Genomic DNA, 71534 nt, shown 5'->3' with positions numbered 1-71534 from the left:
CTTGATGTTCGACATCAAATGCTTTTGAATCTTAAAGGAAATGTAAAAAAAAAAAGTTAGAGAAATGCAAGCAAATTTCAATCCATTTAATACACAACAAAGGGAGTATAAAGAGATGATGATTAGGCAATTAAAAGATGATGATGGTGATGGTGATGGTGATGATGAGGATGATGAGAATGTCAATACTAAAAAACATATGTTACCACCGAAGGTTGCAAAAAAGAAAAAGATTCAAAACACCAGCACTGTAAAACAATCGAATACAAGTTATGGAAAACAAAAGAAATCTGCAACATTAGGGGCATAATTCATGTCGAGAACAACTCCTAGTGCTCAAAAGTCTCTTAAGAATTGTTGGCAAATGAAGGAAGTAGTTGAACGGTATGATCTTGCTTTAGCGAAGTGGATGAGTGATGCATGTGTGCCATTTAATGTTGTTAACTCTGTGTATTATCAGCATGTCATAGATGTTATAGTAGCCATGAGTCCTGGTTATAAAGGACCACACTTGCATGCTATTCGTGGTTATTACTTGGTAAAAGCGGTTGATGAAGTGAAGATTTATGTTGAGAGTTATCGAGAGATTTGGAAGAAGAGTGGTTGCACATTAATGGCTAATGGATGGACATATCAGAAGAGAAGGGTTTTAATTAACTTCTTAGTATATTTGTCCTAAAGGAACAATTTTTTTGAAAACTGTGAATGTATCAGATGTCTTAAAGACTGCTAAATTGTAGCATCAGTTATTTAGAGAGGTTGTTTTGTATGTTGGGGTAGAAAACATTGTACATGTGGTGGTTGATAATGCTATAAATTACATTGCTGCTGGCAAGTTATTGATGGAAGAATTTCCTTTAATGTTTTGGTCTTCTTGTGCTGCTCATTGCATCAACCTCATACTCCAGGACATTGGTAAATTGCAGTCAGTTTGTTCTATTGTTGATCATGCTTTTGGTATCACAAAGTACATTTATAATCATTGTTATCCATTGTATTTGACAAGGAAGTTCACTAAAGGAAAAGAAATACATCGTTCAGCTCCTATTCGTTTTGCTACCAATTTCATTGTATTGCAAAACATTTTAGCTCATAAAGATGAGTTGAGAGCTATGGTGACATCTAGGGAATGGGTTTCATATGCTTATGCTAAATATAGCAAAGAAAAAAAGTTTGTTGAAAGTGTTAGACTCTCTATTTTGGGAAGAATATGCAATAATTGTGCGAATAAGTGAACCTTTAGTTCGAGTTCTACGAATGGTTAATGGTGATGATAGACCTTCAATGGGATATTTGTATGATGTTATTCATGATACAAAAGAAGAAATGTTGAGGAGGTTTCAAAAGAGAAAGGCTAGAGTGCAACCTTTCATAGACATTATCAATAATCGGTGGGATGAACAACTATATAGAAATCTTTATGTAGCGGCATTTTGGTTAAATCCTCGATTTCAATATGATGCAAATATAACGGATAAACATATGAGCATCATTTCTGGACTTCTAAATGTTCTTGAGAAGCATGCACATGGAAATCTACCATTGAAAAGTAAGATTACAAGTGAGATGAAGTTGTTTAGGAATGCTGAACATGACTTTGGTCGAGCGTCCGCAATAAATAATCACACCTTTATGCCTCCAAGTATATAATTTTTATATTTAAAAATATTATTTGACATAGTCTTACTTATTATTTTTTTGTATAGATGAATGGTGGATAACATATGGAACCAGTGCTCCAAATCTATAACATTTGGCTATATGAGTGTTAAGTCAAACTTATAGTTCTTCGAGACACGAGAGAAATTAGAGTATTTTTTAACATATTCACTCCAAAAGGAGAAATAGATTGAAACACCAAAGGCTTAATGACATTTTTTACGTCCACGTACTGCAATCTAAGATTGAAACAAAAGTTTTTTTCTTTTTTCTAATTCCTTAAATATTATTTTATCTTATTTAGTAGCATTATTAATACTTATATTGTGTTTACCTTCACTTTGAATATATAGGAATTATTGGAAAGGATGAAATTATGATCCAATTAATTTTTAGATAATCTGTGATATTGAAAATTGGATAGTAGAAGATGACCCGTCAATTTTGATAACTGAAAAAGCAAAGAGTTTTCACAAGCTCTATTAACAATGGCCATACAAGATACTTTAGATGATGGTAATTAATGATTGATCATTTAGTGATAAATATTATTTAAAACAAAGCATTGTTTAACATATAATATTTATTTGTTAATTGTGTTTTAAATGTAGATGTCAGAAATATTAATGAGATTGAAGATGATTGTGACGATGAAGTTTCAAAGGAGCATGTTGACATGAAGTTTTATTAGATGTTGGTGAGATTGGCTCAATTCCATCGACATTTGATTCAAATTTTGTTCTTATGAACACCGAAGAACTTAATGTGTTCATTCAACAAAAATAAATGTGTTGTTAATTTAGAATTTATGTTTTTGGATGTTTTGTTTTAAATATTTTAGAATTTATATTTGGTTTGTGTTTTGGATATTGAATTAAATTTATGTTATTGGTTTAAAATTTAAATTTGGTTTATATAAGTGTTGCATTGTAACTAGTTAGGTGTTTTCTATAGGTGTTGCATTGGTTTTTTTTGGGTTGACCCGGGTCAACTCATCTAACCCGTGACCCAAGAATTATGTCGGGTCGACCACCGGGTCGGGTTTTAAAACTATGATGCTAGGTGATCGGTAGTTGTGGTAGTAACAAGTGGCAGGTGATCAGTAGATGTTGTAGTAGCAGACAGTGTCTGGTAAATCAGGTGACCGATATATGGTACCTACAAAAATGAAGAAATTATGACCGTACAATAGATGTTGTTCATAAATCTTGTCATTTTGTAAAGAGAAGGAGTTGAAGTGTAACTTTTTCTTTATAATATTTTGATTTGTATTCAACTTAAAATAAAACATATTTAATCAATATAAAATATAGAAAGATTCACATGAAATCCTAAAAAAATTTCTATTAAGTGTTGCGTTTGGGGCAACCCGAGCCCATAGGAATGTTGAGCTCAAGACAAGTGCCCAAGCAGATGAGATTTTTTAGACCTATTTTATTTGGATCATCACATGTTCTTCATAGAAACAAAGTTTTCATGGCATATCCTTGTTAAATTCCACATCAACAGTTTTAATTTGTGGATATATCATGTAAAGAGCAGGCATTTGGCTCATGCTGGAGAAGATGTTAGTATTGTTTGAGGAGTGCAAGAAGCACTCATCATAGCATATGATAGCCTAGCTCCTTCGCGATTGGATATATCGTTTGTGGCCAAGTTCACACAGTTTTGGCAAACTTCAACACTAACATCGCTGCGGCAGAGGAAGAGGCCATAGACCTCATAAAGATCATGTCCTGTAGAGGCGTTATAGAATCCGTTAATGTCATTGCGGGTTGCATTGGAGGCAAGTGAAGAGAGAAGGATGTTTAAATTGGCTTGATACGTGCTGTTTCTTACGAAAGTGGTTGTGTTTGAGCATAGATGACCAAGGTAGTTCATCTCATGTGCTTCCGTGATGTTAATGGTCATCAGGGCTGCAAAGCAAAGCAGGAATATGGAGAATTTCAGAACCAACATTTTGTGATAACTGGCAAGGTTTTCTTGCTCTTAATTGTTTTTGGCAATAGAGTTATCTTTCCTTGTACATGGAGGAGCTCCTTGCGCCAAGTCAATGGCCACAGTCAAATGAGATTAACTTCCAAATTTGTGGAATATTGAAATGTGAAAAGAAGAAAATTTTTTTGAAGCTGGTGATAGAAGTAAAGGAGGGACAAGGGCATCTCATATTAATAAAACTTTACTAGTGATTGTGTGCCTCTGCATAGTAATTGCATAACTAGTAGTTAAATAAAGTCTATCTTTAGTTAAACTCAAACAATGATTAACAAAATATAATCAAATATTAAACTTGATGAAAGGAATCACGACAAAAAAAAAAATAGTAATTTGACCGCAAAAAATGAAGGAGAGATCAAAACATCATGTAAAATAGATAAAAATAAAAAACAAAATCACTATCTAGTTTTATAATAATTAGAAAATTCTAACCAATAAAAAATTATTATGTAATAAAAAAATAAAAAATCATATTATATATTTTATCTAATTAAAGTAAGTTGTTTCCTCAGTGTTTTTAATAATAAAGACATTTATTATACTTATATGCTAAGAGTTTGCTTATAATATATATGTATAATAGTACCAAGATCTAAGACACTAATATAGGAATGGTTCGCAATCGATATGCATGAACTTGTTTAAGATTGTATTGATTTAAATGTACATGAAGATCAGCACTTATATAGGCTTACGAGGAATTGCTTGCAACTAGTCCAAATTCACTTGCAGCATCAAAGATTATTCTAAAAATAAGAACACAAAAAACATGAACATTGAAACCAGCATATATAATTTAGCTTAACAATCTTTATGGTCATAAGATTTAACTATAATAGCTTAATTTTAAAAATGCATTTAATTATAATAGCTTAATTTTTGTATAGAGGAATGATTGAGAAAATGAAAAATATATAAAGATAAATTACTAAGTTTCCATAATTTTTATTCTAATACTTTTTAACACATTTTACTTATTTTGAAAAACATACATTATTTTTATTTTTAATTGATTTTCAATCTTTTTACATTTATTGTTTGTCTTTAATCTTATCCATATATTTGGCATCATTCGTTATCTTACTAGGGTCAACTAACAGAACTTAGTCAACTTCATAGCTGCATGATGAAGACTTCGAAATTGTTTAATTTGAGATAAAATGTCGTAGTTAGACTGAATTATAGGAGAAGAGGGACCATCTAAAATGATTATCTTCCCTTTATGGGTTTTGTCTGATATTATGTTCCTGTGCTATTTATGGCTTTATCAGGCCTTAAGCTCATAAAAATATGATCAACGGGCTGGATCCCTTCGAGAGATAAGATAGCAAAAATGGAAGTAGGGGCTATTGATGCTGAATTTGGGTTCTTTGGGCGTAAACTTTGTCACAAGCAAAGGGCAAGGAGGCCTAAGAGGCCCATAATTTGGAGCAGTCATAACTAGAAACTCTCTGTTCATTCATTACTATATACACAAATAATTTTTTGAAGATTTTAGGTTCTATTGTAGCATGAAATATGATTTGTATGTAAGTTAATAGTTCTCATACTGCGAAGAAAAACAAATCAAGAAGATATGTTTGTATCTATCTGGAAATGTCTGTGTTTGTAAAGAAAAACAGTCGAAGGAGCTACAACTTCATTCTCTTAAATTACAACTTAATTTACAGTCATCGTGGTGATAAAACGGAAATGGTTAATTCATTGCCAGAACATACTTTCTGATTTGAGGACTGACCTTCCATGGCAACAAATCGGCCGATAGAAAATGCTGGCTGTTTAGGGATAGTGAGTGTCATGGTATCACTTGCCAACATATAAAGCACAGATGACATTATGGGTCTATCTGCTGGATCCTCTTGCACGCAGAGCAGCCCAATGTGGATGCATCTCAGCACCTCAGTTGCCACGCTTGATTTCTCTACCATAGGGTCCATCAATTCCAGGCCTTGACCATCAGACCACAGTTTCCATGCCTGAAAAGTTGAGAGACTTCTTGAATTGAGATAACAAAGATCATTACTAGTAATCCTCTTTTGGATAGAAAGATATGAATTGTAACCTACAAAAGTGAGAAGGCTTTCGCCTTCTTCTGAAAGATGAAAGCCAAAGTTTTTTTTTCCCACTGATTATCTCTAACAGCAACACTCCAAAACTGAAAACATCTGATTTTACAGAAAAAAGTCCCGCCATAGCATAATCTGGAGCCATGTATCCGCTGTTTTGAATCGACACGAGGAAATAAATTGCTTTATATGCATGAAGAGGTTAGCAAAATTCTTTTGCATCATATAAATCGGTGAAGAATGCACCATTGTGAACCTTCGCCACCTCGCTGGAAAAATAATATTTGATATAAAATTATTTTTTAAATTTTATTTAATAATTTAAATTTTTTAGTTTAATTAAATACTTTTTAAAATGATATTAAAACCATGATGACAGAAAGTTCATGAGTTCTAATTTCATTATAGAGTATAGTTATGGAATAGTATGGATTTGTATGAGTAAATTTATTTTTTTAAAAAAAATTTATTTAATGGTTTGTTTTTAAATTAAAATTGCTTTTTCACATGAATAAAGAAAAGAATAAGAAAATCCATTTGTTCCAAACAAATATACAATTGAAAACAATAACACTGGGAATGGAGATGTAGTAATACTTACTAAGTTCCGACAATTCTATTCGTGTTAGCCTCGCTTTGATTTCCACCGAAAATCCGAGCCATTCCAAAGTCTGATATCTTTGGATTCATCTCATAATCAAGCAAGATGTTGCTTGTTTTGAGATCCCTGTGAATAATTCTAAGACGAGAATCTTCATGAAGATACAAGAGCCCCCGTGCAATTCCATTGATAATGCTCAAGCGTCTTTGCCAGTCAAGCAGGACTCCATTTCTGGAACCTGAGTAGCATCAACATAAAAATCAAATCAGTTATAGTTTCTGGTCTTTGTTATAAAAAAAAATCAGGTGTTTCAAGTTTAGGGGTCTAACCAAAAAGAATGACATCTAGGCTTTTGTTGGGCATATACTCGTAGATAAGTAACTTTTCATTTTTTTCCAGACAGCATCCCAGGAGTCTGACAAGATTTCTGTGTTGTAATCTGGCGATTAAAACGACTTCGTTCAGGAATTCTCTTTGTCCTTGACCAGAAGTTCTTGAGAGCCTCTTAATTGCAACTTCTTTGCCATCCTCTAACGTACCCTGAGCACAAGCTATTCTAATAAGCATTAATATGTGTGGGCCAAAGTGTGATGCATTTTCGAATTTGTGTAATGAGAGATTGACAAATAACAGAATTCGATTTTTTGTTTTTGTTTTTTTAATGAATAAAGTAATTGACTTGATAGCCTTGATTACCCTGTAAACTGGGCCAAACCCTCCTTGACCAAGTTTGTTTTCATCAGAAAATTGCTTTGTAGCTTCATTTATAACATCTAGCCGGATCAAAGGGAGGTCCTGGGATGTCACCTCTCCTTGAATATCTTTGTCTGAATAGTCGTCCCCAACAGTTCCTCGCCCTGCCCAGTCGAGTAATTGATCCTCTTGGATATTTCCTATTTCCTCTGCAGGAGATATTGTGAAGCGCTAATAATTGATTATATAGGTTTCGAACATCATGTAAATGTGCATCAAAACTTTTGTTCTGTTTTTCACCTTCTACCTACTAGCATTTTTTCATATGATGACAATTACTCAATCTCTGCCTAATTAAGTCTTCTTTTCAAGCTTAACCACAACATATTTGCAAATTCAAAGGTGTTAGGAATTCTGGTTCAAAATTTTAATTTCTTGTCAAGATTATATCTCTAAAATATTTGGAAATCACCTGCATGTATATAGAAACTAACTAGGTAGTTCATATATATAATATAAAATTTTTAGTACCAAGACTTTCGGTACATATCACATGTATACCTGTTCTCAGATTCGTCCTTCTCCTCATGGTGTAAGTGCAAGCACTGAAAAATAGCACAATAACAACTGCGGATAGGCCTGCACCGACTTTAATCCACATCGATTTGCTTCCATCTCCTTCATGGTGACAATGTTTTTGTTGCACATCATTATTCAAGATAACAAAATCTCATTTTAAAGAAATGATAAGGAAGGATTTTGGAATGATAAAGAAGATAATAGAACCTTTTCCATCTGCTATTGAGCCTGAAGATGGTGGGAGGGGAACAACTGGCGTGGATAGTGGTGGTGGTGACATTGCCACGACGGCAGCTTCGTTGTAAAATGAATAAGTTTCAAATCGAAGATGACAGCTTGGATATAAGACTCTTCCTCCTTGCTTATTATTACAACAAATTGATATGCTGAGGATAGCTTGTAGAAGACACTGATTACAATCATTTTTAGATAGATCCGGTGTGCACTGCACAAGAACGTATAGAGACTGAAACGACGTATAAGAAAATTCTTTGGCTGCAAACTTTTTTTCACCTGATGGCGCACTTGCAGCTACATTAGCAGCATCAGATATAGTATTCACCAGTCGCTGGTTATATTCTACATCAACAGTCATATTTTCTACATTCCACATGTAAAACCAAGGCGTTTGGCTCAAGCTGGAGAAGATGTTACTGTTAGAGTAGCGCAGGAAGCACTGATCATACCACATGATAGCCTCCTTCTCGATTGGACAACGTCGGACTACCTCGTTTCTTGCAAGGTTCACGCATTCTTGGCAAACTTCGACACTAACATCGCCACGGCAAAGAAAGAGGCCATAGACCTCATAAACATCATGTCCTGTAGAGGCGTTATAGAATCCGTTAATGTCATTGCGGGCTGCATTGGCGGCGAGTGAAGAGAGAAGGATATTTAAATTGGCTCGATACGGGCTGTTCCCTACGAAAGTTGTGTTTGAGCATACATGATAAAGCAAAAGGATCTCCTGTGCTTCCGTGAGGGCTGCAAAGGAAAGCAGGAATATGGAGAATTTCAGAGCGAACATTTTTTTGATAACTGATAAGGTTTTCTTGGTCTTGATTATTTTGGGCAACAGAGTTGTCCTTCCTTTTACATGGAGGAGCTCCTTGCCGCAAGTCAATGGCAAAAGTCAAGTGAGTAATTTCATGGTCTGTTTCGTTAAGAAAGAGTTGCATGTTCCTAATGTGAAACTCCAATTGTGGAATATTGAAATATGAAAAGAGGATTTATTTTCGTTGCAGCAGCCATCCTTTTATGAATTACTTTTTTCTTCTTTCTGTTGTTGCCTCCTCTTTTTTTTTTTGGCAAAAGTCAAGTGAGAACTTTCATAGTCTGTTTCGTCAAGTGAATCTCGAACTGTGGACTATTGAAATATGAAAACTAGAATTATCTGTGGACAAGGAGATGTCACCTTAATAAAACTTAACTAAGTTCTGATATACTGTAATATATTAACTTCATTTTTCAAAAATTTGTACCTTCAATTTCTTAAGCATGACCAAATATTTCACTTAGAAATCCGTTTAAAAAGAATTTTTTTTTTTTTTTATGTATGATATTTTTAAGTAATAGGAGCCATATCATATGGTATTTTTGCTGAATGATACAGAAACAAAATGCTTTAACTAGTGTAGATATCTACTAATGAGTGTCTAGCTCATTAGAACTCTCTTACAAAAAGAGAGAATAAGGATTCTCAATTCTTAATGTTGGATATTCAATTAACATTATTATTTTCTTCCTATAATTATACTTATTAATTTTGTATATAAATAAATAGTGAGTGACATATGGAACTTATGCTCTAAGTCTTTAAAAGCTGGCTATATAAGTTTTAAGTTAAATTTGTAGTTCTTCGGGACGTGAGAGGAATTCGAGTATTTTTAAGCATATCTACACCAAAAAAATAAAAAATCAATTGGAGCATCGTAGACTTAATAACCTAATTTACATCCACTATAATTTGAGATTGAAAAAAAAATATATTTTCTTTTCTCTAATTCTTCAAAAGTTATTTTATATTAAGTAGCATTATTAATACTTATATAGTGTACCTTCACTTTGATTTAGTAGGAATTATTAGAAATGATAAAATTATAATCCAATTAATTTTGAGGTATTTTCTAACACGGAAAATTAGGTAGTAAAATACAATACATCATCTTTGACAACCGAAGAAGTAGAAATCTTTCACCGTGATTTATCAACCATGACTATTCAAGATACTTTAAATCAAGATAACAGAAGATTTGATCCAGTTTGTTTGAAAATAAATTATTATTTCAATGTTTATTGGTTAATTATGTTTCAATTGTGGATTTAATAAATATAAATGAAATTGAAGATACATGTGATTATGAAGATATACAGGAGTATGATGATGTTTCAATAGATATTAATGAGGTTAACTCAATTTCATTGACATTTAATTTGAATTTTGCTCTTATAAATACTAAAGAACACAATGCATATATTCAACCAAAGTAAAGATGTTGTTGTGTTAGAAAAAATATGGTCATTCCAATGAGATCTTTTACTTTACCATTCTTTTTTTTTTAGTCTACTAGTGTTAAGTATTTAATATTTCTAAAATCTTTTGCTTTCTTTATACAGATGAAGATGTTAATTTATTGATTATAATGCAAAGTGGAGTTTGGATGTTGTCACCTTATATCTTCTATATTAAATTATTTATCTCTAAAACAACTTATTATTTTATTATCCTTATCTTTAATATTATCTTTATTTTAAGATAAGTATGTTAAAGGTTTGTTTATTTTAAAAACAAATATACCTTCTAATCTGTTGATGGTAATTAATTATCCTAGCATATATGTTAATGTTATATTTTCTTGTATTTTAGCTAAATTTTATGTCAAAACAAACATATTAATATATGTTCTGATTCTTAACCTAGATTAATCCACTTAATTCATGACCCGATTATTTTATTAAATCAACCATCAAATCAAGTTTAATAACAATGCTTCAGACTATTAGAACATGTTTGGGAACGCGGTTCAAACCGCGTTCCCAAAAAAATTTAATTTTTTTTTTTGCTAAAATTTAATATGGTTTGTATGTTTTGATGTACTGATGTTAAAAATAATTTAAAAAAAATAAAAAAAATCATTAATATGCATTTCAATATAAAAAATTATTTAAAAAGCAATTGTTACCACACTACCAAGCACCCTCTAAATCCATCAACATGCTGGCCAATTCAAGTTTTGCAACTGCGTTATTGATGCCTGGACAAAGAAGTCTCTGATGCTGAATTTGGGTTCCTTGGGCGTAATCTTAGTCACAAGCAAATGGCAGTGAGGAAACCTGCATGAATGCACCAACTACAGATGGTCAACATAGATCCTCAAGTGCCCGGTGTTTTTACACCCAGATAGATATCAAAACTTGATTGAGGGAGGGGGGGTGTTTGATCATTCTAACGTGGATTAAACGACTTTTAAGAGTTAAAATAGCTGTCACTAAAGAAAATGTCGGTGTGAACTTCTACAATTTTTAAGATTTTTGAAGGAGCATTTTACAATCAATTTTGGGCCTTTTATATATATATATATATATATATATATATATATATATATTATATTTAATATTTGGGATTATAAACTTATACATAAGATGCTTTTTCAGTATTCAAAAAATTAGTTTTAAAAAATAGAAAACAATAAAAATCCTTCTTTAAAAAAAATTATATGTTTTAAATTACATATAGTCTGATTATTATGTTTTATTTTAGTTAGTTTGTGCATTTATTTTCAACATGCATTTTATACATATTATTCATACATTATATATCAAATATGGAATACTGTCTTTATGCATCACTTGTTTTAATCTTTAAGAGCACACAAAAGCTTATATGTTAGATGAAGGACTAGTGGTCTGTCTTATGTTTATTGGTCCGAGTTCAAGTTCGTAAATTATCCAACTCAAATATGAGTACTTGCTTAGTAGTGATGGTCATAATATCTTAATCATTTCTTGCAATACCCTTACATTGTCTTTACAGTAAAGATTACTATGTAGATATTCTAAGACCATTTTAAAACTAGATAAAAAATATACTCGGTTTCACTTAATTACTACAACCTTAGATGCATGCTCTTAATTATTCATGTTGTATTAAAGACAAGCATGACCATAAACATCATGCATAAGGCATGTTTGCAGAATTTTGAGTTAAAACCATAGATTCGGTAAAATATTGATGTGTGAATTTATTTCATACATTTTATAATCATCATTGTTTTAAATTACAATGTTTTGCTTGTTTCTTAGCATGTTTGCTTTTAATTTTAAGTGTGTTTTTACATTTGTGTGTGATAAGTGTTATTTTGATATGTTTTATTTGTGTATTTTATGCATCATTTCAAGTGTGATTTTCCTGATTTTGTCAGTTTTGATTTATTTCAGTAATTTTTTTTATTATTAAATGTAGGAGATAATAAAATGATAAGAATTGAAAATTTGGAGATGTAAAAGATTAAAAATAGATGCCTAAGTCTTGTTCTTCTCAAGTAGACATAAATGAGTTCACTTTAAAGAAGATTAGAAGAGTAGGAAGTTTCCTGCAAGAAATTCCTAGACCAAGTTTCGGTAAATGGGGTGTAAATCACGTTCTACAAGTCCGACTAATGTGATTCTTGTGGCCATGAACAGATAATTGATAGATTCACATTTCTTATGTTGAACACGTTCTCAAAATCTATCATTATACTAGACATACGTTTGGTGCAAGTTGGTGCAGCATTTGCTGGAAAGATCAGCGAACATGGACATGTCTCGGTATTTTGGACATAACTCATTCTACAGACATCCATCTCATGTGATTCTTGTTTCCATGGAAAGGTAATCGACAGGGATACATTCCATATGCTTAACACTTTGTCAAATTTGATCAGTATCATGTTGGCGTGAGCTGTAATGGGAGATATTATAGGAACAGAGATGGAAAGTCTTTCCATCTCACGGTAGCATAATTATAGGAACTTAATTTGTATAGCCTAAAATAGAAGATTTACTCTGATATTATAAATATGTAACAAACAACTATGTAAAGATCAACCAGAAAATAAAAGAATAATTATTCTGACATGGTATTAGAGCATTCTAGCTTTTTTTGTTTCAAAAAACCTTAATACTTGTCCTTTTTTTTTTCCTTGCCTACCATGACTTTAGAAGCTGATACAGAGCATTCTGATGTACCTCAACAAGAGTCAATGTTTATAGAATTCACTACAAAAATCACTAAAGCTCTTAGCAAAATCTAGAGATGATCAACAATTGATATGCATAAATTTATTTAAAATTATATTGATTTAAATGGATGTAAAGATCCGCACTTATACTCAATAGGCTTATGAGTTATTGCATCGATATATTCGAAGAATAAAAACACAAAAAACATATATTATTTTTGTTAACTGGAATAATTAATCAAAAGCAGCATATATATTTTAGCTTAACAATCTTTATGGTCATAAGATTTAATATAACTTTTAATAGAAGGGTAAATTTTAAAAATGCATTTAACTAAGGTTATAGAAGCTTAATTGTTGTACAGAGGAAAGATTGAGAAAATAAAAAAATATATAAAGATGAATTACTAAGTTTCCATAATTTTTATTCTAATATTTCTTTGATCACATTTTACTTATTTTGAAAAACATGCATTATTTTTAATTTTAACTGATTTTCAATGTAACAGCACGACTTTTACAAGCCCAAAACAACAGTAATTTATTTTTATTTTTTTACTTGACACACATTGTGTCGGTAATCGGCGAATATGTTCCCTTCACATCATTAATATATAATCCATACATCAACAACAATCAACATTTCATTTAAAAGTGAATCTTACATAAACTTATAATATTATGTTTGCATGATTAGAAGTTCGCATTTAAAATATACATGCATAGTCATGAGTTTGTATTCTATTCTACAAATAGTCATCACGAATTTAATCTAAAAGGATCTAATAATAGTTATACATTCAGTACATTGATTCATATAAAATACATCATGATTTAGAATGCAACTACATGATTCCTTGCAAAAGTAGGTTCCCATGTATCAGGTTTCCTAGGCACCTTGTTGGTATGACGTCCCTACTGCAGTACAAAACATTTACAAGAATGCAATTACTTAATAATAATAATAATAATAATAATAACAATAATAAGAAAATGGTCTGATAGTTTAACGAAACATTAACATTATCTCATGTTTGAAGCGTGAAATTTGTAGTTCCTTCATGTTCTTGGTATACATAACTTGCAGTATATATATATACACCAATTCTTGCAATCAACTATAATCTTAAATCCGGCCATTCTTTTAAGACATCATTTGTCGAGGTTAACTATTCACTCACCCCGGCCATCCCCTTCGAATTCCATCAGCCAAAACTAATCAACCGTTTGTCCTGGTCATCCCTTTGGATGCCATTAGCCGAAGCTAATCATTCATTTATTCCGATCATCCATTCGGATGCTATTAGCCGAAGCTAATCAATTGTTTGTCGCCGAAGCTAATCAATCATTTGTCCCGGTCATCCCTTCGGATGCCATTAGCCGAAGCTAATCATTCATTTATTCTGGTCATCCATTCGGATGCTATTAGCCGAAGCTAATCAATCGTTTGTCGCCGAAGCTAATCAATCATTTGTCCCGGTCATCTCTTCGGATGCCATTAGCCGAAGCTAATCATTCGTTTGTCCCGGTCATCCCTTCGGATGCCATTAGCCGAAGCTAATCAATCATTTGTCCCGGTCATCCCTTCGGATGCCATTAGCCGAAGCTAATCAACCATTTGTCAACATTTAAGCATTTGGCAATCTGATATCTAAATTAACACAATACGACAACGTTCATGATAAGGTATTTCAATGTTCAAGGTCATCTCTTCAGATGCCTTTAACTGAAGCTAATCATTCATTTGTTAACATTTAAGCATTTGATAGTCTGGTATCTGAATTAACACAATACAGTAATATTCATGATAAAGTATTTTCAATATTCAACATTATTTAAAAGGAAGGTGAAAGTCACCTACCTGCAGTAGAAGCTCTACTTGTGCTCCCCTGTTGCTGCTGTTGCACCACACGGTAGTCCCTCCTACAGTCACAGACTCATCTCATAAATTCTCCTCATTCAAGGATATGTTTTATAATAATCATATCAATAGCTAATAAATCTTTCTTTCAATCATTTCTTTCTTTATATCTTACGTTTTTCTCATTACACCCATTAATGTTGTCATCCTTTATCCAACCATAGTTATCATTCCTTTAGGCCGATATTATAGAGAATCCATATTCATCCATTACTCATATGTTACTTTCTTATGCATGTTCATTTCCTCATAATAACATACATACATATATCATGTATATTTTCAGAGTTAGTATCTCAATGTGCAAGTGTTCATATGACTCAATTCCTTTATATAGTATTCACGTGAAAGTCTACTGTTACTGTATAACTTTGAACTGTTGTTGTCCACTTTCCAACTGTTACTGTCTAACTTTGAGCTGTTACTGTCCAATTTCCAACTGTTACTGTCTAACTTTGAGCTGTTACTGTCCAATTTCCAACTGTTACTGTCTAACTTTGAGCTGTTACTGTCCAATTTCCAACTGTTACTGTCTAACTTTGAGCTGTTACTGTTTGACCTTGAACTATCACTGTTTGACTTTTTCAACTGTTACTGTCTGACTTTGAACCGTTACTGTCTGACTTTTCCAATCGTTACTGTTTGACTTTGAACTGTTACTGTTTGACTTTTACAACCGTTACTGTTTGACTTTTCCAACCGTTACTGTTTGACTTTGAACTGTTACTGTTTAGACATTTGAATTGTCACTGTCTACACTTTGAACTGTTACTGTCTAGACATTTGAACTGTTATTGTCTACACTTTGAACTGTTACTGTCTAGACATTTGAACTGTTACTGTCTAGACATTTGAACTGTTATTGTCTACACTTTGAACTGTTACTGTCCAACTATTACTATCTAGACATTGAACTGTTACTGTCTAAACATTCATCAGATTTTTTAACTATATCTAGACTTATAGAACTCTGTTTCAAGCGAGATTAGTCTTGTTGGAAAGCTAATACACGAGGCTACAAGTTCTTTGAAGGAAGGAGAACCCAGTTCTGCCTTTGAGATAGTCAAAATTGCTCATCAACAAACACTACCCTACAGGGTCTGTCAAGACCCAATCTCGGTTGATGACCCATAGCTGGGGTTCTACAGCTCCATATTGAGCAAGACCAATTTCTTAGTTAGCTAACATCCAAAACTATAATTAATATGAGAAACTTGATCTTAATTCTCTCATCCTCCTACTCGAATTCTCTCCAAATGTTAGGAGACGAATCTGTCCAGATTCATCAACCTTTCCATTTACACACAACATCCACAATTTAACTCTTTCTCTATCATCTCAACCCCTAGTCATATCACATATCGTTTAAGACTGTAAAAAAAAAAGAATATCTTTATAAGAGCCAATTTATCTTATTTATTTCAATCTTCCCTCTTAACGTCAAAATAAAACATTCTTGTCGATTTTACAAACTTTCCGAACAATATTCTTCTAAACACAATCCTTGACACAGTTCCTATAAACCATAAATAACAAACGAATAATATTCCAAACAATCTATACTGTCAAGTTATAATGCATTATTATGAGTATAACATATCCAAATATTAACTTCATCACATGGTGAAATTTCCAGAAATATGGGTTTAACCGAACTGACCTCAAACTTGCAGACCTACTGTGCGAGATATACAACTTCTATACCAAATGTTTGTTTCAGATCTCCACCGTTCAGAATCTAGTCAAAATCAGGAAGAACAACATATTCAAGTTATAGCCTAATCCAACGGTGGCCGAAGGAGAAAACAGACAACAAAGAAGACTGTCCAGAAGTGTATTTCCCAAATATTTTCCTCCCTCGATATCTCTCAAACGGGGACTGATATAGAAAATCCCTACGGTGACAATGTACACGACATGGATGAGAACAACATACTCGAATATCGTGCTGATCCAACGGTGGAAGGTGGAGTTATAGCTGTCGGTTGATTTACCATCAATATATCTTCTCTCCAGCCTCTCTCTAAACTCTCTCCTACTCTTGCCAGTCACTCCAAGAGAGAAAATAGAATGATATTTATAGTTCTAACATCTTGTTAATTGCACATTTATCCCCACCCCTTTTCATCATTTATACATAAACTCCCAACCTTCTGTTATTTGAATATTGACCTCTCTTGATCTTACGTATTCATTTTGTCCTCACAAATGTTTTTCTTTTCAATGATTTAGTACTATATTCACTTTTCATTTCATTAATTTCACTATTTTTATCTTGATTAGGTTTCTTTAATTTAATTTAACCCATTTTACTATTGGTTAAATTTCTCATCTTTTAAATACCTAGAAAAATTATAACCGAGGGTTTACATTCAATCTTTTTACATTTATTATTTTTCAGATATTTATGGCTTTATCAGGCCTTAAGCTCATGGAAATATGATCAATGGGCTGGATCCCTTCCAGAGATAAGATAGCAAAAATGATGCTTCCTCTTTGTTTGGGTTCTTGACTTCAAGGGGCAATATTAATGATGGTTATTGATGCCTGGACAAAGAAGTCACTGATGCTGTATTTGGTTTCTTTGGGCATAAACTTAGTCACAAGCAAAGGGCAAGGAGGCCTCAGAGGCCCATAAACTGGAGCAGCCATAAATAGAAACTTTTGGTTCAATCATTAATATATACATAAATGATTTTTTGAAGATTTCAGGTTCCATTGTATCATGAAATATGATTTGTATGTAAGATTAGCTCTCAGACTGCGAAGAAAAACAAATCAAGAAGATATGTTTATATCTGTCTGGAAATGTCTGTGTTTGTAAAGAAAAACAGTCGAAGAAGCTACAACTTCATTCTCTTAAATTTAAAACATAATTTACAGTCACCGTGGTGATAAAACGGAAAGGGTTAATTCATTGCCAGAACAAACTTTCTGATTTGAGGATTGACCTTCCATGGCAACAAATCGGCCGATAGAAAATGCTGGCTGTTTAGGGATAGGGAGTGTTATGGTATCACTTGCCAACATATGAAGCACAGATGACATTGTGGGTCTATCTGCTGGATCCTCTTGCACACAGAGCAGCCCAATGTGGATGCATCTCAGCACCTCAGTTGCCACGCTTGATTTCTCTAGCATAGGGTCCATCAATTCCAGTCCTTGACCATCAGACCACAGTTTCCATGCCTGAAAAGTTGAGAGACTTCCTGAATTTAGATAACAAAAATCATTGCTAGTAATCCTTTTTTGGATAGAAAGATATGAATTGTAACTTACAAAAGTGAGAAGGCTTTCGCCTTCTTTTGAAAGATGAAAGCCAACGTTCTTTTTTCCACTGATCATCTCTAACAGCAACACTCCGAAACTAAAAACATCTGATTTTACAGAAAAGAGTCCTGCCATAGCATACTCTGGGGCCATGTATCCACTGTTTTGAATTGATACAAGAGGAAACAAATTGCTTTATATGCTTGAAAAGGTTAGCAAAATTCTTTTGCATCATATAAATCGGTGAAGAATGCACCATTGTGAACCTTTGCCACCTTACTGAAAAAATAATATTTGTCATATTTCATATAAATTTTTTAGTTTAATTAAATATTCTTTAAAATAATATTAAAACCGTGATGACGGAAAGAATAAATTAAATTGCTTTTTCACATGAATAAAGAAAAGAAAAAGAAAATCCATTTGTTCCAAACAATTGAAAACAATAACACTGTGGGAATGGAAATGTAGTAATACGTACTAAGTTCCGACAATTCTATTCGTGTTAGCCTCGCTTTGATTTCCACCGAAAATCCTAGCCATTCCAAAGTCTGATATCTTTGGATTCATCTCATAATCAAGCAAAATGTTGCTTGCTTTGAGATCCATGTGAATAATTCTAAGCCGAGAATCTTCATGAAGATACAAGAGCCCCCGTGCAATTCCTTTGATAATGCTCAGGCGTCTTTGCCAGTCAAGCAGGACTCCATTGCTGGAACCTGAGTAGCATCAACATAAAAATCAAATCAGTTACAATTTCTGGTCTTTGTTACGAAGTGCAAAGATTCAGGTGTTTCAGGTTTAGGGGTCTAACCAAAAAGAATGACATCAAGGCTTTTGTTGGGCATATACTCATAGATAAGTAACTTTTCATTTTTTTCCAGACAGCATCCCAGGAGTCTGACAAGATTTCTGTGTTGTAATCTGGCGATTAAAACGACTTCGTTCAGGAATTCTCTTTGTCCTTGACCAGAAGTTCTTGAGAGCCTCTTAACTGCAACTTCTTTGCCATCCTCTAACGTACCCTGAGCACAAACTATTCTAATAAGCATTAATATTTGTGGGCCAAAGTGTGATGCATTTTCGAATTGGTGTATTGAGAGATTGACAAATAACAGAATTCGATTTTTTGTTTTTTGTTTTTTGTTTTTGTAATGAATAAAGTACTTGACTTGATAGCCTTGATTACCCTGTATACTGGGCCAAAACCTCCTTGACCAAGTTTGTTTTCATCAGAAAATTGCTTTGTAGCTTCATTTATAACATCTAGCCGGATCAAAGGGAGGTCCTGGGATGTCACCTCTCCTTGAATATCTTTGTCTGAATAATCGTCCCCAACAGTTGCTCGTCCTGCCCAGTCGAGTAATTGTTCCTCTTGGATATTTCCTATTTCCTCTGCAGGAGATATTGTGAAGTGCTAATAATTGATTATATAGGTTTCGAACATCATGTAAATGTATATCTTGTTTCGACACTTCAATTTTTGTTCTGTTTTTAACCTTCTACCTACTAGCATTTTTTCAGATGATGACCTGACTAGAGAAAAATCTACGGAATTAAAGCCAATTACTCAATCACTGCCTAATTTGGTCTTCTTTTCAAGCTTAACCACAACATATTTGCAAATTCAAAGGTGTTCAGAATTTTAATTTCTTGTCAAGATTATATCTCTAAAATATTTGGAAATCACCTGCAAGTATATAGAAACTAACTAGGTAGTTCATATATATAATATAAAATTTTTAGTACCAGGACTTTCGGTACATATCACATGTATACCTGTTCTCAGATTCGTCCTTCTCCTCATGGTGTAAGTGCAAGCACTGAAAAATAGCACAACAATAACTGCGGATAGGCCTGCACCGACTTTAATCCACATCGATTTGCTTCCATCTCCTTCATAGTGACAATGTTTTTGTTGCACATCATTATTCAAGATAACAGAATCTCATATTAAAGAAATGATAAAGAAGGATTTTGGAATGATAAGGAAGAAAATAGAACCTTTTCCATCTGCTATTGAGCCTGGAGATGGAGGGAGGGGAACAACTGGCGTGGACAGTGGTGGTGTTGACATTGCCACGACGGCAGTTTCGTTGTAAAATGAATAATTTTCAAATCGAAGATTACAGCTTGGATATAAGACTCTTCCTCCTGTCTTATTATTACAACAAATTGGTAGGTCGGAGAGAGTTTGGTTAAGACACCGATTACAATCATATTTAGATAGATCCGGTGTGCATTGCACAAGAACGTACAGAGACTCAAGCCACGTATAATTCACTCTCTTGGCTTCGAACTTTTTTTCACCCGATGGCGCACTTGCAGCTACATTAGCAGCATCAGATATAGTTTTCACCAGAAGCTGGTTAAATTCTACATTAACAGTTATATCAGATGGATTCCACATGTAAAGCACAGGCTGTTGGTTCAAGCTGGAGAAGTTGTAACTGTAACTGTTTGAGTAGAGCAGGAAGCACTCATCATACCATACGATAGCCTCCTTCTCGATTGGACAGAGTTCGACTATATCGTTTGTGGCCAATTTCACACATTTTAGGCAAACTTCCACACTAACATCGCCGCGGCAGAGGAAGAGGCCATAGACCTCATCGATATCTTGCCCTGCAGAGGCGTTGTAGAATCCGTTACTGTCATTGCGGGTTGCATTGAAGGCAAGTGAAGAGAGAAGGATTTTTAAATTGGCCTGATACGTACTGTTTCTTACGAAAGTGTTTGTGTCTGGGCATAAATGATCACGGTAGTTAATCTCCTGTGCTTCCGTGATGTTAATGGTCATCAGGGCTGCAAAGGAAAGCAGGAATATGGAGAATTTCAGAGTCAACATTTTGCGATAGCTGGTAAGGTTTTCTTGATCTTATTTTGGGCAACAGAGTTATCTTTCCTCTTACATGGTGGAGCTCTTTAAGGCAAATCAATGGCAAAAGTCAAGTGAGAACTTTCATAGTCTGGTTCGTTATGAAAGAGTTCCAATTGTGGAATATTGAAATATGAAAAGAAGAATAAATGATGGTGATAATCACAAGTCACGTTAATAAAACTTAACAAAACTAAGTCCCAACAGGGAAAGTTTGTTTTTTATTTTAAGAGTATTTTTAAAAAAAAATTAAAAGTTTTATTTTTTTTACTTTAAATTAACTTTTTTTTAATTTTTCAAAAATATAATAATATTAAAAATAATTTTTAAAACATAAAAAATACTATTTTAATACATCTTAAAAAAAAACTTTAAAAACACCCATTAACCACCCCCTAAGTGTTGATAGTAATAAAATCTAATCAAATGAACCTCACTCATTAATCTTAAAAAAAAGAACAGAGGAACAACTGACGTGGATAGTGGTGGTGGTGACATTGCCACGACGGCAGCTTCGTTGTAAAATGAATAAATTTCAAATCGAAGATTACAGCTTGGATATATGACTCTTCCTCCTGGATTATTATTACAACAAACTGATATGTAGGGGTTAGCTTGTAGAAGACACCGATTACAATCATATTTAGATAACCGTGTGCACTGCACAAGAACGTATAGAGACTCAAGCCACGTATAAGAAACTTCTTTGGCTGCGAACTTTTTTTCACCTAATGGCGCACTTGCAGCTGCATAAGCAGCATCAGATATAGTATCCACCAGTAGCTTGTTAAATTCTACATCAACAGTTTTATTTTGTGAATTCAACATGGAAAGCGCACGCGTTGGCTCAAGCTGGAGAAGATGTTACTGTTTGAGAAGCGCAGGAAGCACAGATCATACCATATGATAGCCTCCTTCTCGATTGGACACCGTTTGACTACATTTTTTGTTGCAAGGTTCACACATTCTTGGCAAACTTCGACACTAACATCGCCACGGCAAAGAAAGAGGCCATAGACCTCATGTCCTGTAGAGGCGTTATAGAATCCGTTAATGTCATTGCGGGTTGCATTGCCGGCGAGTGAAGAGAGAAGGATATTTAAATTGGCTTGATACGGGCTGTTTCTTACGAAAGTGGTTGTGTTCGAGCATTCATGATAAAGGAATTTGATTTTCTGTGCTTCCGTGAGGGCTGCAAAGGAAAGCAGGAATATGGAGAATTTCAGAGCGAACATTTTTATGACAACTGATAAGGTTTTCTTGCTCTTAATTATTTTGGGCAACAGAGTTGTCCTTCCTTTTACATGGAGGAGCTCCTTCCTTTTACTCCAATTGTGGAATATTGAAATATGAAAAGAAGAATAACTGATGGTGATAATCACATGTCACGTTAATAAAAGTTAAAGTCCCAACAGGGAAAGTTTGTTTTTTATTTTAAGAGTATATAAAAAAAATTAAAAATTTTTATTTTTTTATTTTAATATTTTTTAAATTTTTCAAAAATATATTAATATTAAAATTAATTTTTAAAACATAAAAAATATTATTTTAATACATTTTAAAATAAACACTTTAAAAATTAAAACAACCATTCACCACCCACAAAGTGCTGATATTAATAAAATCTAATCATATGAACGTCACTCATTAATCTCCAAAAAAAAAAAAGAGGCAGAGGAACCATCATCTTCTCAGCCAAAAATCTCCAAGTCACCACTTAACATCGACTAAAACCAGTTATTGTCACCCTTACCCAGTCCAGCCAGCAACACAAATCACCGAAAATTCACCACCATGACGAAGAGGCTTGTTTAGAAGTATAATTGTAGTTGTTTTTTAAAGTATTTTTTTATTTAAAAAAATATTAAAATTATATTTTTTTTATTTTTAAAAAAATTATTTTTAATATCAGTACATCAAAATAATCTAAAAACAATAAAAAAAAATTAATTTAAAAAAAATTAATTTTTTTTTTAAATTTAATTCTTCTTTTTTCAAATTTAAAACATAAAAACAAATAGAATCACAGTAACCAATTGACTCGAAGCAGTTCCCCATCATACCCAGTGTCCTCTCCATACTCAACAAACACCCATTGCCATCACAATCATCAACCCAAGGTCAAAACCTTGGAACTCCCACCGTAATCAAGCCACTGTTTTTTTATATATATATAAATTCTATAACACGGGACAACTGGTTATTTAAAAAAAAAATACTATGCATTATTAATTTTATCTTAAAATAATACAAGATTGTCTTATAAATAATTCCAATTCTAATGTTAATAAATATTACTTAACCAATGAAGTGTGATATTCCTGACTTTACTTTGATTAATAAATATTAAAGTTGATATTTTTTACTTTAACATAAATATAGAATTGATATTTTTAAATTTAACACCAATAACTACTAGGATTTGAATTAAAAGAAAAAAAAGACTTATTTTTCTAGGAAAAGAACATAAATCAATTAAATAATGTCCATGCAGTCTAAATATTATACAAAAACAATAAGCCTGTCTTAAATTCGCACTATTTATAATCAATTTGTTCAAAAATAATTTGAGCTCATAAATCGACCTTTCAAAGCGTTCAAAGTATCCCAGAAGTAAAGGAATCGGGTTTGGAGTCTTTCGGAAGCATAGGAATGGTACTGGGAAACTCTTGAAAGTGGTGGAAAAGTAACGGCGCGTGTAGCCACGCGCCACCTTCACTTGCTGGTGCGTGGGTTCACTTGCTACCGCGGATAAAACCTGGTGGTTTGTTGGCTTTCGGGTGGATTTGGTTGCAGCTGGTGTTGCTATTGGCCAAGAGGGAGAAGGAGAAGAGTTTGATTTGATCTTAGTGTGGTGATCGGTGGGGGTTGACAGATCGAAAAGAAGAGGAAACCGTAAAGGGGAGAAACCAAAAGAAAGTGGGAGAGGGATTCTGGTTTTGGCTTTCTGAAGATGGTAAGGCTGGCGTTAGGGGATGATTAAGAGAGCTTCTGAGGGAGACTGGTTTTGGCTTTATGATAAGTCAGCTTTGAAGCAGAGACTGCATATGCCACAACCATTGACAATTCTACAAAAGAAAGAATTTAGTACATCGGTATTTTATAAAGTGTTAAAAAATATTTATTGTATATACCACAATTAATTACAGACAGACGAATTCCATCGATATATTTTTAGTGATAAACTTTTTTTTTAGCGTGCATTATCCAACTGTAAAACTATCGGGTTTTTTTTTATCGATATAATTAGCAACAAAACATGAAATTACCGATGAATGTTATTTCAAAGGATGTATTAGAAATTTCATAATCTGTTTCTTAAGAAAGAGTTGCATGTTTCTAATGAGAAACGGAATATTGAAATATAAAAAGAAGAAATTGTTTTTCGTTGCAGCAGCCATCCTTTTATGAATTAAAATTGTGAGACATTAAAATGAAAGGGGTTAGGGTTATAGTGAATGTTTAGGAATACGGCAGTTATCAAATTAATATTTTAAGTTTTTTAATAATTTTAATATGTTAATATTAAAAATAAAAATAAAAATAAAAATAAAAATAATATATTTTTCTGTAAAAAAAAAATCATACCACCATTTCAAACACACCCCTGACCCTCTTGTCATCCGAATACTATACTCTAAAAGAGAAAAAGTTCATTTTCTGAAAGGGCGTGGAATCCTAATTCACAACATATTTTTCCATTTTTGCAAGGATTTGTATGCATATAAAAACAAAAACAAAAAATTAGAGAAAAGAAAGGACTTGAAGTGGTCAACAAAACTATATTGGATAATTAATTCTGAATTTTGATAGGGACTTATTAGTAGGGTGTAGTTTCCAGGAAGGTCCTATGTGATATATTAATGTTAGCTTAGAATATTACCCGAATTTAATGTTAATTAATCTTAACTATCACTTGTAAGCTGTAACCACTGTGCTACCAAGACAGGTAACAATATCCTAAAACTACAATAATTTTTTAAAGAGGTCAAAACTTGAATTTTTGATTTATTTATATATAATCGTAAAAAAATTAATTTTTTTTTACAGAGATTCAGGACCCCATTTGCCCCCTGGTCCCAGCCCCTAGATACAAATTTATAGATAAGTCAACTTAATGAATTTTTTTTTGTTTGATATTGATTGTGGGTTTGACTAAAATCCAATATGTTAGCCGGATAAAAAATCCTTTTTTTTTTAATTTTAAAATCGTATTTTTGACTAGTTTTCACGCATTCATGTAAATTAAATATTTTGAGGATATAGTAATAAATTGCGTACACACAATTACACTTCCAATAAACCCTCTTCAATATAATCAATTAGATCCTCGTCTTTGGCACGGTAAGTTGTGTGTGTTCACGTTACAAATAACAATAAAGTCAAAATTCTACTAAAACATCTTGTCCTATTCTGCTCTCTTAAAAAACACATCTCTTCTTCGGCCTCTAACTTTTCTTTATTGACCATGTTTTGATTTGGAATTAAGTGAGGTAGGTCGGGATTGGAACGGCCAGTCAAATAGTTAAATAGTAAAACATTTGGATGGAGTCTGCAAAAGAAGAGGATCCTTAAGCTCCTCTCGTAATTTTTTTATCATAGAAAAAAGTGGAGGATTCACTACCAAGTGGAACTAGAGAGATATAAACTGAGCTACGTACTACAACTTTTCATCAGCGTGGACCAACTAATAAACTGAGCTACTACACCTTTTCATCAGCGTGGACCAACATCAGAAAGTGTCATTTCATTGACAGAGAAATTGCTAGCAGTTGCCTCCAGGTTGTCCATGAATCTTCCCACAAAAGCCGGCCGCTCAGGTTGGGGAAGAAATGAATTTTGGCTTTTCAGCATTAAGACGGCAGATGACATGGTAGGTCTGTCGCTAGCATCTTCTTGAACACATAATAAACCAATGTGCATGTAACGTGAGAATTCGTCTGCATTGCATGAATCAGACAGCATTGGATCAATCAACTCTGCTTTGACATTAAGAAAGTAAAAAAACATTGTTGTCCCGTCAATCAATAACAGCAGGGCCACTTTAAGTTAGTTTTTGTCGTATTTAAGGTAATAGATTAAACTTACATATGCAAGGAGGCTAGGAGCACATTTTGATTGGTGGTATCTAGCTTTCTTTCTCCCGCTTATGATCTCAAGCAAGAGAACTCCAAAACTAAAAACATCAGATTTGATTGAATATAATCCCTCCATTGCATATTCAGGGGCAATGTATCCACTGTTCATAGAGGGAAAAAATAAATGTTCAGGACATTAAGAACTAATCATTTGTTAAATTGTTCAACAGGAAACTCTTGTCAAAAAGTTAATCCTTGGTGTTCGGACGCGACATACTAAGGCTGGAAATGCTGAAGCTAGTAATATGAAATCGGATTTGTCCCTCTCATATTTTGAATACCATGATTTATCATACTACCACATTGAAATGATTAATGTGAAATCAAAGATTCTTGGATTAATCACTTATCTAAATTTGTTTGTGATTGGGTCAAATACACCACCCTATTTGAGCTCAAAATTGCGTTAAGATAAAACCAATCAACTAAGCTCAAAGAAAAGGAAAGAGGGAGAAGAAAGAAGAAAAGGAGAAGGAAGGCCCGTATTTGTCCTAGCAAAGAATGATAAGTGCAAAATGAGAGAAGGAAGAGAAGTACGAAGAACCCAACCAGGCATAAACCTTTGGCCCAACTAGGTCCGAGGAGAAAAAAAGGAGAGGAGAAAAGGAGAAAAAAAGAAAAAGAAAAAAAAGGAGAGAAAAGAGAAGAAAGGTGTAAACCCCTAACCCAAAATTTGATAAATCAAGGTTAAATAAGAAAATTTACAGTTCAAGAAATTATAATTAAGAAGAAAAAAAATTAAATTGGATAAGAACTCTTAATAATTTAACTTAAATTTCATATGAAATTAAAGTAATAATACTAGTATATGAAATGCCAACTAGTGATAAATTATATAAACATTCCGCCTGAGTAAAATAATTATTTTAAAAGAATAATTTTTGCAAATTTAGGGTGATAATATTTAGAAAAATATTATGGAATTCCAAACAAATTAAAGAATGAATTTACACGTAAATAATGCTAATTACCAGTACAAAACCTATGTATCCACTGTTTATAGAGGGGAAAAATAAATGTTCAGGACATTAAAAACGAATCATTTGTTAAATTATTCAGAAGAAAACTCTTGTCAAAAAGTCAATTCTTAACGTTCAGATACATAACGGGGTGACATTCTAAGGCTGGAAATGTTGAAGCTTGTAGTATGAAATCGAATTTGTCCCTCTCATAATTTGAATACCATGATCATACTACCACATTGAAATGATTAATGTGAAATCAAAGATTTGTGGGTTAATCACTTATCTAATTTTGTTTGTGATTGGGTCAAAATGCACCGACTACTCCAATCCAAAGTAAATGCACCAGCCCATTTGAGCCCAAAATTGCGTTAAGATAAAACCAACCGTGCCCAAAGAAAAGGAAAATGGGAGAAGAAAGAAGAAAGGAGAAGGAAGGCCCATTTTGGTCCTAGCGATGAGTGATAGGAGCAGAATGAGAGAAGGAAAAGAAGAACGAAGAGCCCAACCAGGCATAAACCCTTGGCACAACTAGGTCCGAGGAGAAAAAAAGGAGAGGAGAAAGGGAGAAAAAAAGAAAAAAGAAAAGTGAAACGAGAAGAAAGGTGTAAACTCTGACTTTAAAATTGATGAATCAAGGTTAAATAAGAAAATATATAGTTGGAGAAATGATAATTAAGAAGAAAAATTGGGATAAATTGGGATAAAAACTCTTAGTAATTTAACTTAAATTTCAGATGAAATTATAGTGATAATATTGATACGCAAAATGTTATCTAGTGATAAATTATGTAAACTTTCTGATCGAGTAAAATATTTATTTTAAAAGAATAGTTTTTACCAATTTAGGGTGAAAAATATTTAGAGAAATATGAGGGAATTCAAAACAAATTAATGTATGATTTTACATACAAATAATGTTAACTACCGGTATAAAATCTATGAACAATCACACAATTTTTTAACCAAAAAGAGAGGAAATCTAAGTGAATTTTTTTTAATGAATAGGGATTAAAGTCTCCAATAAATTAGTTTGAAAATCTTGACAATGTAAATAAATAAAATTGTACATGAATTCAAATTTAAGTATAAAATTATCTACTGTCTAGTTTTACAATATCACACATAACTCTCAATCTAATTGCTGGTCAGGTTGAAATTGTACAAGCAATCTTCTGAAATATTGTTATATCTTGAGTTAAAACTTTAGATTAATAGAAGTTCAGAAAGGCCTTGTGAAATTGATGATGTTCAGAAAAAAATATAGAAAAATAACACATGATCTTATTAATTGTATTGGCATAAACAAGTAAAAACAATCCCTCCCTTGGTTAATGTAGCATTCAAAAACAGTTAAAGGAAGAGAGGAGCTCTAATTTCTCTCATTTTCTTGAAAAAAGTGGTGATTGCTTCCAAAAGTGTGAGCCTAGAGAGTGATGTGAGTGATTTCTAGTGTGGAAAAACAAGTACAAGGCTAAGATTTATAAAGAAAAACAAGTTTAGTCACTTGACAATTAAAAAGATAAAAATCGTATTAAAAGTTTAGGTCGTTATAAAAGGAACCCTCAACTTCACGAGGCTCAAGGTGAAATGAAGGAGAAGAAAATGAAGGGAAATGAAAGGTCCAACCTGTCTCGAGGGAAATAAGGGAAGAGATAGAAAGAAAGAAGAAAGAAATGAAAAAAATAAAAGAGAAGGAATGGCACAGCCGCTTAGCCTAAGGGGAATAAAAGGGAAAAAAGAAAGAAAAGGAGTTGGACCAACTTGGCAAGAGGGAATAAAAGAAAGGGAAAGAGAGAAGGAAAAAAATGATGGATAATCGAAAAGAGAAGAACCTAGCTATTTTATAATTAATAGGATGACACCGACTTCAGCCATTCTAGGATAATTGTGTGGTAATAATCCATGATAAAGTAAATAGTTTACTATGATTGCTTCTATGAGTGGGTTTACAACAGTACTGCTCTTGTGATAGGTAATTCATGTGGCTTGAAGAACAAATCTTTCAAAAACCAACAAATTACATCGATCCACACACAACCACTTAAACACACTCCACTTCTATTTTCTCCCTATATATAATATTTTATCTGTGCGTTTACTAACTTAATCCTGGACCAACAAATATTTTTTTATTTTTTAAAATTTATTTTTAATATTAACACATCAAAACAATTGAAAAATAAAAAAAAATAATTTGAAATAAGAAAAAAATAAAAAAATTATTTTTTATGAATTTTTTTTAAATGCAAACACAAATGAGCTATTAATATACTCTGTTTGCTTTATGTTTAAAAAGCGTTTTTGAAAAAAAATTGAAAATTTTATTATTTTAAATTAATATATTTTTTTTATTTTTATATTATTTTAATACGCTGATATTAACACTTCTCAAATTATTACTCAAATTATACATTGATATTAGACGAATATATGTCATTTCTCAAAAGACGAAATTAGATGCATGAAGAATCGATATCACTATTAATAATCCAAATGTATATTGAGGTTGAATTAAGCTTTGAAAATTAGACTTTTCTTGCAAATCAGCACAGCTAATAATCATATAAAATTGACTTCATAGCCATGATTACCTTGTACACTGGGCCAAACTCTTCTTGACCAGGTTTATTTTCATTAGAAAAATGCTTTGTAGCTTCAAGCACAGTATCTAGCCTTATCAGAGGAGAATCCTGGGATTTCACCTATCCCTGAATAATTTCATTGGAGTAATCATCGATTTGTTCTTCCTTCCAAGTAAAGTAATTTAATCACTTGGCTTTTGTTGGGCATATACTCGTAGATAAGTAACTTTTCATTTTTTTCCAGGCAGCATCCCAGGAGTCTGACAAGATTTCTGTGTTGTAATCTGGCGATTAAAACGACTTCGTTCAGGAATTCTCTGTCCTTGACCAGAAGTTCTTGAGAGCCTCTTAACTGCAACTTCTTTGCCATCCTCTAACGTACCCTGAGCACAAACTATTCTAATAAGCATTAATATTTGTGGGCCAAAGTGTGATGCATTTTCGAATTTGTGTATTGAGAGATTGACAAATAACAGAATTCGATTTTTTGTTTTTTGTTTTTTGTTTTTTGTTTTTTTAATGATTAAAGTAATTGACTTGATAGCCTTGATTACCCTGTATACTGGGCCAAACCCTCCTTGACCAAGTTTGTTTTCATCAGAAAATTGCTTTGTAGCTTCATTTATAACATCTAGCCGGATCAAAGGGAGGTCCTGGGATGTCACCTCTCCTTGAATATCTTTGTCTGAATAGTCGTCCCCAACAGTTGCTCGTCCTGCCCAGTCGAGTAATTTATCCTCTTGGATATTTCCTATTTCCTCTGCAGGAGATATTGTGAAGTGCTAATAATTGATTATATAGGTTTCGAACATCATGTAAATATACATCTTGTTTCGACACTTCAAATTTTTTGTTCTGTTTTTAACCTTCTACGGTTCTACCTAGTAGCATTTTTTCGGATGATGACCTGACTAGAGAAAAATTTACTGAATGAAAGCCAATTACTCAATCTCTGCCTAATTAAGTCTTATTTTCAAGCTTAACCACAACATATTTGCAAATTCAAAGGTGTTAGGAATTCTGGTTCAAAATTTTAATTTCTTGTCAAGATTATTGTTGAAGTTTGCTTCAAGATGCAGCGGTCAAAGATCTTGTTTTTAGTTTATATTTTCCTGCAATAATAATAGCTTGTCCTAGTCATTAGGAATTTGTTAATCTGTTAGTTTGTTAACAGATCATGGCTTTATTTTAGCTTTTTCAGTTGTAATTTGCTTCTATAAATATGTACGAGATTGCTGTCAACAATCAAGCAATTCTGTTTTAATTCATTCTTAATAAAAGAGTGCAGTATCAATATTCTTTTCTCTTCTATTCTCTTGTTCTTCAAACACACTTCAAACACCTAAAACTCCAGCAACTACAAGAAACACTTAAGTCAGATTTCTTGCTAATAAAACAGTAAAAAACAGCCACTGTTCAGATTAAAATCTGGAAATCTTATTTACTGTTTCACTGTTTTGAATTCAAGCACTTTCATTTGGTATCAGAGCTATTTTCTTGAAGGGACCTGTAATGGAGGTTGAAACAAGTTTTTCTCACATGTCTTCTCCTATCTTTGATGGAGAAAACTATCAACTATGGGCAGTGAAGATGGAGACCTATCTGGATGCTATGGATATGTGGGAAGCTGTTGAGGAAGATTATGAAGTGCATCATCTGCCTAATAATCCAACAGTGGCTCAGATTAAAAACCACAAAGAGAGAAAAACAAGGAAATCAAAAGCAAAAGCATGTCTATTTGCTGCTGTTTCCACAACCATTTTCACCAGAATTATGTCACTTCAATCAGCAAAGGATGTTTGGGATTACTTGAAAAAGGAATAGGCAGGAGATGAAAGAATTCGTGGTATGCAAAGTCTTAACTTGATAAGAGAATTTGAACTGCAGAGGATGAAGGATTCTAAGTCCATAAAAGTGTACTCAGATAAATTGCTTGAAATCGTTAACAAGGTAAGGCTGCTAGGTACAAGTTTCTCTGACTCCAGAATTGTAGAGAAAATCCTAGTAACTGTACCTGAGAAATATGAAGCATCCATAACCACCTTGGAGAATACCAAGGATCTGTGCAAGATCACCTTGGCAGAATTATTGAATGCCTTACAAGCTGAAGAGCAACGGAGGCTTATGAGGCAAGATCAGATTGTTAAAGGAGCTTTACCAGCCAAGCATCAGGACCACGACAAGGACAAAAGGAAATTCATTAAGAAATTTCAGGCTTCAATCAATGAAGCCACTGCCAGCACCAGAAATCAAGGCAAAGGAAGAAAGTCAAATAGAGGCTATCCACCTTGTAAGTATTGTGGCAAAACAGGTCATCCACCATTCAAATGCTGGAAAAGGCCTGATGCAAAATGTAACAAGTGCAATCAGCTTGGACATGAGGCTGTTATATGCAAGAACAAATTTCAGATGAGGAAAGCAGATGCTCAAATTGCTGAGAAAGATGATGAAGATCAAAATTTTGTGGCAACCTGTTTTTCAACCAAGAGCTCCTCAAAATGTTGGTTGATCGACAGTGGTTGTACAAACCACATGACATATGACAAAACCTTTTCAAAGACTTGCAGTCCACTGAAATCACAAAGGTTCGAATAGAAAATGGTGACTATATTTCAGCAAAGGGAAAAGGAACCATTTCAATTACAACAAACTCAGGTACAAAATCTATTTCAGATGTTCTTTACGTACCTGATATTGATCAAAATTTGCTGAGTGTGGGTCAGCTAATAGAAAAGGGATTCAAAGTTACATTTGAAGATCATTACTGCCTCATATATGATGCTGCTGGCCAGAAATTTTTACAAGTCAAAATGAAAGGGAAAAGCTTTTCATTTTTTCCAACTGAGGAGGAGTATATAGCCTATTCCACAAATACAAGCATCATTGAAACTTGGCACAAGAGACTTGGGCATTGTCATCTCCAGTGAATGTTGACAATGAAGAAGAATGAAGTGATAAGAGGATTGCCTGCTCTTGCTGATCAAATGCCGAATTGTCATGCTTGTCAATTTGGCAAACAAAGGAGGCTGCCTTTTCCTAAATCTTCCTGGAAGGCATCTCAAAAGCTGCAACTCATTCACACAGATGTAGCAGGACCTCAAAGAACACCATCACTGAAAGGTAGTCTCTACTACATTGTGTTCATTGACGATTTTTCAAGGATGTGCTGGATTTTTTTCTTGAAGTTCAAGTCAGAGGTTGCTGGAATCTTCTGGAAATTCAAGAAGATGGTGGAAAATCAGAGTGGCTGCAAGATTCAAAGCATAAGATCAGATAATGGGAAGGAGTATACTTCAGCAACATTTAATTTATTCTATGAAGAAGCTGGAATTGAACATCAGCTCACTGCTCCTTACGCTCCAGAGCAAAATGGGGTTAGTGAAAGGAGAAATAGATATGTAATGGAGATGGCTAGGTGTATGCTGCATGACAAGGAGTTGCCTAAAGAATTCTGGGCAGAGGCCGCAAATACAACAGTCTTTCTTCAAAATCGACTTCCAGCCAAGTTTTTGAATGAAAGAACACCATTCGAAGTCTGGTATGGATATAAACCTTCACTGAACTTTCTTAAAGTATTTGGCAGTGTGTGTTTTGTCCACATTCCTTAGGTCAAGCGTGACAAGCTTAATAAGAAAGCACTTCCAGGCATATTTGTGGGATGCAACTTAGTCTCCAAAGCATACAAAGTGTATCATCCACAAACAAAGAAGATATCAATTACAAGGGATGAACACTTCAATGAAGATGAGCAATGGGACTGGAAGAACCTTCAACAGAGCACTCATTCTGAAGATCAAATAGCTCCTTAGTGGCAGAATGAACTAGAAGATGATCCTCCAATTAGAGGCACAAGGCTGCTGTCAGACATCTATCAAAGATGCAACATTGCATTTTATAAACCTGCTGGATATGAAGAGGCACTCAAAGACAGCAAATGGAAGAAGGCCATGGAGGAGGAGCTGTCAATGATTCAGAAAAACAATACCTGGACATTAGTTGACAGACCTGAAGGCAGAAAAGTTATAGGAGTGAAATGGATATATCGAACGAAGCTGAATGCAGATAACTCCATCAACAAACACAAGGCTAGGCTTGTTGTTAAAGGGTGTCGCACGTCAAAAAAAAATCCGCGCGGCATCAGCTTGGCGATTTTTCGTTTCTGCGTTGATTTGATTTGATTGGTTCGTTGGAGTCGCCACCTAGTATTTAACTGAAGGCTACTAGGAAACCCGGGTACTGGTCTTATCAGAGATTTACGGGTAAGGGACTGGTTGTGGTTAGGGAAGGTATTAGCACCCCTAACGCACCCTACCTGAGGTAAGCTGCTTCATGGACTTGATATGTTAAAGAAGTTTTAAAAATTCTGCTCTTTCATCGAATTTTAGAAATACGACTTACATGTAAGTTCATAATTCTTTATCCGTGATCGAATCAAAATATTAAATTCTTCTTTATTCTTACAATTTTATCATACAAAAAAAATCATTCATAAACAAAATACAAATCACACATTTTCTTTTCACTATACTTTTCTTTTCTTTCTTTTCCTTTTCTTTTTTTGTTCTTTTTATACATCACATTACAAAATTATAAAAAATTAAACACTAAACAAAAATTACATTACATAATTTAAAATTACAAAATAGTCCCTAAACTCCAGAAATTGCAGGGAAACCCTTCTGCCACCGGAACAGTGCCGCAGGAACGGCGGCGGCGCGTGGGTTCACGCGCCGTCGCCGGAAACTCCAAAATGCAGGGGATCTGGAATGTCTTCTTCCCCTGTCTTCCTACGCCGGCGGTGAGCAACCCCGTTACCTGCAAAACACCAAGAAACGCAAACAGCAAGGTTTCCGGTTCTGTCTCATTGTTTCAGATCTACTCTCTTCTGTCTTCTCCTTTTGGTTCTGTTCTTCCCTTCTTCAGGTGGCGGTCGGCTCTGAGGTCAGGGCATCTGCTTCTCCTCTGCTTCGGTTGGTAGATCGGGCGGTGCTGCCATGTCCCAGCTGCAGTGGAATGCTGGCCGGTGAGAGGAGAGGGAGCGGGCGGCGTTGCTGTGATGGGAAGGAGACGTCGCTGCCGGACCTGTTTCAGGTGGCTGGTGGATCTGTTTCTTCGGGCATGGAGATCGGCTGCTGCTGCTGGCCTCTATCGGGTAGAGCTGGAGACCGTGAGAAGGAAATGGGGAAATGTTGGATGTGCTCTGGACGTTGATTGCTGTCAAGAGGGAGAAGGAAGGTTGTGTCAGTTTTGGGAGAGCTGTGAGGGGAAGAGGCAGAGGTGGAAGGTCCAGTGGTGGTGGCTCAGGCAAAGAAGGAGATGGGAAAGTCTTTTGGGGGCTATTTTTGTGCTCCCTGGTGCTCTTTTAGCCAAGGGAAAGGCCAAACTCTGGCTGGTTTCGGGAGAAGGAAAATGAGGAGAGGCAGGGGGTTTTGCCGTGGCTTTGGTTCTCCTTCTTTTTGGCCAAGGGAGGGGGCAGCCTTGTGAGGGAGAAGAAGATAAAAATCTGAGCAGGATGGGGGCCCTCTTCAAGGCTGGCGGCCAGAAATCAAGAAGAGGGAAGGGGCTGGCGGCTGCTGCCTAGGGTGCAGGAGAGAAAAAAATGTTCAGCCCTTAGGGTTTTTTTAGTTGTCTTCTTTAATTGCAAAATTGCCCCCCCTTTGTTTGAGTTGTGGACCAGTATTTATAGGTAAAATGTTGCATGGATCTCAAAATTGGTCCCTCAACTTTCTTTCTTCTCTTTTTTTTGTAAATTTGATTTTTCTTAATTTTTTTGTATTTTTTTTTGAAAACGAGCAATATCAACGTCGACTCAATGAAGAAAATCAATGATTTTAAAAATAACGCTTTAAAAGTTGAACGCGTTCCAAATGTCTTTGAAAATTTAAATTCTTTTGAGACGATGCTAAAAATGCTAAAAACGATGCAAATGTATTAAAAATGTATTTTTTAGATTTTCAATGTTTTTCGCTATTTTTGGATTTTTCTGAAAATTTATCAAAACGTGGGTCAAAAATTGGGTAGCAACAAAGGGTATGCTCAGATTTTTGGTGTTGATTATTCTGACACGTTTGCACCTGTTGCTAGACTGGACACAATCAGATTGCTGCTAGCAATCTCAACACAGAAGGGCTGGAAAGTGTTTCAGTTAGATGTAAAATCAGCCTTCTTAAATGGAGTTTTACAAGAAGAAATATATGTGGAGCAGCCTGATGGATTTGTGATTCAAGGAGCAGAGGATAAGATCTACCTTTTGCAAAAGGCTCTCTATGGGCTGAAGCAAGCTCCTAGAGCTTGATACAGCCGGATTAATGAGCATTTGCAAAATTTAGGCCTTGTAAAAAGCTTATCCGAGGCCACTTTGTATGTCAAACTGAAGGACAATGATGTTCTTATAATGTCCCTTTATGTTGATGACCTTTTAGTGACAGGAAGTAATGAATTGTTGGTTGAAGAATTCAAACAAGAAATGATGAATGTGTTTGAAATGATTGATCTTGGTCTTATGACTTATTTTCTTGGAATGGAGGTCAAGCAAAGCCAGAATGAAGTCTTCATCTGCCAGAAGAAATATGCAAAGGAAATATTGAAAAAATTTCAAATGGAAAAGTGCAAAGCAACCAGCACACCAATGAACCAAAAGGAAAAGCTAAGCAAGAATGATGGGGCAGATAAAGTTGATGAAGGATACTTTAGAAGCATGATTGGATGCTTAATGTATCTTACAACAACAAGGCCTGATATTCTATTTGCTGTAAGTCTCTTATCTCGTTTTATGCATGGTGCTAGTGAATTACATTTAAGAGCAGCAAAGAGAATATTGAGGTATGTTAAAGGGACTATACGGGGTCAAATTTGAGAAGTGTCAAAGCTTCAAGTTGTATGGATTTTCAGATAGTGACTGGGCTGGTTCCCTTGATGATATGAGAAGCACTTCAGAATATTGTTTTCATCTTGGTTCTGGAGTTTTCTTTTGGTGTTCAAAGAAGCAGGAGATTGTATCACAATCTATGGCTGAAGCAGAATTTATTGCAGCCATAGCAGCAGTAAACCAAGCTCTATGGCTTAAAAAAATCTTAATTGATTTGTCAATGGAGGAAAGAGAACCAACAGAGATTTCAGTAGACAATCAAGCTGCTATTGCAATCTCTCATAATCCAGTATTTCATGGGAAGACTAAGCACTTCAACATCAAGCTTTATTTTTTACGGGAGGTGCAGAAAAATGGTGATATTAAGTTAATTTATTACAAGTCTGAAGATCAACTTACTGACTTGTTTACCAAACCACTTCTAGTAAGTAGGTTTAAGTATCTAAGAAAAATGTTAGGAGTTTCCCTTCTTAAAGCAAGGAGGAGTGTTGAAGTTTGCTTCAAGATGCTGTGGTCAAAGATCTTGTTTTTAGTTTATATTTTCCTACAATAATAATAGCTTATCTTAGTCATTAGGAATTTGTTAATCTGTTAGTTTGTTAACAGATCATGGCTTTATTTTAGCTTTTTCAGTTGTAATTTACTTCTATAAATATGTACGAGATTGCTGTCAACAATCAAGCAATTCTGTTTTAATTCATTCTTAATAAAAGAGTGCAGTATCAATATTCTTTTCTCTTCTATTCTCTTGTTCTTCAAACACACTTCAAACACCTAAAACTCCAGCAACTGCAAGAAACACTTAAGTCAGATTTCTTGCAATAAAACAGTAAAAAACAGCCACTGTTCAGATTAAAATCTGGAAATCTTAATCTGGAAATCTTATTTACTGTTTCACTGTTTTGAATTCAAGCACTTTCAATTATATCTCAAAAATATTTGGAAATCACCTGCAAGTATATAGAAACTAACTAGGTAGTTCATATATATAATATAAAAATTTTAGTACCAGGACTTTCGGTACATTTCACATGCATACCTGTTCTCAGATTCGTCCTTCTCCTCATGGTGTAAGTGCAAGCACTGAAAAATAGCACAAAAATAACTGCGGATAGGCCTGCATCGATTTGCTTCCATCTCCTTCATGATAACAGAATCTCATATTAAAGAAATGATAAAGAAGGATTTTGGAATGATAAATATATTTGATAATTGATTAATTTTTTAATTCAAGTAATTTAATTTATTTTTTATGATCAAGGTATTTAATGATTTAACATGAAAATTTTAAATAATTGATAATTGATAATAAATAATACTTAATAAACAAAATGATTAATAACTATAATAATAACAAGTGGTATTTAATAAGTCTAATATTATTCCATTATTTATGAAATGATAAAGAATAATCTTCTCCTTCTCCCCTTGGGCCTGGAGATGGAGGGGGGAGAACAACTGGCGTGGATAGTGGCATCGAAAACAACTTCGTTGAAAAATGAGTAATTCTCAAATCGAAAATATTTACAGCTTGGAAGTAAGACATACTCCTGGCTTATTATTACAACAAATTGATAAGCTGAGGTTAGCTAGTTGAAGATACTGATTACAATAACATGTAGATAGATCACTTTTTTGGCTGCAAACATTTTAACACCTGATGGTGCCCTTGCAGCTTCATTAGCTGCTGCTCCAGATATCACACTGCGGATGGAAAATTTAAATTTTTTTTTATTTTAAATTAAATATTTTTAATATTTTCAAATTATTTTGATTTGTTTGTATGAAAAATTATTTTTAAAAAATAAAAAAAATATTATTTTAATGTATTTTTAGAATAAAAAACACTTTAAAAAACAACCATTATCATACTTTCAAACAGCTCGTAGTTAGACTATCTCAGTAATATTCCAACTTAATTAAATATATACTGTAATATATCAATATAATATTTTTACAACACTCACAAATAAACTCTTCTTAAAGTATTTAAGTCTTAAAGTCTTATCAACATAATACTTTCCACATAACAAATTATTTTTCCATAAACAATCTTAATATAACAGAATGGGCCTCTCTAAAGACTGGACTATTAATCCAACGGTATCAATGGGGCGAAAAACTGCCTTAAAGGTTCAAGAATTGATGTCAAAGAAGTAACTGTCAGTCTTATTGATTTTTTATTATTATTTAATGTGAGATGCAACGCAATTGATCCTCCGCATATGTTTAGTATATTGAAAAAAAATCTAATAAAATTTTTTATATGATGTCAAAGTTTTTCAACTCATAAAATCAAACAAAACAACAAATCTCTGATCTCTTAAAGTTAAGGATGTTGAATTATTTACTCATTAGAACTTTAATATCATATAAAAAAATCATTTAAATTTAAAAACTAAAAAGACATTAAATAAAACTTTAAAAACAATTTTATATTACCCTTCAACACTTGCATCTTTTGTTACATGTAAATCTTAAATCTTTGACATTTTTACAGCTCCTTCCTAAGGGAAAATACTGACATCACCAGCTCAAAGCCCAGGACCCAATATGTAAGACTGATGTGCAGGTTGGACGACCTCGAAAGGTTGCGCCATAGGAAAAGAGCCCCGTCGGTGAGTTGTGCAGGAAAATTCATTGTATCGGTATTCCTCAGTTCTCATCTTTTTCCTGGAAAGATGGACCCATTATTTAATACAATTAATTTACACTTCGTGGCAACCAATTGAATTTTTCTTTGACAAGTTGACACTATGTTAGGTAAGGCATGGCTACGAATTCATTACACTACCACAAAATGGTCATCTCACGGGCTTCCATGATGTTAATGGTCATCAGAACCAACATTTTGTGATAACTGGTAAGGTTTTCTTGCTCTTATTTTGGGCAATAGAGTCATCTTTCCTTGTACATGGAGGAGCTCCTTGCGTCAAGTCAATGACCACAGTGAAATGAGAACTTTCAAATCTGTGGAATATTGAAATGTGAAATGAAGAAAAAAAAATTGAAGCATTTAATAGATGGTGAGAGAAGTAAATGAGGGACAAGGGCATCTCATTTAATAGACGGTGGTAGAAGTAAAGTCGCTATGTAGTCTTATAACAACTAGAAAATCCTAATCCTAATTATTAGAAAGTTGTTATGTAATAAGAAAGGTAACAAAATAAAAACTTTGTTACCTTTCTTATTATATAATCAACCGGCTGGATCCCTTCCAGAGATAAGATAGCAAAAATGATGCTTCCTCTTTGTTTGGGTTCTTGACTTCAAGGAGCAATATTAATGATGGTTATTGATGCCTGGACAAAGAAGTCACTGATGCTGTATTTGGTTTCTTTGGGCATAAACTTAGTCACAAGCAAAGGGCAAGGAGGCCTCAGAGGCCCATAAATTGGAGCAGCCATAAATAGAAACTTTTGGTTCAATCATTAATATATACATAAATGATTTTTTGAAGATTTCAGGTTCCATTGTAGCATGAAATATGATTTGTATGTAAGATAATAGTTCTCAGACTGCGAAGAAAAACAAATCAAGAAGATATGTTTATATCTGTCTGGAAATGTCTGTGTTTGTAAAGAAAAACAGTCGAAAGAGCTACAACTTCATTCTCTTAAATTTAAAACTTAATTTACATTCACCGTGGTGATAAAACGGAAATGGTTAATTTATTGCCAGAACATACTTTCTGATTTGAGGACTGACCTTCCATGGCAACAAATCGGCCGATAGAAAATCCAGGTTGTTTAGGGATAGGGAGTGCTATGGTATCACTTGCCAACATATGAAGCACAGATGACATTGCGGGTCTATCTGCTGGATCCTCTTGCACGCAGAGCAGCCCAATGTGGATGCATCTCAGCACCTCAGTTGCCACGCCTGATTTCTCTAGCATAGGGTCCGTCAATTCCAGTCCTTGACCATCAGACCACAGTTTCCATGCCTGAAAAGTTGAGAGACTTCCTGAATTGAGATAACAAAAATCATTGCTAGTAATCCTTTTTTGGATAGAAAGATAGGATTTGTAACCTACAAAAGTGAGAAGGCTTTCGCCTTCTTCTGAAAGATGAAAGCCAATGTTTTTTTTCCCACTGATTATCTCTAACAGCAACACTCCAAAACTGAAAACATCTGATTTTACAGAAAAAAGTCCCGCCATAGCATACTCTGGGGCCATGTATCCACTGTTTTGAATTGACACAAGAGGAAACAAATTGCTTTATATTCAAGAAGAAGTTAGCAAAATTCTCTTGCATCATATAAATCGGTCAAGAATGCACCATTGTGAACCTTTGCCACCTCGCTGGAAAAATAATATTTGTCATATATTTGATATAAAATTATTCTTTAAATTGGTATTAAAACCATTTTGACGGAAAACTCATGAGTTCTAATCTCATTATATAAAGTAGTTATAGATCTGGGTGAGTAAATTATTTTTAAAAAATCTTATTTAATAATTTAAATTTTTAAATTGAAATTATATTTTGAAAAGAAAGAATAAAGAAAAGAATAAGAAAGTCCATTTGTTCCAACCAAATATACAGTTGAAAACAATAACACTGGGAATGGAAATGTAGTAATACGTACTATGTTCCGACAATTCTATTCGTGTTAGCCTCGCTTTGATTTCCACCGAAAATCCTAGCCATTCCAAAGTCTGATATCTTCGGATTCATCTCATAATCAAGCAAAATGTTGCTTGCTTTGAGATCCCTGTGAATAATTCTAAGACGAGAATCTTCATGAAGATACAAGAGCCCCCGTGCAATTCCATTGATAATGCTCAAGCGTCTTTGCCAGTCAAGCAGGACTCCATTGCTGGAACCTTAGTAGCATCAACATAAAAATCAAATCAGTTACAATTTCTGGTCTTTGTTATACAGTAAAAAAAAATCAGGTGTTTCAGGTTTAGGGGTCAAACCAAAAAGAATGACATCAAGGCTTTTGTTGGGCATATACTCATAGATAAGTAACTTTTCATTTTTTTCCAGACAGCATCCCAGGAGTCTGACAAGATTTCTGTGTTGTAATCTGGCGATTAAAACGACTTCGTTCAGGAATTCTCTTTGTCCTTGACCAGAAGTTCTTGAGAGCCTCTTAACTGCAACTTCTTTGCCATCCTCTAACGTACCCTGAGCTCAAACTATTCGAATAAGCATTAATATTTGTGGGCCAAAGTGTGATGCATTTTCGAATTTGTGTATTGAGAGATTGACAAATAACAGAATTCGATTTTTTCTTTTTTGTTTTCTTAATGAATAAAGTAATTGACTTGATAGGCTTGATTACCCTGTAAACTGGGCCAAACCCTCCTTGACCAAGTTTGTTTTCATCAGAAAATTGCTTTGTAGCTTCATGTATAACATCTAGCCGGATCAAAGGGAGGTCCTGGGATGTCACCTCTCCTTGAATATCTTTTTCTGAATAGTCGTCCCCAACAGTTGCTCGTCCAGCCAAGTCGAGTAATTGTTCCTCTTGGATATTTCCTATTTCCTCTGGAGGAGATATTGTGAAGTGCTAATCATTGATTATATAGGTTTCGAACATGATGTAAATGTATATCTTGTTTCGACACTTAAAAATTTTTGTTCTCTTTTTAACCTTCTACCTACTAGCATTTTTTCAGATGATAACCTGACTAGAGAAAAATTTACGGAATTAAAGCTAATTACTCAATCACTGCCTAATTTCGTCTTCTTTTCAAGCTTAACCCCAACATATTTGCAAATTCAAAGGTGTTCTGAATTTTAATTTCTTGTCAATATTATATCTCTAAAATATTTGGAAATCACCTGCACGTATATAGAAACTAACTGGGTAGTTCATATATATAATATAAAATTTTTAGTACCAGGACTTTCGGTACATTTCACATGCATACCTGTTCTCAGATTCGTCCTTCTCCTCATGGTGTAAGTGCAAGCACTGAAAAATAGCACAGCAATAACTGCGGATAGGCCTGCACCGACTTTAATCCACATCGATTTGCTTCCATCTCCTTCATAGTGACAATGTTTTTGTTGCACATCATTATTCAAGATAACAGAATCTCATATTAAAGAAATGATAAAGAAGGATTTTGGAATGATAAAGAAGAAAATAAAACCTTTTCCATCTGTTATTGAGCCTGGAGATGGAGGGAGGGGAACAACTGGCGTGGATAGTGGTGGTGATGGTGATGGTGGTGGTGGTGGTGGTGGTGACATGGCCACGACGGCAGCTACGTTGTAAAATAAATAAGTTTCATATCGAAAATTACAGCTTGGAAACAAGACTCTTCCTCCTTGCTTATTATTAATATAAATTGGTAGGTAGGAGAGAGTTAGGTTAATACACCGAATACAATCATATTTAGATAGATCCGGTGTGCATTGCACAAGAACGTATAGAGATTCTTCCCACGTATAAGAAACGTTTTTGGCTGCGAACTTTTTTCCACCTGATGGCGCACTTGCAGCTTCTTTAGCAGCATCAGATATAGAGCCCACCACTCGGTTGTTAAATTTTACATTAACAGTTATATTTTGTACATTGATCATGATAAGCACGTCTGTTTGGCTCGAGCTGGAGAAGATGCTACTGTTTGAGTAGCGCAGGAAGCACTGATCATACCATATGATAGCCTTCTTCTGGATTGGACAACGTTGGACTACATCGTTTGTTGCACGGTTCACACATTCTTGGCAAACTTCGACACTAACATCGCCACGGCAAAGAAAGAGGCCATAGACCTGATCATAAACATCATGTCCTGTAGAGGCGTTATAGAATCCGTTAATGTCACTGCGGGTTGCATTGGCGGCGAGTGAAGAGAGAAGGATATTTAAATTGGCTTGATACGTGCTGTTTCTTACGAAAGTGGTTGTGTTCGAGCATATATGATAAAGGAAAGTGATCTCCTGTGCTTCCGTGAGGGCGGCAAAGGAAAGCAGGAATATGGAGAATTTCAGAGCGAACATTTTTATGATAACTGATAAGGTTTTCTTGCTCTTAATTATTTTGGGCAACAGAGTTGTCCTTCCTTTTACATGGAGGAGCTCCTTGCCGCAAGTCAATGGCAAAAGTCAAGTGAGAACTTTCATAGTCTGTTTCGTTAAGAAAGAGTTGCATGTTTCTAATGAGAAACTCCAATTGTGGAATATTGAAATATGAAAAGAAGATATTTTTTTTCGTTGCAGCAGCCATCCTTTTATGAATTATTTTCTTCTTCTTTCTGTTGTTGCCTCGTTTTCTTTTTTGAAAAGTCAAGTGAGAACTTTCATAGTCTGTTTCGTCAAGTGAAACTCGAACTGTGGACTATTGAAATATGAAAAGTAGAAATGCAGCAGCCGTGCTTTTATGCTTTTTTTCTTCTTCTTTCTGTTGTTGCCTTTTTTTTTCTGCTTCTTTTGCTATTTTCATATTAGCTAAAAGTAAATAAAATCTCTACTATTAACTAAAAAAGAATCAATGATGGTGATTGAAGTAGATAAGGGACAAGGAGATGTCACCTTAATAAAACTTAACTAAGTTCTGATACACTGTATATAATATATTAACATCATTTTTCAAAAATTTGTACCTTCAATTTTTTAAGCATGACCAAATATTTCACTTAGAAATCCGTTTAAAAAGAAAGTTTTTTTTTTTTTATGTATGATATTTTTAAGTAATAGGAGCCATATCATATGGTATTTTTGCTGAATGATACAGAAACAAAATGCTTTAACTAGTGTATGTTGGGGATTCCGGCACCCCAATGCGCGGACCGGTGGTGTACTGATAGTTGCTCATATGGAGGGGAAGCACGCTGTGACACAATATTTTAACGTGGTTCGGCAAAACTGCCTACATTCACGGGAGAGAGTCATTGTATTAGAGATATATAAAGAAAGATTTACAACATACGTGGATGACCTCGAAAGGTTGCGCCATAGGAATAGAGCCCCTTCGGTGCGTTGTTTAGGAAAATTCATTGCATCGGTATTCCTCAGTTCTCATCTTTTCCCTGGAAAGATGTACCCATTATGTAATACAATTAATTTACACTTCGTAGCAACCAATTGAATTTTTCTTTGACAAGTTGGCACTATGTTAGGTAAGGCATGGCAACGAATTCATTACACTACCACAAAATGGTCATCTCACGGGCTTCCATGATGTTAATGGTCATCAGAACCAACATTTTGTGATAACTGGTAAGGTTTTCTTGCTATTATTTTGGGCAATAGAGTCATCTTTCCTTGTACATGGAGGAGCTCCTTGCGTCAGGTCAATGACCACAGTCAAATGAGAACTTTCAAATCTGTGGAATATTGAAATGTGAAAAGAAGAAAAAAATTTGAAGCATTTAATAGATGGTGAGAGAAGTAAATGAGGGACGTGACCATCTATAAGTCCCTATGTCATGGAAAATGAGGGCATCTCATTTAATAGATGGTGATAGAAGTAAAGTCGCTATGTAAAGATCCGCAATTATACTCCATAGGCTTGTCACGTCCGGATACTGCGATAATCAATTAAAAATAATCTCTTAATTGGAAAAGAAATAAATCTCTGGTATTTTGTTTTTTTAAGGGAAATAATCTTGTTCGAGGAGTCGCTGCCTAGTATTATAGTCACTAGGAATCTTAACTAATCAACAGAGATTTTATGGTCCGAGATTCGTTACGTAAAAAGGAAGATGTTATCACCCCTTAAACATCCTACCTGAGGCAGGCTGCATTGTTGGTCTTGTCTAAAATTACTAAAAGTTTTGCCTGTGTTATGTTCTTATGGCCATCCTGTAATATTCTTGACTCTGGCGTCAGTGAATATTCGCCTACGAATATTTCCAACTCTGGCATTGGTAAATATTGTGTAACTCAAAAAATATAGTATTCCTGACTCTGACGCCAATAAATAAACCCGTAAAATTCTGTATTAAAAGAAACAAAAACAATTTTTTTATTTTTTCTTTTTATTTATATAGCACGGTCTCAAAACTAAAAAAAGGGAATATAATAATATTTTTTTAGAATTTGTTTTTAAAACTTAACAAAACTAAGTCCCAACGGGGAAAGTTTGTTTTTTATTTTAAGAGTTTTTTAAAAAGAAATTAAAAGTTTTATTTTTTTACTTTAAATTAACTTTTTTTTTAATTTTTCAAAAATATAATAATATTAAAAACATAAAAAATACTATTTTAATACATCTTAAAAAAACTTTAAAAACACCCAATAACCACCCCCAAAGTGCTGATAGTAATAAAATCTAATCAAATGAACCTCACTCATTAATCTTAAAAAAAAAAAAAAAACAAAGGAACCACCATCTTCTCAGCCAAAAATCTCCAATTCACCACTTGACATCGACTAAAACCAGTTATTGTCACCCTTACCCAGTCGAACCAGCAACACATATCACCCAACATTCACCACCATGAGGAGGTGGTTGGAAGTATAATTATGGTTGTTTTTTTATTTAAAAAAGTATCAAAATAATATTTTTTTTTATTTTTTTAAAAATTATTTATGATATCAGCACTTTAAAATAATCTAAAAATACTACAAAAATATTAATTTAAAGTAAAAAAAACATTTATTTATTTTTTTAAAATTTTAAAACGTAAAATTAAATAAGATCACAATAACCAATTGACTCGAAGCAGTTCCCCCATCATACCCAGTGTCCTCTCCATACTCAACAAACACCCATTACCATCACCATCATTGTCATTATCATCAACTCAAGGTTAAAACCTTGGAAATCCCACCGTAATCAAGCCACTGCTTTTTTTTATATATAAATTATATAATACAGGACAACTGGTTATTTAAAAAAAATACTATGCATTATTAATTTTATCTTAAAATAATACAAGTTTATCTTATAAATATTTCCAATTCTAATGTTAATAAATATTACTTAACCTATGAAGTGTGATATTCCTGACTTTACTTTGATTATGAATATTAAAGTTGATATTTTTTACTTTAACATAAATATCAGAATTGATATTTTTAATTTTAACACCAATAAATACCATGATTTGAATTAAAAGAAAAAAAGAGACTTAATTTTTAGGAAAAGAACATAAATCAATTAAATAATGTCCACATAGTCTAAATATCATACAAAAACAATAAGCCTGTCTCAAATTCGCCCTATATATAATCAATTTGTTTAAAAATAGTTTGAGCTCATAAATCAACCTTCCAAAGCATTCGAAGTATCCCGGAACTAAAGGAATCGGGTTTGAAATCTTTCGGAAACATAGGAATAGTATTGGGAAACTCTTGAAAGTGATGGAATAGTAGCGGCGCGTGTAGCCACACGCCACCTTCACTGCCGGCACGTAGGTTCACTCGCCGCTGCGGGTAAAACCTGGTGGTTTGTTGGCTTTCGGGCAGATTTAGTTGCAGCTGGTGTTGCTATTGGCCAAGAGGGAGAAGGAGAAGAGTTTGATTTGATCTTAGTGTGGTGATCGGTGGGGGTTGACAGATCGAAAAGAAGAGGAAACCGTAAAGGGGAGAAACCAAAAGAAAGAGGGATATGGATTCTGGTTTGGGCTTTCTGAAGATGATAAGGCTGGAGTTAGGGGATGATTAAGAGAGGTTTCGAGGGAGACTAGTTTTGGCTTTCTGAGAAGTCAGCTTTGAAGGAGAGACAAAATATTTACTGTATATGTTACAATCATCGATAATTCTACAGAAGAATTTAGCCTGTTAATATTTTATAAAGAGTTAAAAAATATTTATTGTATATGCTACAATCACCGACGGACAAATTCCATCAATATATTTCCAACAAGAATTTCTTTTTTTAGCGTGCATTGTCCATCTGTAAAGCTATCAAGTGTTTTTTTACTGATATAATTAGCAACAAAACATGAAATTACTGACTAATGTTATTTCAAAGGATGTATTAGAAATTTCATAATCTGTTTCTTAAGAAAGAGTTGCATGTTTCTAATAAGAAACTCCAATTGTGGAATATTGAAATATGAAAAGAAGAAATTGTTTTTCGTTGCAGCAGCCATCCTTTTATGAATTAAAATTGTGAGACATTAAAATGAAAGGGGTTAGGGTTATAGTGAATGTTTAGGAATACGGCAGTTATCAAATTAATATTTTAAGTTTTTTAATAATTTTAATATGTTAATATTAAAAATAAAAATATTTTATATATAAAAAATCATACCACCATTTCAGACACACCCCTGACTCTCTTGTCATCCTAATACTATTCTCTAAAAGAGAAAAAGTTCATTTTCTAAAAGGGCATGGAATCCTTAATTCACCACATATTTTTTATTTTTTTGCAAGGATTTGTATGCATATAAAAACAAAAACAAAAAAATTAGAGAAAAGAAAGGACTTGAAGTGGTCAACAAAACTATATTGGATAATTAATTCTGAATTTTGATAGGGACTTATTAGTAGGGTGTAGTTTCCAGGAAGGTCCTATGTGATATATTAATGTTAGCTTAGAATATTACCCGAATTTAATGTTAATTAATCTTAACTATCACTTGTAAGCTGTAACCACTGTGCTACCAAGACAGGTAACAATATACTAAAACTACAATAATTTTTTAAAGAGGTCAAAACTTGAATTTTTGATTTATATATATATAATCCTAAAAAAATTAATTTTTTTTTACAGAGATTCAGGACCCCATTTGCCCCCTGGTCCCAGCCCCTAGATACAAATTTATAGATAAGTCAACTTAATGATTTTTTTTTGTTTAATATTGATTGTGGGTTTGACTAAACGGGTCTGTATTGTTCAAGTTTTCTTGTTTATATGTCCAAGTGACAACCGATCCAACAGGGGCTGGTCTTTGTAACCAGAGCAGACTAAAATCCAATATGTTAGCCGGATAAAAAATCCTTTTTTTTTTTAATTTTAAAATCGTATTTTTGACTAGTTTTCACGCATTCATGTAAATTAAATATTTTGAGGATATAGTAATAAATTGCGTACACACAATTACACTTCCAATAAACCCTCTTCAATATAATCAATTAGATCCTCGTCTTTGGCACGGTAAGTTGTGTGTGTTCACGTTACAAATAACAATAAAGTCAAAATTCTACTAAAACATCTTGTCCTATTCTGCTCTCTTAAAAAACACATCTCTTCTTCGGCCTCTAACTTTTCTTTATTGACCATGTTTTGATTTGGAATTAAGTGAGGTAGGTCGGGATTGAAACGGCCAGTCAAATAGTTAAATAGTAAAACATTTGGATGGAGTCTGCAAAAGAAGAGGATCCTTAAGCTCCTCTCGTAATTTTTTTATCATAGAAAAAAGTGGAGGATTCACTACCAAGTGGAACTAGAGAGATATAAACTGAGCTACGTACTACAACTTTTCATCAGCGTGGACCAACTAATAAACTGAGCTACTACACCTTTTCATCAGCGTGGACCAACATCAGAAAGTGTCATTTCATTGACAGAGAAATTGCTAGCAGTTGCCTCCAGGTTGTCCATGAATCTTCCCACAAAAGCCGGCCGCTCAGGTTGGGGAAGAAATGAATTTTGGCTTTTCAGCATTAAGACGGCAGATGACATGGTAGGTCTGTCGCTAGCATCTTCTTGAACACATAATAAACCAATGTGCATGTAACGTGAGAATTCGTCTGCATTGCATGAATCAGACAGCATTGGATCAATCAACTCTGCTTTGACATTAAGAAAGTAAAAAAACATTGTTGTCCCGTCAATCAATAACAGCAGGGCCACTTTAAGTTAGTTTTTGTCGTATTTAAGGTAATAGATTAAACTTACATATGCAAGGAGGCTAGGAGCACATTTTGATTGGTGGTATCTAGCTTTCTTTCTCCCGCTTATGATCTCAAGCAAGAGAACTCCAAAACTAAAAACATCAGATTTGATTGAATATAATCCCTCCATTGCATATTCAGGGGCAATGTATCCACTGTTCATAGAGGGAAAAAATAAATGTTCAGGACATTAAGAACTAATCATTTGTTAAATTGTTCAACAGGAAACTCTTGTCAAAAAGTTAATCCTTGGTGTTCGGACGCGACATACTAAGGCTGGAAATGCTGAAGCTAGTAATATGAAATCGGATTTGTCCCTCTCATATTTTGAATACCATGATTTATCATACCACCACATTGAAATGATTAATGTGAAATCAAAGATTCTTGGATTAATCACTTATCTAAATTTGTTTGTGAGGGTCAAATACACCACCCTATTTGAGCTCAAAATTGCGTTAAGATAAAACCAATCAACTAAGCTCAAAGAAAAGGAAAGAGGGAGAAGAAAGAAGAAAAGGAGAAGGAAGGCCCATATTTGTCCTAGCAAAGAATGATAAGTGCAAAATGAGAGAAGGAAGAGAAGTACGAAGAACCCAACCAGGCATAAACCTTTGGCCCAACTAGGTCCGAGGAGAAAAAAAGGAGAGGAGAAAGGGAGAAAAAAAGAAAAAGAAAAAAAAGGAGAGAAAGGAGAAGAAAGGTGTAAACCCCTAACCCAAAATTTGATAAATCAAGGTTAAATAAGAAAATTTACAGTTTAAGAAATTATAATTAAGAAGAAAAAAAATTAAATTGGATAAGAACTCTTAATAATTTAACTTAAATTTCATATGAAATTAAAGTAATAATACTAGTATATGAAATGCCAACTAGTGATAAATTATATAAACATTCCGCCTGAGTAAAATAATTATTTTAAAAGAATAATTTTTGCAAATTTAGGGTGATAATATTTAGAAAAATATTATGGAATTCCAAACAAATTAAAGAATGAATTTACACGTAAATAATGCTAATTACCAGTACAAAACCTATGTATCCACTGTTTATAGAGGGGGAAAATAAATGTTCAGGACATTAAAAACGAATCATTTGTTAAATTATTCAGAAGAAAACTCTTGTCAAAAAGTCAATTCTTAACGTTCAGATACATAACGGGGTGACATTCTAAGGCTGGAAATGTTGAAGCTTGTAGTATGAAATCAATTTGTCCCTCTCATAATTTGAATACCATGATCATACTACCACATTGAAATGATTAATGTGAAATCAAAGATTTGTGGGTTAATCACTTATCTAATTTTGTTTGTGATTGGGTCAAAATGCACCGACTACTCCAATCCAAAGTAAATGCACCAGCCCATTTGAGCCCAAAATTGCGTTAAGATAAAACCAACCATGCCCAAAGAAAAGGAAAATGAGAGAAGAAAGAAGAAAGGAGAAGGAAGGCCCATTTTGGTCCTAGCGATGAGTGATAGGAGCAGAATGAGAGAAGGAAAAGAAGAACGAAGAGCCCAACCAGGCATAAACCCTTGGCACAACTAGGTCCGAGGAGAAAAAAAGGAGAGGAGAAAGAGAGAAAAAAAGAAAAAAGAAAAGTGAAACGAGAAGAAAGGTGTAAACTCTGACTTTAAAATTGATAATCAAGGTTAAATAAGAAAATATATAGTTGGAGAAATGATAATTAAGAAGAAAAATTGGGATAAATTGGGATAAAAACTCTTAGTAATTTAACTTAAATTTCAGATGAAATTATAGTGATAATATTGATACGCAAAATGTTATCTAGTGATAAATCATGTAAACTTTCTGATCGAGTAAAATATTTATTTTAAAAGAATAGTTTTTACCAATTTAGGGTGAAAAATATTTAGAGAAATATGAGGGAATTCAAAACAAATTAATGTATGATTTTACATACAAATAATGTTAACTACCGGTATAAAATCTATGAACAATCACACAATTTTTTAACCAAAAAGAGAGGAAATCTAAGTGAATTTTTTTTAATGAATAGGGATTAAAGTCTCCAATAAATTAGTTTGAAAATCTTGACAATGAAAGTAAATAAAATTGTACATGAATTCAAATTTAAGTATAAAATTATCTACTGTCTAGTTTTACAATATCACACATAACTCTCAATCTAATTGCTGGTCAGGTTGAAATTGTACAAGCAATCTTCTGAAATATTGTTATATCTTGAGTTAAAACTTTAGATTAATAGAAGTTCAGAAAGGCCTTGTGAAATTGATGATGTTCAGAAAAAAATATAGAAAAATAACACATGATCTTATTAATTGTATTGTCATAAACAAGTAAAAACAATCCCTCCCTTGGTTAATGTAGCATTCAAAAACAGTTAAAGGAAGAGAGGAGCTCTAATTTCTCTCATTTTCTTGAAAAAAGTGGTGATTGCTTCCAAAAGTGTGAGCCTAGAGAGTGATGTGAGTGATTTCTAGTGTGGAAAAACAAGTACAAGGCTAAGATTTATAAAGAAAAACAAGTTTAGTAACATGACAATTAAAAAGATAAAAATCGTATTAAAAGTTTAGGTCAGTTATAAAAGGAACCCTCAACTTCACGAGGCTCAAGGTGAAGAAAGGGAAATGAAGGAGAAGAAAATGAAGGGAAATGAAAGGTCCAACCTGTCTCGAGGGAAATAAGGGAAGAGATAGAAAGAAAGAAGAAAGAAATGAAAAAAATAAAAGAGAAGGAATGGCACAGCCGCTTAGCCTAAGGGGAATAAAAGGGAAAAAAGAAAGAAAAGGAGTTGGACCAACTTGGCAAGAGGGAATAAAAGAAAGGGAAAGAGAGAAGGAAAAAAATGATGGATAATCGAAAAGAGAAGAACCTAGCTATTTTATAATTAATAGGATGACACCGACTTCAGCCATTCTAGGATAATTGTGTGGTAATAATCCATGATAAAGTAAATAGTTTACTATGATTGCTTCTATGAGTGGGTTTACAACAGTACTGCTCTTGTGATAGGTAATTCATGTGGCTTGAAGAACAAATCTTTCAAAAACCAACAAATTACATCGATCCACACACAACCACTTAAACACACTCCACTTCTATTTTCTCCCTATATATAATATTTTATCTGTGCGTTTACTAACTTAATCCTGGACCAACAAATATTTTTTTATTTTTTAAAATTTATTTTTAATATTAACACATCAAAACAATTGAAAAATAAAAAAAAAATAATTTGAAATAAGAAAAAAATAAAAAAATTATTTTTTATGAATTTTTTTTAAATGCAAACACAAATGAGCTATTAATATACTCTGTTTGTTTTTATGTTTAAAAAGCGTTTTTGAAAAAAAATTGAAAATTTTATTATTTTAAATTAATATATTTTTTTTATTTTTATATTATTTTAATACGCTGATATTAACACTTCTCAAATTATTACTCAAATTATACATTGATATTAGACGAATATATGTCATTTCTCAAAAGACGAAATTAGATGCATGAAGAATCGATATCACTATTAATAATCCAAATGTATATTGAGGTTGAATTAAGCTTTGAAAATTAGACTTTTCTTGCAAATCAGCACAGCTAATAATCATATAAAATTGACTTCATAGCCATGATTACCTTGTACACTGGGCCAAACTCTTCTTGACCAGGTTTATTTTCATTAGAAAAATGCTTTGTAGCTTCAAGCACAGTATCTAGCCTTATCAGAGGAGAATCCTGGGATTTCACCTATCCCTGAATAATTTCATTGGAGTAATCATCGATTTGTTCTTCCTTCCAAGTAAAGTAATTTAATCACTTGGCTTTTGTTGGGCATATACTCGTAGATAAGTAACTTTTCATTTTTTTCCAGGCAGCATCCCAGGAGTCTGACAAGATTTCTGTGTTGTAATCTGGCGATTAAAACGACTTCGTTCAGGAATTCTCTGTCCTTGACCAGAAGTTCTTGAGAGCCTCTTAACTGCAACTTCTTTGCCATCCTCTAACGTACCCTGAGCACAAACTATTCTAATAAGCATTAATATTTGTGGGCCAAAGTGTGATGCATTTTCGAATTTGTGTATTGAGAGATTGACAAATAACAGAATTCGATTTTTTGTTTTTTGTTTTTTGTTTTTTGTTTTTTTAATGAATAAAGAAATTGACTTGATAGCCTTGATTACGTACCCTGTATACTGGGCCAAACCCTCCTTGACCAAGTTTGTTTTCATCAGAAAATTGCTTTGTAGCTTCATTTATAACATCTAGCCGGATCAAAGGGAGGTCCTGGGATGTCACCTCTCCTTGAATATCTTTGTCTGAATAGTCGTCCCCAACAGTTGCTCGTCCTGCCCAGTCGAGTAATTTATCCTCTTGGATATTTCCTATTTCCTCTGCAGGAGATATTGTGAAGTTCTAATAATTGATTATATAGGTTTCGAACATCATGTAAATATACATCTTGTTTCGACACTTCAAATTTTTTGTTCTGTTTTTAACCTTCTACGGTTCTACCTAGTAGCATTTTTTCGGATGATGACCTGACTAGAGAAAAATTTACTGAATGAAAGCCAATTACTCAATCTCTGCCTAATTAAGTCTTATTTTCAAGCTTAACCACAACATATTTGCAAATTCAAAGGTGTTAGGAATTCTGGTTCAAAATTTTAATTTCTTGTCAAGATTATTGTTGAAGTTTGCTTCAAGATGCTGCGGTCAAAGATCTTGTTTTTAGTTTATATTTTCCTGCAATAATAATAGCTTGTCCTAGTCATTAGGAATTTGTTAATCTGTTAGTTTGTTAACAGATCATGGCTTTATTTTAGCTTTTTCAGTTGTAATTTGCTTCTATAAATATGTACGAGATTGCTGTCAACAATCAAGCAATTCTGTTTTAATTCATTCTTAATAAAAGAGTGCAGTATCAATATTCTTTTCTCTTCTATTCTCTTGTTCTTCAAACACACTTCAAACACCTAAAACTCCAGCAACTACAAGAAACATTTAAGTCAGATTTCTTGCTAATAAAACAGTAAAAAACAGCCACTGTTCAGATTAAAATCTGGAAATCTTATTTACTGTTTCACTGTTTTGAATTCAAGCACTTTCATTTGGTATCAGAGCTATTTTCTTGAAGGGACCTGTAATGGAGGTTGAAACAAGTTTTTCTCACATGTCTTCTCCTATCTTTGATGGAGAAAACTATCACCTATGGGCAGTGAAGATGGAGACCTATCTGGATGCTATGGATCTGTGGGAAGCTGTTGAGGAAGATTATGAAGTGCATCCTCTGCCTAATAATCCAACAGTGGCTCAGATTAAAAACCATAAAGAGAGAAAAACAAGGAAATCAAAAGCAAAAGCATGTCTATTTGCTGCTGTTTCCACAACCATTTTCACCAGAATTATGTCACTTCAATCAGCAAAGGATGTTTGGGATTACTTGAAAAAGGAATATGCAGGAGATGAAAGAATTTGTGGTATGCAAAGTCTTAACTTGATAATAGAATTTTAACTGCAGAGGATGAAGGATTCTGAGTCCATAAAAGAGTACTCAGATAAATTGCTTGGAATCGTCAACAAGGTAAAGCTGCTAGGTACAAGTTTCTCTGACTCCAGAATTGTAGAGAAAATCCTAGTAACTGTACCTGAGAAATATGAAGCATCCATAACAACCTTGGAGAATACCAAGGATCTGTGCAAGATCACCTTGGCAGAATTATTGAATGCCTTACAAGCTCAAGAGCAACGAAGGCTTATGAGGCAAGATCAGATTGTTAAAGGAGCTTTACCAGCCAAGCATCAGGACCACGACAAGGACAAAAGGAAATTCATTAAGAAATTTCAGGCTTCAATCAATGAAGCCACTGCCAGCACTAGAAATCAAGTCAAATAGAGGCTATCCACCTTGTAAGTATTGTGGCAAAACAGGTCATCCACCATTCAAATGCTGGAAAAGGCCTGATGCAAAATGTAACAAGTGCAATCAACTTGGACATGAGGCTGTTATATGCAAGAACAAATTTCAGATGAGGGAAGCAGATGCTCAAATTGCTGAGAAAGATGATGAAGATCAAATTTTTGTGGCAACTTGTTTTTCAACCAAGAGCTCCTCAAAATGTTGGTTGATCGACAGTGGTTGTACAAACCACATGACATATGACAGAACCTTTTCAAAGACTTGCAGTCCACTGAAATCACAAAGGTTCAAATAGGAAATGGTGACTATATTTCAGCAAAGGGAAAAGGAACCATTTCAATTACAACAAACTCAAGTACAAAATCTATTTTAGATGTTCTTTACGTACCTGATATTGATCAGCTAATAGAAAAGGGATTCAAAGTTACATTTGAAGATCATTGCTGCCTTATATATGATGCTGCTGGCCAGAAAATTTTACAAGTCAAAATGAAAGGGAAAAGCTTTTCATTTTTTCTAAACGAGGAGGAGTATACAGCCTATTCCACAAATACAAGCATCACTGAAACTTGGCACAAGTCACAAATACAAGCATCACTGAAACTTGGCACAAGAGACTTGGGCATTGTCATCTCCAGCGAATGTTGACAATGAAGAAGAATGAAGTGATAAGAGGATTGCCTGCTCTTGCTGATCAAATGCCGAATTGTCATGCTTGTCAATTTGGCAAACAAAGGAGGCTGCCTTTTCCTAAATCTTCTTGGAAGGCATCTCAAAAGCTGCAACTCATTCACACAGATGTAGCAGGACCTCAAAGAACACCATCACTAAAAGGTAGTCTCTACTACATTGTGTTCATTGACGATTTTTCAAGGATGTGCTGGATTTTTTTCTTGAAGTTCAAGTCAGAGGTTGCTGGAATCTTCTGGAAATTCAAGAAGATGGTGGAAAATCAGAGTGGCTGCAAGATTCAAAGCATAAGATCAGATAATGGGAAGGAGTATACTTCAACAACATTTAATTTATTCTGTGAAGAAGTTGGAATTGAACATCAGCTCACTGCTTCTTACGCTCTATAGCAAAATGGGGTTAGTGAAAGGAGAAATAGATATGTAATGGAGATGGCTAGGTGTATGTTGCATGACAAGGAGTTGCCTAAAGAATTCTGGGCAGAGGCAGCAAATACAACAGTCTTTCTTCAAAATCGACTTCCAGCCAAGTTTTTGAATGAAAGAACACCATTCGAAGTCTGGTATGGATATAAACCTTCACTAAACTTTCTTAAAGTATTTGGCAGTGTGTGTTTTGTCCACATTCCTCAGGTCAAGCGTGACAAGCTTAATAAGAAAGCACTTCCTAGCATATTTGTGGGATACAGCTTAGTCTCCAAAGCATACAAAGTGTATCATCCACAAACAAAGAAGATATCAATTACAAGGGATGTACACTTCAATGAAGATGAGCAATGGGACTAGAAGAACCTTCAACAGAGCACTCATTCTGAAGATCAAATAGCTCCTTAGTGGCAGAATGAACTAGAAGATGATCCTCCAATTAGAGGCACAAGGCTGCTGTCAGACATCTATCAAAGATGGAACATTGCATTTTATAAACCTGCTGGATATGAAGAGGCACTCAAAGACAGCAAATGGAAGAAGGCCATGGAGGAGGAGCTGTCAATGATTTAGAAAAACAATACCTGGACATTAGTTAACAGACCTGAAGGCAGAAAAGTTATAGGAGTGAAATGGATATATCGAACGAAGCTGAATGCAGATAACTCCATCAACAAACACAAGGCTAGGCTTGTTGTTAAAGGGTATGCTCAGATTTTTGGTGTTGATTATTCTGACACGTTTGCACCTGTTGCTAGCTGGACACAATCAGATTGCTGCTAGCAATTTTAGCACAGAAGGGCTGGAAAGTGTTTCAGTTAGATGTAAAATTAGCCTTCTTAAATGGAGTTTTACAAGAAGAAATATATGTGGAGCAGCCTGATGGATTTGTGATTCAAGGAGCAGAGGATAAGATCTACCTTTTGCAAAAGGCTCTCTATGGGTTGAAGCAAGCTCCTAGAGCTTGGTACAGCCGGATTAATGAGCATTTGCTAAATTTAGGCTTTGTAAAAAGCTTATCCGAGGACACTCTGTATGTCAAACTGAAGGACAATGATGTTCTTATAATGTCCCTTTATGTTGATGACCTTTTGGTGACAGGAGGTAATGAATTGATGGTTGAAGAATTCAAACAAGAAATGATGAATGTGTTTGAAATGACTGATCTTGGTCTTATGACTTATTTTCTTGGAATGGAGGTCAAGCAAAGCCAGAATGAAGTCTTCATCTGCCAAAAGAAATATGCAAAGGAAATATTGAAAAAATTTCAAATGGAAAAGTGCAAAGCAACCAGCACACCAATGAACCAAAAGGAAAAGCTAAGCAAGAATGATGGGGCAGATAAAGTTGATGAAGGATACTTTAGAAGCATGATTGGATACTTAATGTATCTTACAACAACAAGGCCTGATATTCTATTTGTTGTAAGTCTCTTATCTCATTTTATGCATGGTGCTAGTGAATTACATTTAAGAGCAGCAAAGAGAATATTGAGGTATGTTAAAGGGACTGTCAGCTACGGGGTCAAATTTGAGAAGTGTCAAAGCTTCAAGTTGTATGGATTTTCAGATAGTGACTGGGCCGGTTCCCTTGATGATATGAGAAGCACTTCAGAATATTGTTTTAATCTTGGTTCTGGAGTTTTCTTTTGGTGTTCAAAGAAGCAGGAGATTGTATCACAATCCATGGCTGAAGCAGAATTTATTGCAGCTATAGCAGCAATAAACCAAGCTCTATGGCTTAAAAAAATCTTAAGTGATTTGTCAATGGAGGAAAGAGAACCAACAGAGATTTCAGTAGACAATCAAGCTGCTATTACAATCTCTCATAATCCAGTATTTCTTGGGAAGACTAAGCACTTCAACATCAAGCTTTATTTTTTACGGGAGGTGCAGAAAAATGGTGATATTAAGTTAATTTATTACAAGTCTGAAGATCAACTTGCTGACTTATTTACCAAACCACTTCCAGTAAGTAGGTTTGAGTATCTAAGAAAAATGTTAGGAGTTTGCCTTCTTAAAACAAGGAGGAGTGTTGAAGTTTGCTTCAAGATGCTGCGGTCAAAGATCTTGTTTTTAGTTTATATTTTCCTGCAATAATAATAGCTTGTCCTAGTCATTAAGAATTTGTTAATATGTTAGTTTGTTAACAGATCATGGCTTTATTTTAGCTTTTTCAGTTGTAATTTACTTCTATAAATTTGTACGAGATTGCTATCAACAATCAAGCAATTCTGTTTCAATTCATTCTTAATAAAAGAGTGCAGTATCAATATTCTTTTCTCTTCTATTCTCTTGTTCTTCAAACACCTAAAACTCCAGCAACTACAAGAAACACTTAAGTCAGATTTCTTGCTAATAAAATGTAAAAAACAACCACTGTTCAGATTAAAATCTGGAAATTTTATTTACTGTTTCACTGTTTTAAATTCAAACACTTTCAATTATATCTCAAAAATATTTGGAAATCACCTGCAAGTATATAGAAACTAACTAGGTAGTTCATATATATAATATAAAATTTTTAGTACCAGGACTTTCGGTACATTTCACATGCATACCTGTTCTCAGATTCGTCCTTCTCCTCATGGTGAAAGTGCAAGCACTGAAAAATAGCACAAAAATAACTGCGGATAGGCCTGCACCGACTTTAATCCACATCGATTTGCTTCCATCTCCTTCATGATAACAGAATCTCATATTAAAGAAATGATAAAGAAGGATTTTGGAATGATAAATATATTTGATAATTGATTATTTTTTTAGCTCAAGCAATTTAATTTATTTTTTATAATCAAGGTATTTAATGATTTAACATGAAAATTATTTTTCCATAAACAATCTTAATGTAAGAATGGGCCTCTCTAAAGACTGGACTATTAATCCAACGGTATCAATAGGGCGGAGGACAGCCTTAAAGGTTCAAGAATTGATGTCAAAGAAGTAACTGTCAGTCTTATTGATTTTTTATTATTATTTAATGTGAGATGCAACGCAATTGATCCTCCGCATATGTTTAGTCTATTGAAAAAAAATCCAACAAAATTTTCTTAGCATTGATTTGAATATGTGAACTCATAAAATCAATCAAAACAACAAACCTTTGAACTCTTAAAGTTAAGGATGTTGAATTATTCACTCATTAAAACTTTAATACCATATAAAAAATCATTTAAATTTAAAAACTAAAAAGATATTAAATAAAACTTCAAAAACAATTTTATATTACCCTTCAACACTTGCATCTTTTGTTACATGTAAATCTTATATCTTTGACATTTTTACAGCCCCTTCCTAACTTTCCCATGTGTCAAAGGGAAAATACTGACATCACCAGCTCAAAGCCGAGGACCCAATATGTAAGACTAATGTGCAGGTTGGACGACCTCGAAAGGTTGCGCCATAGGAATAGAGCCCCGTCGGTGAGTTGTGCAGGAAAATTCATTGTATCGGTATTCCTTAGTTCTCATCTTTTTCCTGGAAAGATGTACCCATTATTTAATACAATTAATTTACACTTCGTGGCACCCAATTGAATTTTTCTTTGCAATGGCCGATACGTTATAGGTGTTGACAAGTTGACACTATGTTAGGTAAGGCATGGCTACGAATTCATTACACTCCCACAAAATGGTCATCTCACGTGCTTCCATGATGTTAATGGTCATCAGAACCAACATTTTGTGATAACTGGTAAGGTTTTCTTGCTCTTATTTTGGGCAATAGAGTCATCTTTCCTTGTACATGGAGGAGCTCCTTGCGGCAAGTCAATGACCGAAGTCAAATGAGAACTTTCAAACGTGTGGAATATTGAAATGTGAAAAGAAGAAAAAAAACACAAAAAACATACATTATTTTTGTTATCTGGAATAATTAATCAAAAGCAGCATATATATTTTAGCTTAACAATCTTTATGGTCATAAGATTTAATATAATTTTTAAGAGAAGGGTAATTTTTAAAAATGCATTTAACTAAGGTTATAATAGCTTAGTTGTTTTACAGAGGAAAGATTGAGAAAATAAAAATATATAAAGATAAATTACTAAGTTTCCATAATTTTTATTCTAATATTTCTTTGATCACATTTTACTTATTTTGAAAAACATACATTATTTTTAATTTTAACTGATTTTCAATCTTTTTACATTTATTATTTTTCAGATATTTATGGCTTTATCATGCCTTAAGCTCATGGAAATATGATCAACGGGCTGGATCTCTTCCAGAGATAAGATAGCAAAAATGATGCTTCCTCTTTGTTTGGGTTCTTGACTTCAAGGAACAATATTAATGATGGTTATTGATGCCTGGACAAAGAAGTCACTGATGCTGTATTTGGTTTCTTTGGGCGTAAACTTAGTCACAAGCGAAGGGCAAGGAGGCCTCAGAGGCCCATAAATTGGAGCAGCCATAAATAGAAACTTTTGGTTCAATCATTAATATATACAAAAATGATTTTTTGAAGATTTCAGGTTCCATTGTAGCGTGAAATATGATTTGTATGTAAGATAATAGTTCTCAGACTGCGAAGAAAAACAAATCAAGAAGATATGTTTGTATCTGTCTGGAAATGTCTGTGTTTGTAAAGAAAAACAGTCGAAGGAGCTACAACTTCATTCTCTTAAATTTAAAACTTAATTTACAGTCACCGTGGTGAAAAAACGGAAATGGTTAATTCATTGCCAGAACATCCTTTCTGATTTGAGGACTGACCTTCCATGGCAACAAATCGACCGATAGAAAATGCTGGTTGTTTAGGGATGGGGAGTGTTATGGTATCACTTGCCAACATATGAAGCACAGATGACATTGTGGGTCTATCTGCTGGATCCTCTTGCACGCAGAGCAGCCCAATTTGGATGCATCTCAGCACCTCAGTTGCCACGCCTGATTTCTCTAGCATTGGGTCCATCAATTCCAGTCCTTGACCATCAGACCACAGTTTCCATGCCTGAAAAGTTGAGACTTCCTGAATTGAGATAACAAAAATCATTGCTAGTAATCCTTTTTTGGATAGAAAGATAGGATTTGTAACCTACAAAAGTGAGAAGGCTTTCGCCTTCTTCTGAAAGATGAAAGCCAACGTTTTTTTTCCCACTGATTATCTCTAACAGCAACACTCCAAAACTGAAAACATCTGATTTTACAGAAAAAAGTCCCGCCATAGCATACTCTGGGGCCATGTATCCACTGTTTTGAATTGACACAAGAGGAAACAAATTGCTTTATATTCATGAAGAAGTTAGCAAAATTCTCTTGCATCAAGAATGCACCATTGTGAACCTTCGCCACCTCGCTGTAAAAATAATATTTATCATATTTGATATAAAATTATTCTTTAAATTGGTATTAAAACCGTGATGACGGAAAATTCATGAGTTCTAATCTCATTATATAAAGTAGTTATAGATCTGGGTGAGTAAATTATTTTTAAAAAAATCTTATTTAATAATTTAAATTTTTAAATTGAAATTATATTTTGAAAAGAAAGAATAAAGAAAGTCCATTTGTTCCAAACAAATATACAATTGAAAACAATAACACCGTGGGAATGGAAATGTAGTAATACGTACTAAGTTCCGACAATTCTATTCGTGTTAGCCTCGCTTTGATTTCCACCGAAAATCCTAGCCATTCCAAAGTCTGATATCTTCGGATTCATCTCATAATCAAGCAAAATGTTGCTTGTTTTGAGATCCCTGTGAATAATTCTAAGACGAGAATCTTCATGAAGATACAAGAGCCCCCGTGCAATTCCATTGATAATGCTCAAGCGTCTTTGCCAGTCAAGCAGGACTCCATTGCTGGAACCTGAGTAGCATCAACATAAAAATCAAATCAGTTACAATTTCTGGTCTTTGTTATACAGTACAAAAATTCAGGTGTTTCAGGTTTAGGGGTCAAACCAAAAAGAATGACATCAAGGCTTTTGTTGGGCATATACTCATAGATAAGTAACTTTTCATTTTTTTCCAGGCAGCATCCCAGGAGTCTGACAAGATTTCTGTGTTGTAATCTGGCGATTAAAACGACTTCGTTCAGGAATTCTCTTTGTCCTTGACCAGAAGTTCTTGAGAGCCTCTTAACTGCAACTTCTTTGCCATCCTCTAACGTACCCTGAGCACAAATTATTCTAATAAGCATAAATATTTGTGGGCTATAGTGTGATGAATTTTCCGAATTTGTCTTCTGAGAGATTGACAAATAACAGAATTCGATTTTTTGTTTTTTGTTTTTTGTTTTTTTAATGAATAAAGAAATTGACTTGATAGCCTTGATTACGTACCCTGTATACTGGGCCAAACCCTCCTTGACCAAGTTTGTTTTCATCAGAAAATTGCTTTGTAGCTTCATTTATAACATCTAGCCGGATCAAAGGGAGGTCCTGGGATGTCACCTCTCCTTGAATATCTTTGTCTGAATAGTCGTCCCCAACAGTTCCTCGCCCTGCCCAGTCGAGTAATTGATCCTCTTGGATATTTCCTATTTCCTCTGCAGGAGATATTGTGAAGTGCTAATAATTGATTATATAGGTTTCGAACATCATGTAATTGTACATCAAAACTTTTGTTCTGTTTTTCACCTTCTACCTACTATCATTTTGCATATGATGACCTGACTAGAAAAAAATTTACGGAATTTTAGCCAATTACTCAATCTCTGCCTAATTAAGTCTTCTTTTCAAGTTTAACCACAACATATATGCAAATTCAAAGGTGTTAGGAATTCTGGTTCAAAATTTTAATTTCTTGTCAAGAGTATATCTCAAAAATATTTGGAAATCACCTGCAAGTATATAGAAACTAACTAGGTAGTTCATATATATAATATAAAATTTTTAGTACCAAGACTTTCGGTACATATCACATGCATACCTGTTCTCGGATTCGTCTTTCTCCTCATGGTGTAAGTGCAAGCACTGAAAAATAGCACAGCAATAACTGCGGATAGGCCTGCACCGACTTTAATCCACATCGATTTGCTTCCATCTCCTTCATAGTGGCAATGTTTTTGATGCACATCATTATTCAAGATAACAGAATCTCATATTAAAGAAATGATAAGGAAGGATTTTGGAATGATAAAGAAGAAAATAGAACCTTTTCCATCTGCTATTGGGCCTGGAGATGGAGGGAGGGGAACAACTGGCGTGGATAGTGGTACTGGTGGTGGTGACATGGCCACGACAGCAGCTACGTTGTAAAATGAATAAGTTTCAAATCGAGAATTACAGCTTGGATACATGACTCTTCCTCCTCGCTTATTATTAATATAAATTGGTAGGTAGGAGAGAGTTAGGTTAATACACCGATTACAATCATATTTAGATAGATCCGGTGTGCATTGCACAAGAACGTATAGAGATTCTTCCCACGTATAAGTAACGTTTTTGGCTGCGAACTTTTTTTCACCTGATGGCGCTCTGGCAGCTTCTTTAGCAGCATCAGATATAGAACTCACCACTCGATTGTTAAATTTTACATCAACAGCTATATTTTGTGTATTCCACAAAATATAGACAAGCGCAGGTGATTGGCTCGGGCTGGAGAAGATGTTACTGTTTGAGTAGCGCAGGAAGCACAGATCATAATATATGATAGCCTCCTTCTGGATTGGACAACGTTGGACTACATCGTTTCTTGCAAGGTTCACACATTCTTGGCAAACTTCGACACTAACATCGCCACGGCAAAGAATGAGGCCATAGACCTGATAAACATCATGTCCTGTAGAGGCGTTATAGAATCCGTTAATGTCATTGCGGGTTGCATTGCCGGCGAGTGAAGAGAGAAGGATATTTAAATTGGCTTGATACGGGCTGTTTCTTACGAAAGTGGTTGTGTTTGAGCATACATGATAAGGGAAGATCTCCTGTGCTTCCGTGAGGGCTGCAAAGGAAAGCAAGAATATGGAGAATTTCAGAGCGAACATTTTTTTGATAACTGATAAGGTTTTCTTGCTCTTAATTATTTTGGGCAACAGAGTAATCCTTCCTTTTACATGGAGGAGCCCCTTGCCGCAAGTCAATGGCAAAAGTCAAGTGAGAAATTTCATGGTCTGTTTCGTCAAGTGAAACTCGAATTGTGGACTTCTGAAATATGAAAAGTAGAAATGCAGCAGCCATGCTTTTATGATTTTTTTCTTCTTCTTTCTGTTGTTGCCTCTTTTTTTCTTCTTCTTCTTTTGCTCTCTCAATATTAGCTAAAAGTAAATAAAATCTCGACTATTAACTAAAAAGAATCAATGATGGTGATTGAAGTAGGTAAGGGACAAGGACATGTCACCTTAATAAAACTTAACTAAGTTCTGATATACTGTAATATATTAACTTCATTTTTCAAAAATTTGTACCTTCAATTTCTTAAGCATGACCAAATATTTCACTTAGAAATCCGTTTAAAAAGAATTTTTTTTTATGTATGATATTTTTAAGTAATAGGAGCCATATCATATGGTATTTTTGCTGAATGATACAGAAACAAAATGCTTTAACATTATTATTTTCTAGGTATAATAATAATAATAATAATAATAATAATAATAATGACCACGACGACGACGACAAGAATTGACAGGTAGAAATCGTGATCCAACAAACTCATAAAAATCATATAAAACCTACATAATTGATCCATCCATTTATCACTTGTAACGAATTAATCAAAATACTTTTTTATTAAGTAAATTATTTTTTATTAATGATAATAAAGTAAAAAGTTTACACATAAAAGTAATAAAAATAGTAGCTGATAGCCTGATAATAATAAATATAATGATAATATTGATTATTATGATAATAATATTTATAATAATGATGCGATTATGTTGTGATTAGCTGGGAAATACTTTTTATTAATTTATTTTATAATATTTATTAAGCATAAAAAATAAGAAAAATTTTCAAAAAAATCAGGTGTTTCAGGTTTAGGGTCAAACCAAAAAGAAAGACATCAAGGCTTTTGTTGGGCATATACTCATAGATTAGAATTTTGGTGTGAATCACAGTACATTATAACTAACTCTAAAAGACGTGGAAAAAAATTGTGGATGGTCCACTGTTCCACAGAACTTTTTAGCCACGTTATCACACTCCCACAACCTTTTTTTTTTTTTTGTTGATTATAGTAGCTACTGCACGACGACAACGACAACCACGTACGGACTTCGATACCTAATCTCAAGCAATTTGATCTTGATAAATTGTTAAGATGTTGGTGAAATTGTTAAGACATTTATTATTGTGTGTATATTTTTTGGATTGCTTGGGCAATGTGAATTTCAATTGTTGCCTAATTTGAATTGAGATGATTTGATTGGACAATATTATGAGTTTATTCTTAGAGTTATGATAAGCAATTGAAAATTAAATCTTGAATTATGGATTATACTTGAGTTTATATTGATTTATTTAAATTAGGATGAGATTTGAACGTCTTGTGTTGATTTTTGATGTTGTTTGATTTTGAGTTAGTGAATGATTAATAAATAGTAAATATTTTTCACATCTTTATTTTTTGTGTTTTTGCCAAACATGATTTATTTTATCTTTAATTAATTTTTAGATTTTTGGAGGTCTATTTTGCTATTAATTTTAGATTTTTCTACTATTTTTATTTTTTTATATTTAATATTTGAAATTATGAACTTATATGCAAGATAATTTTTTGACATTAAATAAATAAGTTTTAAAAAATAAAATAACAACATAAATCCTTCTTTTAAAAAACGATTTAGTTTTTTAAATTGTATATGCAAATTATAAGATAGTCTTTATGCAAATTTTTGTAAAATATTTTCTTTATTTTTTCAAGAAAAATCAATAAATAAATTTTATAACTAGTTTATAAATATCTATTAGAACTTGGCCTAGATCTCAATCACATAAAAAATCCAAATTTGTTTATTTTAATGTAAAGATTTACTAACTCATACATAAGATGCCTTTTCAATATTAAAAGGGAAAATTAAGCACATAATATATAAAATAAAATAACCATCTCTCTCTCTCTCTTTGCTCACTTTTAAATTTTGGAAATTACAAACTTTAATTATTAGAAAATTCATAAATACAAACAGAAATATTGTCGGAATGTTTCCGTCAATAAATTGTGGAGGAATTTTACCAACATAATTATTCTCTCGGTATATACTGAGAGAATTACAGAGATAAAAAAAAATTAAAACAAAGCTAAAAAGTAAGATGACATGTCATTTATACCGACATATTTAATTTCGTTCGTAAAATCATTGGTAAATTATGCACATATCCCTGATACTGTTCACCATGCCAATTATCAACAGAAAATTTTGTTGGTATTTTTCAGAGAATTCTGGAACTGTTCACTTTTCAATTGCATTGTTAATTACTGTTCTTTACAGATAAAATCACCGACAGATTAAAAAGTCATCAGTGCTATTTGACAAGTTTTTGAAATTTTTTTATTAAATTGAATATTTAAATTAAATATTACAGACAAAATCACTTATGTATTGAAAAGTTATCGGTGATATTTTAATGATTTTTTAAAAAATTTTATTAAATTGAAAATTCAAATTAAATATTATAGATGAAATCACTGATGAAATTGTTAAAAATATTAATATTTAATTATTCATCGATAAAATATCTTAATAAAAAAAAGAATCTCTTATTTCACAACAAACAAGACTCTTTTTTCCTCCTCTTCTTCTTCTTATGTAAAAAACATCAACACCCCTTTCTTTCTCTTTTCTTCTCTCCTCAACTCTTTCTCTTCTCCTCCACGCTCAAGTATGTCTTCTCCTCTTTTCTTCTTTTATTTTCTCGGCTTTTTTTAATTAACATATTTTATGAAAAAAAATTTATCTTCTTAGCTTCACTCGTAACTACATTAAGATAAGATTTTTTTTTCTTTTTTTTGTGTTTTTTGTCATTATATTTGTTTTTTTTTATATTTTTATGTTCTTAATAATTGTATAAATGTTCTTGTATGATTTTTTTTTCAAGTGAGATCAATTTTTAGTTGATTTATTTATAGGATTTTAAGTAGATTTTAATTATTTAATTATATTTCTAGTTTTGTTATACAGATTTTTAAAAAATATTTTAAATAATCACCAACAAAATTGCATACGGTATTTTTGTCGGTTAATACCGACGAAATAAAGCGGGTAAAAGTTTTTTTAGCGTGATTTTCTTGTTAGTAAATCCGTCAATAATAATATATTTTTTAATAATGACGGACTTACTGATAAATAACAAAATTACCGATAAAAGATTTACTAACGGAGCATTTCCATCTACAATCTTGTAGGTAAATTAATTACCAATGGAATGATAGTATAAATACCAATAAAACAATTATGTCGATAAATATAAAAATTATATAGTGAACTTTAAAAAGTGTTAATAACCAACTAAAAAAATATGAAAAAAGATGAGTATGGAAAAAAACCACATTTGAAAAAAAAGGGTCTTGTCCGGGTTCAGCTCGGTCGCCCGGGTCAAGGGTCAACTAGGTTTTTTCGGGTTGCGCCGGCTGGTCTTTTAACAAACTCGGACCGGTCCAGTCATCGGGTCGACCGGGTTCCAAGTCGACCCGCCAGGCCGATCCAGGTTTGATAATAGTGGCTATGACTAGTTGATGTTCAGAAGGCCTTTAAATTAGGCCTAGAATATATTTTTGTTGTTTTAATTATTTTTCTAGTTAGTTTTGAATTTTAATTATATTTCCTACTTAGGTTTGGATTCTTTTAGTTTTGTTAAATAGATGATGTGTTATTTTTCTAATGAAGAATATAATTGCTGTATTAGTTTTATCATTAGATTATTGAATTACCATTTTTTTTCAGAAAATATCATAATTTCTTCCCCTTATTTCTTAATTTGTAGTTTAAGGCTATAATCTTAGGGTTTAATAACCCAAGCTTTTTCTTAATCCATAATTATAACTTGCATCAAGTTTATCTTTATAGTCTTATTTTACTATGACATGATTATTGTGATCAGAAACTGAAAAAAAATAAAATGATGACAATAAAAAAATTACTTGAATAATTTATTTATGACCCATTATTATTGATTAGAGAGCTGGTTAAAAATCTTGATTAATAAATTAATTATTATATTAGAAAAAACGTTTTGGATGCAAATTATTATGCTCATAATTTGGCAAATTAATCAATATCCGATCCATGTCAAATGAATTCACATTAAAAAGACAGAAAATTACATAATTTACGTAACTTTCACAAATCAAGTGAAATATACAAGGCATCTCTTATTTTTAGAAGTTGCCAAGATGGACCCATCTCGGCCAACAGCAACATCACAATTGGCATGCATCCGATGGCGCTTACTATCCCACGTGGACAGCTTAAATCGAATCATGGCCGTTACATCTAATCGAAAAACAACCGCTCCACGCGCACGATCTTTCCTAAATACCCTCCAACGGTCACTATTCACATCCAGGGTGGCCCCTTTCAACACCTTGGACAAAATAGTTGTGTTTTTGGGCTCTTGGTAAAATGAGTCCACTAAGGGTGTAGACCCAATTGCTCGATCTCTATAGTAAACAAAGGCTTCCACCGAATCATAATAATACCCAACTGCTCGGTTTGCGTTCCGGGCTGTGACATTGAAACTTATCTCAGCATTTTCGAACCCATCAGGTTGATCCAAACCCGGAATAAAAAAATTCGAGATAAGGATCCGAGGACGATGTGGGCGTAAACTGAGCCATGTTATGAATACAGCAATACCACCAACGAATAGAAGGGTTAAAAATATGCCACATATAATCTTGGAGATCCGAGTAGTAAGGCTGTCGCGGACTCGATTAACATAGTAGCTGGCGGAATGGTGGCGTTTGATGGGTTTGGGTTCCCGTTGATGGTGAGTGGGTAACTGTTGGGAGGTGGACATATTCACTTGGCAAGAAAACGAAGGGGGTTTCGAAAGAATTTTGATGGATGGAAGTGTTTTGAGGAGTTGGGTTTTGTAGCTTAGCTAGGAATGTTGAAATGGAAGTTAAGGAATGCAAGTATTTGTCTTCGGGAAGGAAAGAATATATTCTTGTCATTGTTTGTTCCATTGGTTTTCGTTTTCTATGTTAATATTACATGTAATTGTAAAGTGTTAGTGCACTTTATTACTTGATTGTGTCATGTTAGTGCCTTAAAAGTTTGCTTTGCTAGGTGATAATTAATTTCGTGATGGATAAAAGTGAAATGGTAAAAATCTAAGAAGACTCCGAGATTACCAAGTATAAAACCAAAGAATCCCTTGGTTCAATATAAAAAAAAAAAAGACAAGAAAGTAGTCGATATGTATGCATTTGGGATAAGTAATCATGTGGTTCAAGCAGATTTATTTGAGAGTCCAAAGAGAGTACAAAATGTTGTGGCATAAACTAGTCTTTGGTTTTGTACAAGAACAAGGTATAAAGGTTCCTCTCCAGGTCTTTAAGGCACATGGTATATGAAAAGGATAACTACAAAGGATACCTACATATAGTATAAAGGTTCCCCTCCAGGTCATGCCAGGCATGTAGTGTATATGAAAAGGATAATTACATACGCAGTCCTCTCCAACTTTTTCTAGTTGAATTGCTTCCATTGAGGTATCTCACTTTAAAAATTTCTAACAAAATAGCATACATTATTTGGCAGATGCTCTTTTTATGGTATTTTGACATTAGCTACATTGTAATATTAAATTATTTTAAGAAAAAAAATAAAGTTTAGTTTTCTTACAAGCATAAGAAAAAAACTGCAATTTTAAGGTATTAATATATAGAAAATTAAAGTAGGAATATTACTAAAATGAATTAGAAATAGGTACTTGTACTAAAACTATAGAGGAATGAAAATGAAAGAGAATAACTTGAACTTGGATGGGTGATTTCTAAATGGGATATAATTTATTTTTTTTGTTCATATTTTCAATTTAACTTGCATGCCGAATTAATGGAACTTCGGATCAACTTGTATATCAAAGGAAACGAAAATGTCTTTTCGAAGTGAAAAAAAAGGGTAAAAATGTTTAGCACAATGAGCTTTGCGCCCCTCCATATTCCTATGAAAAGTGAAACGGTTCAATTTTAACCTCTCCAAGTGAAATCATAAACCTTGAGTCATAATGGCCGCCAGATGGCCATATAGCCCAATGAGTACTTGTATAATGATCGATCTTGTTTTGGGATATGTGATTTGAACCTAACATCTCCCAGTATAAATCTTAAATGTTAATTATTTAACCATCGTGAATCGTGATGTCCTAGATTGTTGCTTTTCTAGTGTGTATATTATTATTAAATAATCTTGCGAATGTTTTTATAAGAATAGTAAAACATTTCTTTTAAGAATTAATGGTGTAAATGTGGAATTTTACAAAGGAAAAAAGAAGAAGAAATGTTTATTCTACTTTATCCTTCCAACTCAAAATCACAACCTATTCTATATATAATTGAGTATTTCAAAATTATTAAACTCAATTTGACTTGGCCAAAGATTTAAATCATAGGTTAGACATATTTGTCGCAAGTGGATATTGAGGCGAAATAAGCATGAGACAAGTAAGAATATAAAAAATAAGTTATCATATAGTTTTATGGTAACTAGAAATTAACCTTAAGTGGTTTTTTAGAGATTCTTGGTAAAGGACTAGTTAAAAGATATATATCACCCTATACTACCTAGCTAAAATAAATTGTATTATTGTTTATTTTAAATGATAAAATATGTTTAGTATACCTTTATACTAAGGTTTGTCTAAATTAGTGTATGTGTATTCTTTATTATGAAATAAAAAATTACATATTAATTGCTACTATTACCCTTTAAATAATTTTTAGAATAAAGTTCAATACTAGTTAATTTATCTTATATTTCTTTTACATATAAATACAATTAACATGTCACAAAAATATTTTTTCACGCAGATATTTATGATAAAGTCATATATTAAAAAATCTTATTATCCTTTCAATTAACTTTTTAAAATAATGCCAAATGTTAGTTTATTTATTCTTAGTAGATCATAAATAATAAGATCCTTAACCAAAACTTCAATAATAATTTATTTGAAAGATAAACAAAAAATATTTTTTACCAAGTAATTTTATTATCCTTTTAGTCAACTTATAAAACCATTGATTAACTATTTACCATATATTAATCTATGAATAATAAAACCATAAGTAAAATATTTTTTCTCAAGGTAATTTGGTTGACTTGTAAGGATAAAATCTACTCAAAGTTTATTTATCTCATGTCAACCATAAAAAAACAATTATGATTTAAAAAAATATTATTATCATTCCTTGTTTTTTTTTTGAAAAG

General features: G+C 33.4%; 6 protein-coding genes and 2 pseudogenes across 7 annotated transcripts; 1 reads left to right on the top strand and 7 right to left on the bottom strand.

Moving 5' to 3' along the window:
• The first annotated feature begins 313 nt into the window (after positions 1 to 313).
• Positions 314 to 1235, top strand: LOC133703621 (uncharacterized). Its single transcript, XM_062128240.1, has 2 exons — positions 314 to 646; positions 741 to 1235. The coding sequence occupies exons 1-2, from the start codon at positions 314 to 316 to the stop codon at positions 1233 to 1235; spliced, it is 828 nt and encodes a 275-aa protein (XP_061984224.1).
• A 4092-nt stretch (positions 1236 to 5327) lies between these two features.
• Positions 5328 to 8709, bottom strand: LOC133703375 (cysteine-rich receptor-like protein kinase 10; annotated as a pseudogene).
• An 8871-nt stretch (positions 8710 to 17580) lies between these two features.
• Positions 17581 to 20922, bottom strand: LOC133703374 (cysteine-rich receptor-like protein kinase 15). The gene is made up of 7 exons (XM_062127853.1): positions 20014 to 20922; positions 19789 to 19905; positions 19199 to 19404; positions 18824 to 19034; positions 18491 to 18728; positions 18019 to 18169; positions 17581 to 17928 (listed from the first exon to the last, which is right to left on the bottom strand). The coding sequence occupies exons 1-7, from the start codon at positions 20855 to 20857 to the stop codon at positions 17623 to 17625; spliced, it is 2073 nt and encodes a 690-aa protein (XP_061983837.1). The 5' UTR covers positions 20858 to 20922; the 3' UTR covers positions 17581 to 17622.
• A 349-nt stretch (positions 20923 to 21271) lies between these two features.
• On the bottom strand, positions 21272 to 22122 carry LOC133703620 (cysteine-rich receptor-like protein kinase 25; annotated as a pseudogene).
• Positions 22123 to 25603: 3481 nt separating this feature from the next.
• On the bottom strand, positions 25604 to 37555 carry LOC133703619 (receptor-like serine/threonine-protein kinase SD1-7). The gene is made up of 4 exons (XM_062128239.1): positions 37480 to 37555; positions 30127 to 30332; positions 29838 to 29955; positions 25604 to 25827 (listed from the first exon to the last, which is right to left on the bottom strand). Exons 1-4 carry the CDS (start codon positions 37505 to 37507, stop codon positions 25604 to 25606), a joined length of 576 nt encoding a protein of 191 aa, XP_061984223.1. The 5' UTR covers positions 37508 to 37555.
• A 2479-nt stretch (positions 37556 to 40034) lies between these two features.
• Positions 40035 to 43555, bottom strand: LOC133703183 (cysteine-rich receptor-like protein kinase 15). 2 transcript variants are annotated; one of them, XM_062127638.1, is made up of 7 exons: positions 42553 to 43555; positions 42328 to 42444; positions 41736 to 41941; positions 41368 to 41578; positions 41034 to 41271; positions 40477 to 40627; positions 40035 to 40386 (listed from the first exon to the last, which is right to left on the bottom strand). In XM_062127638.1, exons 1-7 carry the CDS (start codon positions 43403 to 43405, stop codon positions 40081 to 40083), a joined length of 2082 nt encoding a protein of 693 aa, XP_061983622.1. In that variant the 5' UTR covers positions 43406 to 43555; the 3' UTR covers positions 40035 to 40080. The 2 variants fall into 2 exon arrangements, with proteins under 2 accessions (XP_061983622.1, XP_061983621.1); XM_062127637.1 differs by having other exon boundaries at positions 40035 to 40627.
• A 17248-nt stretch (positions 43556 to 60803) lies between these two features.
• Positions 60804 to 64247, bottom strand: LOC133703184 (cysteine-rich receptor-like protein kinase 15). The gene is made up of 7 exons (XM_062127639.1): positions 63311 to 64247; positions 63086 to 63202; positions 62497 to 62702; positions 62117 to 62327; positions 61784 to 62021; positions 61250 to 61400; positions 60804 to 61161 (listed from the first exon to the last, which is right to left on the bottom strand). The coding sequence occupies exons 1-7, from the start codon at positions 64140 to 64142 to the stop codon at positions 60856 to 60858; spliced, it is 2061 nt and encodes a 686-aa protein (XP_061983623.1). The 5' UTR covers positions 64143 to 64247; the 3' UTR covers positions 60804 to 60855.
• A 4110-nt stretch (positions 64248 to 68357) lies between these two features.
• Positions 68358 to 69187, bottom strand: LOC133703185 (protein NDR1-like). Its single transcript, XM_062127640.1, has one exon. The coding sequence runs from the start codon at positions 69115 to 69117 to the stop codon at positions 68446 to 68448; it is 672 nt and encodes a 223-aa protein (XP_061983624.1). The 5' UTR covers positions 69118 to 69187; the 3' UTR covers positions 68358 to 68445.
• Between the last annotated feature and the right edge of the window lie 2347 nt (positions 69188 to 71534).

Source organism: Populus nigra, chromosome 9 (genome assembly GCF_951802175.1).
Source record: "Populus nigra chromosome 9, ddPopNigr1.1, whole genome shotgun sequence".
Lineage (NCBI taxonomy): Eukaryota > Viridiplantae > Streptophyta > Magnoliopsida > Malpighiales > Salicaceae > Populus > Populus nigra.
The sequence above is the reverse complement of the archived record's forward strand: the minus strand, read 5'-3'. Positions and strand labels throughout refer to the sequence as shown.

Excerpts from the sequence above, each read along its gene's own strand:
- LOC133703621 (XM_062128240.1), top strand. The coding sequence starts at position 314 with ATGTCGAGAACAACTCCTAGTGCTCAAAAGTCTCTTAAGAATTGTTGG. Across the intron at positions 647-740 it reads GGACATATCAGAAGAGAAGG|CATCAGTTATTTAGAGAGGT; the intron begins GTTTTAATTAAC and ends GCTAAATTGTAG.
- LOC133703374 (XM_062127853.1), bottom strand. The coding sequence starts at position 20,857 with ATGTTGACTCTGAAATTCTCCATATTCCTGCTTTCCTTTGCAGCCCTG. Across the intron at positions 19,035-19,198 it reads GTTTTGGCCCAGTATACAGG|GGTACGTTAGAGGATGGCAA; the intron begins GTAATCAAGGCT and ends GTTTGTGCTCAG. Across the intron at positions 18,729-18,823 it reads CCTTGATGTCATTCTTTTTG|GTTCCAGCAATGGAGTCCTG; the intron begins GTTAGACCCCTA and ends GATGCTACTCAG.
- LOC133703619 (XM_062128239.1), bottom strand. The coding sequence starts at position 37,507 with ATGAGGAGAAGGACGAATCTGAGAACAG. Across the intron at positions 30,333-37,479 it reads AAGGACGAATCTGAGAACAG|AGGAAATAGGAAATATCCAA; the intron begins GTATGCATGTGA and ends TATCTCCTGCAG. Across the intron at positions 25,828-29,837 it reads GATTACAACACAGAAATCTT|ACGAATTCTCACGTTACATG; the intron begins GTCAGACTCCTG and ends CATGCAATGCAG.
- LOC133703183 (XM_062127637.1), bottom strand. The coding sequence starts at position 43,405 with ATGTTCGCTCTGAAATTCTCCATATTCCTGCTTTCCTTTGCCGCCCTC. Across the intron at positions 41,579-41,735 it reads GGTTTGGCCCAGTTTACAGG|GGTACGTTAGAGGATGGCAA; the intron begins GTAATCAAGCCT and ends GTTTGAGCTCAG. Across the intron at positions 41,272-41,367 it reads CCTTGATGTCATTCTTTTTG|GTTCCAGCAATGGAGTCCTG; the intron begins GTTTGACCCCTA and ends GATGCTACTAAG.
- LOC133703184 (XM_062127639.1), bottom strand. The coding sequence starts at position 64,142 with ATGTTCGCTCTGAAATTCTCCATATTCTTGCTTTCCTTTGCAGCCCTC. Across the intron at positions 63,203-63,310 it reads CCCAATAGCAGATGGAAAAG|GAGATGGAAGCAAATCGATG; the intron begins GTTCTATTTTCT and ends GCCACTATGAAG. Across the intron at positions 62,328-62,496 it reads GGTTTGGCCCAGTATACAGG|GGTACGTTAGAGGATGGCAA; the intron begins GTACGTAATCAA and ends ATTTGTGCTCAG.
- LOC133703185 (XM_062127640.1), bottom strand. The coding sequence starts at position 69,117 with ATGTCCACCTCCCAACAGTTACCCACTCACCATCAACGGGAACCCAAA.